The 66,372-nt window shown below is 44.3% G+C and overlaps 1 protein-coding gene across 1 annotated transcript; it reads left to right on the top strand.

Moving 5' to 3' along the window:
- The first annotated feature begins 5,656 nt into the window (after positions 1-5,656).
- LOC146074971 (cathepsin L-like proteinase) lies at positions 5,657-27,937 on the top strand. Its single transcript, XM_083183732.1, has 9 exons — positions 5,657-5,735; positions 6,586-6,639; positions 11,455-11,558; positions 12,779-12,921; positions 14,818-15,009; positions 19,514-19,696; positions 21,693-21,852; positions 23,360-23,477; positions 27,684-27,937. Exons 1-9 carry the CDS (start codon positions 5,695-5,697, stop codon positions 27,781-27,783), a joined length of 1,095 nt encoding a protein of 364 aa, XP_083039858.1. The 5' UTR covers positions 5,657-5,694; the 3' UTR covers positions 27,784-27,937.
- The last annotated feature ends 38,435 nt before the right edge of the window (positions 27,938-66,372 follow it).

Genomic DNA, 66,372 nt, shown 5'->3' with positions numbered 1-66,372 from the left:
TAGTCTGCATTACTTCTGACACCACTCATTTGTATGGATTCCTTTGTGAGATGGGTAACAGATTCTTGGAGCGTGGATATCCCAAATGCGAAGTAGATGATGCCATAAAACAATGTATGGAACTCTCACGAGAGGATTTACTGTTGGCCCAAAAATCGGCTAAGAACAGTGATCGTTTAACTTTTGTATCTACATTTTCTATCGCTTCTGGGAGGATTAAAGAAATTTTTTTGAGGCATTGGCACATCTTGCAGTTAGATGACACCATGGGACAATTTTGTAAAGAAAAAACGTTATTTTGCTACAAGAAAAGCCATAGAATTAAGGACATTGTTGCTAAGTCCGATATTCAGCCACCAAAAAAGGTTACATGGCTCTATGCTAGAAATGGCAGCTACAAGTGTGCCAAGTGTGTGAACTGCCAATACATGATAACCGGCTCTAAGTTTGTGGATCCTGCTACAGGAAAGGAATATGCCATTAATCACAATTTAGATTGTGACAGTGGATATGTGGCCTATGCTATTATCTGCTATTGCCCAATGGTGTACATTGGAAAAACTATACGGACTTTGAAGGAGAGAATTAATTTGCATCGTTCCTCTATTAAAAAAGAATTCAATGTTGTTGATCCTAATACCCCCCCTGTTGCAAGGCATTTTGTGTCTAGTAACCACACATTTAATGACTTTCATTTTTTGCCTTTAGACCACATAGCTCCATTGAGAAGAGGAGGAGATTGTGGCAAGCTTCTGCTTCAGAAGGAATGTTATTGGATTCATCAATTGGGATGCATGTCACCGCAGGGATTGAATGAAGAATTATCTCTGCACTGTTTCATATGATGTATTTTCTGTATTTTGTGTATTTTTTGTATTTTTTACATTTTTCTATTTTCTATTTGCATATACTTCAATTGCACAAATAAGCAATTCAGTAGTCAAACATGGGTTAACGGCCCCGACGTTTCAATGCCGCCTCTGGCATTTTCCTCAAGGGCCCATGTCATACTGTACATCAAAGTAAGCAAAAAAAAAAAACTACTTTGATGTATGACTTGAGGAAAATGCCAGAGGCGGCATTGAAACGTTGGGGCCGTTAACCCATGTTTGACTACTGAATTGCTTATTTGTGCAATTGAAGTATATGCAAATACACCGTTGTTGAAAGTCCCTTTGAGTGCCGCAGCCTTCTGTATCCTGTATCCAACACCAATTCTGGAGGCACCTGGGCAATATCACAGTGCTAGAAGATAGTGCCGGGTCAACACTTACTATATATATATATATATATATATATATATATATATATATATATATCGACAGGATGAAGGCGGCACTCACACAGACTGATTGGTGAAGTACTTCACCAATCAGTCTGTGTGAGTGCCGCCTTCATCCTGTCGATATGCAATTGGATTCTGTGGAGTTCGTTTGGATGGCACCGCAGCAAGTTATACCTTTCACAAGTTGAGTGCCGGCTGTGTCTGAGTCTATATATATATATATATATATATATATATATATATATATATATATATATATATATATATATATATATATATATATATATATATATATAGAAAGAGGGGGGGAGATCAGAGTGCGCTTATTGAACAATAAATGTCACTTTTTAGAAAAAGGTATATTTAATATAAAATATATAAAAAAGGTACACATATATATCATGTACAGTAAAAGAACCCTTCTTGGGGTATCACAAATACACAGTTGGTGAACATCAGTGGTAATTGCTCAATTCAGAGAATTCTTGATCACAGACAGAAGGCCCAACGCGTTTCGTCAAATCATGACTTCATCAGGGGCAGAAATTGCAATCAGCAGTAACTATGGATGTTCAGTACAAAAAAGTTTTAGGAATCAGATGTCATAGAAATAATCCGGTAAATTTCAGCAATCAGAAAAAAGAGATTGTTCTAGCTTGATATAACCAATCTAATCTGTGTGGCAATCTAAGGTAATTGCCAGATGTGATAGAATCCTCAGAATAAATTAGCAAGGATAGGAGCAGTCACATACAGCAGGGGTTCACCAGTGTGAATGCATTCACACTGGTGAACCCCTGCTGTATGTGACTGCTCCTATCCTTGCTAATTTATTCTGAGGATTCTATCACATCTGGCAATTACCTTAGATTGGTTATATCAAGCTAGAACAATCTCTTTTTTCTGATTGCTGAAATTTACCGGATTATTTCTATGACATCTGATTCCTAAAACTTTTTTGTACTGAACATCCATAGTTACTGCTGATTGCAATTTCTGCCCCTGATGAAGTCATGATTTGACGAAATGCGTTGGGCCTTCTGTCTGTGATCAAGAAATCTCTGAATTGAGCAATTACCACTGATGTTCACCAACTGTGTATTTGTGATACCCCAAGAAGGGTTCTTTTACTGTACATGATATATATGTGTACCTTTTTTATAAATTTTATATTAAATATACCTTTTTCTAAAAAGTGACATTTATTGTTCAATAAGCGCACTCTGATCTCCCCCCCTCTTTATATGTCTATTTGACTGGGTCTTGGCTAACAGAGGACCCTTCAGAGGTGCTGCTCTCATTCCATTAGCGCAGGAAAGGGCTTCTCCTTTTATATATATATATATATATATATATATATATATATATATATATATATATATATTAGACATTGTAGGGGCTCTGCACACACTAAATTAACTGATAATAAATAATGGAGATTTGGTTCATGAATTGATCAATGCATTTAAGCCTGCAGCCCCCTTCACGGGAATCCACTTTTCTGCAGGTCCTAACACTATCGCTCAAAATGGCTACAATACACATAGCTATGACATTAATGTTTGACTCCAGGCAGAGCCGGATTAACAATGGGCCTGATGGAGCTATAGCTCCAGGCCCACACTCCAAATATGCCCATTTTGTAGCTGAGGGTCAGGGCTTTCCAACGAGACCAGCCCCGCGTCGCTAGCCCCCCGGGAACCAGAGATACCGCCAGGCAAACCTGGAACGTTTTTCCCATAGGATAACATGGGACCCGCTAATTCAGACCTCCATCCAGTTCCAACGGCTGCCATTTCCACCTACAGCATCACAGAAACTCGAGGTTGAACTCAGTCGAACCCAAATCGCTGGGCCTTCAATCTGATACCTGGTCCATATGGGTTCATTGGTTCTAGAGATATTGCAGGTAAAACTATTTTTTTTTTTTCATTTCTGAAATGTAATTTCATGGCTTTTCATGTTGTTTGAGGACAGATTTCTCTGGAACCAAACGGCCCAGTTTCACGGGACCAAAATCATTCGAAGCCTACATGTAAATGGGTCAATTGGTTCCGAAGATATAGCTGGTTGTTTAAAGGGGGGCGAGCTGGTTTTCTGTCCCCCTCACACCAGAAAATGCAGGTGTAAAAGGGGCCAGTCCGAGAATGTCCCTGCATGATCCTGGGACCAAATTCCCTGCATTTTCTGGTATGAAAGGGGTATTGGGGCAGATGTATTAAGCTTTAACAAGAGATAAATCCAAGGGTGATAAGGAGAGATAAACGTCCAGCCAATCACCTGCTAACTGCCATGTTACAGGCTGTGTTTGAAAAAAGTCAGGAAGGAGCAGATTGGCTGGACGTTTATCTCTCTTTATCACCCTGGCATTTATCTCTTGTTAAGGCTTAATACATCTGCCCCAATATTTCAAATAGCCGGGACATGCAGTGCTCTGACTACAGCCGGGCAGCCCCCTGCTCTCTGCCCGGCTGTTAATGGCTGTCATTTCTGCCCGGCGGCGACTGTCCCCCAGTTACCGCTAGCATGTATTCCTCCTTGGCAATGAGCATGTAATCCCACATGGCAACAAGCATGGAACCCCTGGCAATGAGCATGGAACCCATGGCAATGAACATGGAACCCCTGGCAATGGACATGTAGGTATGCAACACTTACGTAGCATAATTTTTAATAGGCATTATGGTGTTTGGCATAATACGTAATGGAGATTATGGTGTAAGGCTTAACATGTAATGGGCATTATGGTGTCAATTTTTAATGTGCGCCTTTGGCGCGCAATGCCCCTATTTATGAAGCATATTGTGCATTATTGCTCAATCTGTTTGGTATAGTGCAGGCATGTCCAAACTATGGCCCTCCAACTGTGAAACTACAAGTCCCATCGTGCATTGCCACAGTTTTGCAATTAGGGAATGCTAAAACTATGTCAAGGCATGCTGGGACGTGTAGTTTCCCAACAACTGGAGGGCCACTGTTTGAACATACCTGGTATAGTGTGTATTTTGGCTCAATCCATATGGCAAAATGTGAATTTTGCCTTAATCTGTGTGGCATAACGTGAATTTTGACTCAATCTGTGTGCCATAGTGTGAATTTTTGCTCAATCGGTGTGAATTTTGTCTCATTCCATGTGGCATAATGTGTAAGAAGCAAGTACAGTATAAGGGGTTACTATTGTGTTGCATGATTTGTATAAGGGGTATATGGTGTGGTAAACTTAGGTTACCACATAAAAGTTGCTGACATATTGTCTACCAAGTTTCGGCTTTCAGTATTGTTTTATGACTGGAGTGCCGCCTCACCCCGCAAGTATCTTAGGACATTGGCGTCACCTTTGGAGTGCACCCGCCAATATATCTCCCTGCATTTTTCTTATGCCAGCCCCCTGCTTTTTCCAGGCATATATAAATATAATCTAAATATATAAACAGAACACTGGTCACGCCACCCACATTATTAGGTGCTGGCCGCAACCCCTATTATTGCGCATAATAGCTCCTTGATCATTTTCAGCTCCAGGCCCATTTAGACCTTAATCTGGCTCTGAACTCACTGCAATATGTTGGTTGCTGGAGTTTCAGTGGATGATGAAGTGTTCTCTGTCCTCCTGTTTCCCTCCTGTTCATCTCTTGTATAGCTAGGACTGAAGCACTAGTAGTAACACCTCTGCCCCTGCTCCTAAAGCTGTGTGGAGCTGCTGGGAAGATATAGGGCCAGATGCACTAAGCTTCAAAAGTGATAAAATGGAGAGTATTAAACAACCAAACAATCAGCTCCTATCTGCCATGTCACAGAAATGTGTTGATGTCAGGTAGGAGCTGATTGGCTTGCTGTTTATCACTCTCCATTTTATCACTTTTGAAGCTTAGTGCTAGCCCAGTGAGATTGTGTGAAAGGTGCTGAAGTGAGTTGTAGCACTCCTTGCAAAATTGGGTGAAAACGGGAAACGAGAAGAAAGTGAAACAAATAAGAAATATAAGAAAGATAATAATGCTCTTTAGTCAGCCTGGTTTTGTGGGATCAAAACTTAAATAAATAAATAAAAGGGATCCTTTTTCAGGGTATTTATATGGAATAACTACAGTATACGTTGGCTAATAAGAGAACCTGATAGTATATATTTTGACTACTAACTGGTGAAATAATGTAAAAATTTAACTCTTAACCACCCTAGGCTAGTAACATTAATGTAAAAAAATAGGTGCTTTATCGCCTTAAATTTAGGCATTTTTTTCTTCTGACATCTAATTTAAAAAAGTGGTATTTTACTATCTTTGTATGTTTAACTGCTGCCAGTTATCTGATTGTACAGTGGACTGAAACGCTGGCTGGTTTTGAGATAATGGTGATAACATTATAGATGGCACTTGAATGTGTACATATATATACTGTATATAGATTAGTCCATGCAGAGCTTTAACACTTACTGCTGGATCACATCATTCAGGTCAGTACCATGCGCTAATGAACATTCAACAAATAACATGCTGTACCTGTATTGTGTGATTGCATGCTATTTACACTATTATACTAGAAAAAGGCAATAGAAAGAAGCGGTTATTAAAAAACCAAAATTATACTGCAGATTGTAATAAAAAACTTTTTGTGTCATTTCCTTGCATCTGTCAAAAAACAATGGTGCAATTTGTTTATAAAAGGAAACATTAAAATGGACATTTTGGAAGGAATATTGTATTAGTTATTCCAAAACCCAATATAAATTTATCAGATCTTCGTAGAACATTTCCTGCTGAGAATCATGTATCATGTAATCATGTATATGGAAAGGACACAGACAAACTAATAAGGAAAAGTTATTTATGTATTAAAATTGGGAGACAGCATGTAAAAGCCAATAAATTATTAATTCATATATATTTACTTAATATCCTTTTGATACATCTTTAAGGCTACTGGATGATTAATCTATTAAATAATTTATACAAGAAATTTGGAAAGCATGTATAAAATGACTATTAACATTTTGAGTCTCAACATCTCTGTGAGAGATATGCACAATATAAGCTAAAAATGCCAGCGTCGCTCACATTTGTTATATAAATGAAAATAAAAAATGTGAAAAAAAATTATATTTCCTATATAAGGTAAACATTACAGGTCATTATGATGAATAAAAATGTTTGCTTGCCAAGTTTCACACCAATTTTGACAACTTCACTTGGCACTCATTGGGTTAAACATCTGATGAATCACAAAATCATAAAATAAGTATGAACATGTTATCCCGCATTGATGGTATAAAATATGTCTTATGCTAAATATTTTATATTCTACAGTGGACGCTGTCTGAAATATATAGTGAACTCTGCAATCCCCAGTGCAACATTCAGGCAAGTACAGCAATACAATGTGCAAAATCATTTAAGATTTATTCCACTCACATGTTATTTAGAAAACAAGTGGTAAAAATAATTAAAACAATAATAAAACATGGTTTTAACCCTTTGCAGTCCAAATTTATTTTTGTAATTCAGTCGGGTTCAAATGTTTAAATTAATTGTAATTTTTTTTTATTATTCAAAAATGGTCTACATTGAATGTTGAACGATGTTAATGTTCTTATTTTAAAGTGTCTCACCAATGAATCTGCTATTAGCGCTAGGACTGTTGAGCCTGACTAGAAGTTGGACCTGAAAGGGTTAAATGACGTTAATTCCTTTAATACCTTTGTCACAGCCTAAACATTATCTTCAGACAGGCAGTCCAAAAAACATACCTAGAAGATATCTAAGTAAGGCATACTGTAAATGCAAGTGTCTGTTACTGTATCAAGTCTATTAAAATGTGAACATGGATCAATTCAAAATACTGCACACCAGAAATCTATAACCAAGCCTAATGGTATGTACACATGGTGAAATTCCCTTGCTATTCGACTTAAGATTCGATTGCTATGCGCGCATCGGGATCGCAAAGTAAAAAAACATGTGCGATCTGCATGCGATTTTGAATATATAGTCAAAATCTAATGTCAAATCTCACAGTGTGTACACAGTATTAGGCTATAACCAAGCCCAACAATTCATAACCCTAGAAGAAAGCATTACCTACTGGTTGTAGGGCGGCACTTCAAGGGTACTGTCCTACTCTTATGCAAATCCTTGGAGTGCCGCTCTACAACCATTGATGTGTTGTTTTTTTCGGGAAGGCACAGAGGTAATGTTGTACTGCATGAGTGCTGGATCCTGCCCCCCCAATTATATATATATATATATATATATATATATATACGTATACACACATATATATATATAATTTATATATGTTTCTAGTGTACGTGTGGCACCAAAACACTGGCATCTGTTGGTAGCGAGTGAATCTACATCTAGTAGCTTTGGAAGCATTTGCTTCGAGCGGGATTACACTGCCATCTGTTGGCAGCAAGTGAAACCACATTTACTAGCCTTCGAAGCATTTGCTTCGAGCGAGCTTACTAGTACAGTATGTGTGACAATACATTACACACAAATACATAAAAACATATACTGTACACACACACAGATATATATACACACTGTTTTACCTGCAGCATGGCAGATGGGGAGGAGATCAGCAATGATATTACTAAACCACGCCCCTCATGAAAAAAAATTGCAATTTGCAGGTGTTTCTCGGAAGGGGGACGGGGTCAAAATGACACACTTCTAATGGAATATATATCAGGGGCAAACGCAGGATTTTCCGAAGGGGGTTTCTAGAGGGGTGGAGCAAAGCACGGAGATGGACACTTAGGTGACCCAGTAAATGCCGGGTCAGTTAAAGTATTATAGATAGACCAAATGTATATAAATAATAATAATAAAATATATATACATATATACATACATATATATATACACATATAGGGGCATCAACAGCAGTGTAGACCCCTGGGCATAGCAATGTATGCTATCCTCCAGCTTTGATGTCCTGCGGGTGGTAGGGGGTATTATATCCATCGCTCAGCATGTAGGGCCTGGATCAGTAATTTCCACTAATTACCCCTTTACTGCTCAGATGGTGGGAGATGAGGTGGGAGAAGGGGGCATTGGGCTGAATGAAGGGGCCCTGATACATAACTTCCAGGGTGGTAGAGGATGTTTAATATGCAGAGGAGGGGTGTATAGTGGAGTGGGCTTATTATTCATAATTTTCTGGTGGGAGGACAGCTTGCTTGACTGCAGATATCTCCAGTTCCCGGAAATACATTTCTTAGATTTTAATGGAATTAAAAACTAGAGAATCCCACCTACCAAATGGTACTGGGGACTAGGGGATCAGAGTTCAGGAGGCAGAGCAATCTGCCAACGAGGATATAAAACTACATACAAGATGTGTGGAGCTGGAGCAGTAACCAGCTGCTGGAAGGCTGATATCTCTGGTTCTGGGAAAAGTAGGAGAATCCCAGGTTTTGGAATCTACCCTCAGAAAAACTCTATGTCAGACAGAACCTGAAATATCTGACTGGGAAGAGCAATTAACAGGCTTGGATGGGGACCACTGCTTTGAAGTCAGATATCTCCGGTTCCCAAGTGCCGATTTTTTTAAATTCTTGTACCTATGGAAAGAGGAGACCCTCAGCTTTCAGACTAGGCACCTTAGACTCCTGGGGGGGTTTAAGGTCCCTAGTCCTTAAAACTAGGAAACCCCCCTGCGTGCGCTACTGGATATATATATATATATATATATATATATATGTATATATATATATATATATATATATATATCCAGGGCAAGGGACGACACTCACAAATTATGTCCATTAATGCTGGGGTGCACACTCAAAATATCCCTTTGTTTAGAAGGGACATCCAATACATGTGGGTACAGAAGGAGGTCACTCGCCAGACTGAAGATAAGATTCAAAAGAAGTGCTTTTATTTGTTTACGCTGCCATGTGACTGGTCAACGTTTCGGCTCAAGTGTGAGCCTTTGTCAAGACTTGATGACAGCAACCATTGTTTACAACAAGTGTGAGGACACCTTGCGGCGTCCAACTCAGCACTCCATCATAGCACGGTGCTTGCACGTGCACTATGATGGAGTGCTGAGTTGGACGCCGCAAGGTGTCCTCACACTTGTTGTAAACAATGGTTGCTGTCATCAAGTCTTGACAAAGGCTCACACTTGAGCCGAAACGTTGACCAGTCACATGGCAGCGTAAACAAATAAAAGCACTTCTTTTGAATCTTATCTTCAGTCTGGCGAGTGACCTCCTTCTGTACCCACATATATATATATATATATATATATATACAGGGCTATTTTTGTGGAGGCTCCAGCAGGAACTGTGGCCCTTATTCTAGTTCACTCTTTCTGACAAAATATTTCTTAGATGGACAAAACCATGTGCACTGCAGGTGAGGCAGGTGTAAAACCCCACCCAAATCTAATTATCTCTGCACAAGTAACACCTGCCTCACCTGAAGTGCACATGGTTTTGTCCATCTAAGAAATATTTTGTCAGAAAGAGTGAACTAGAATAAGGGCCACAGTTCCTGCTGAGCCTGCACAAAAATAGCCCTGTATATATATATATATATATATATATATATATATTTATATATATATATATATATATATATACATATATATCTGCCACTTTGATAGTTGCTTACTTATGTGTCCTGTCCTCTGATCCAACTGTCTTTATTTACATGTACCTGTCTTAAATTGCATTGCACTGTAATTTGTTATTTAATTGTTTTTGCTCATGTATGCATTGTTAGGCACTGCAGAACCCTTGTGGCGCCATATAAATAAACAATAATACAATAATATAAATATATTATATATATATATGTATATATATATATATGTGTTTATATATATATATATATAGCGTGGATAGATCAGGCGGCACTCGAGGATTTTCAATGCAAAAAAAACCTATTTATTCCCCCAACATGTTTCGGGCTATTGCCCGTCCTCAGGGATTAACATCACACACACATATATACACATATATATATATATATATATATATATACACATATATATATATATATATACACATATATATATAAAACACAATTGTGGTGTGGCGCCTATATTTTGTAGATAATGTCCATAAATAAGATGAACTGTGGTCAAGTGAGGCAAATGGATACAGTTCGTCCAGTAGCTTGTTTATTTTGTAGATCTTGTTTGTCAAAGATAAAACATGTACTGTAGCCCCAATGCGTTTCGTCTATATAGACTTCATCAGGGGAACAGAAATGTATTTGGTTTCCTGTATGTTTGTGAAACAATCGGAAAAATGGTGATTCTTATCTTCATAAAGACACCGTAAGGTAAAAACAACCCTATATAGGTTGATAGACTGGGATTCTTTCCCTGTACATACGAATCTCCAATAAGAACCAATACTGAAGATGGACAGAGATAATCCTTCTGTGAAAGGCAATTGGGTTTCTCTCTAAGGGACTTCCTTCTCCTACAGGGAAAGATGCATCTTTGATTCACTTTTTTGTTATATACACACTGGTATACACACAGATACATACATACTGTATATACACACACAGCGTACGGATTCAGTATGAAATCCCGGCGGTCGGGATCCCGGCGTTCAAAATCCTGACGCCGGAATCCCGACCGCCGAAATCCCGACAATGGGGGGACGTGGATCGCCCCCCCTTGCGGGCTCACTGCGCTCGCCACGCGTCGGGATTCTGAACGCCGGGATCCCGACCGACTGGATTTTAACTGCATCCCCAGCGTACAGGACTTCATCAGGAGGATTTGGATAACCTGATAAAGTCATGAACACTTAACCTTATATAGGACGAAATGCATTTGAGGCTTATTCAGTTGATTCTCCTGCTGGGTGACTCCATCTGGGACAGGTATCTCATTCTTGTTGCTCAGCTGAGTGAATGTATTTTATGGTGTTTGTGAAATAAAAGTCATTATACTATATATTATCTTGATTTTTCCTTTACTCCATACATGGAAGAGGTGATCTTGATGGCTGTACCCAGGATGTGGATATCTTATAAGGTTGATAAAAGTTGATAAAATACATACTGTTGCCTTTACATTTGGTACATGTGCACTTTGGATTTATATTTATACAGAATAATTCTACTTAACAAAAATACATACCCTTGTATTACCTCATTTAACATATTAGCTTTAATTTGCTGGTAAATATATCATTTCAGGATGCATGCGAATAAGCAACTGTGCATGTTGGCTGCTATCATCATCTGTGCCTCTGCCTCACACTTCCTTGACCAAGAGTGGAATGCCTGGAAATCCAAACATGGTAATATACTTTATCTTTTACTATACAATTCTGCAGGTCGTGATTGTGTGTCTATGTATATATGTACTCATATATAAAACTTGTCATGCCTACCCTCCCAAAATGGTTGGGCGGCTCCCGAAAACTGGGTGGTCCTCCCTGTCTCCTAAAAAAGTTGGCAAGTCTTCTTGGCAAGAAGTCAAGCCCGCGCACCACCCAGGAGCAGCATGGCTGATGCCATTTAAGCAATTCTCGCTTAATTGCACCATCGCAGGCATGTCACCTGCTCCATAATGCCAGTGATTTTGACATAATAGCCACGGTTATGCGATCTTGCAGTCATCCCCCTTTTTCTGCACCATATTTTCCCCTGTCACAACCCCCCTGTGCCACAAACTAGAAAGCTGTGCCTATCTACTATATATATATATATATATATATATATATATATATATATATATATATATATATACACTGCATACAAAGCAGTATCACCGCTTTTAATTTTTAGAAAGCTGTGGTGAATTTACCCCTAAATACCCCACATGTTATCAGCCCCACCTGCAGTGCAACATAGTTTTGCCCAGAGTCAGGCACAATATATTATTATTATTATATTATATATATAAATCAATTTTATTAATTGTACATATACTAATGATACTAATGATTTTGTCCATCATTAAACATGCAACAGCTCCAACATTCGTTAAATACTGTATAATAATTACTTTAAAGATATATTCTCTTTTGATCGCCTATAATTGCCATAGCATTTAACCCCTTCAGTGGTGGGGTTTTTTTGGGGGAGTGCTCCCCACTGGGCGAGTTTTTAATGGGGAGCGCTCCCTTAAAAAAAAACACCACTGCCTCCCCGGGTTCGGGCAGCGCCGCTGGACTGTCAATCAGCCGCTGCTCGGCCCTGCGCCCCGGTGCCCCGTCCCTATCCCCGGTAGCCGGTTTGTCATAAGCTGGTGCTGGAAACTTGTATAGAAAAGCCAGAGAGGAGGGGGGAGGAGGAGGGAGGAGGAGGCGTGGCAGAGGGGAGGGAGCGCTGCCCGGATCTAAACAGTGGCAATCCAGAGAATTTTCCAGGCTTACCAGAATGGGCACTGAGGCACAGCCCGGAACATTCTTGGGATTGCCACTGAAGGGGTTAATACACATTAATAAAGTATGAAGTATTAATTATATTGATACAATCCTGTAATCACTGATTGAATATAATACATTGTATTCAGAAAAGAAATATGTAACTGTAGAAGATGAGCAGTTTCGGAGGGAAGCTTGGGAGAAAACCTGGAAAAAGGTCCAAAAACACAACAAATTGTTTGAACAGGGTCTCACTAAATATACCATGGCCATGAACCAGTTTGCTGATAAAGTGAGTATATAAAGTTGAACTATTTACACAGTATGTAATAGTACAGAGATGGAAAACATGTATTGCAGAACTAAATATTGTATCTACCTGAAGTATAGTTTCCCAAACTCTGCTAATAGAGACCAGGAACTAAATTTAATAACCTTCCAGTTCTAGAGGTATCCGGACTCTTGTTCAAGTCTGCTCAATTTTTTTAAAGTAGCAACCACAGTACAAAACAGGTTGGTTTTACCTTGTAAATGATTGCTGCTTTAAAAACAAGGAAACTAGGACAAAAGTCCAGCACTTCCAGAACTCAGAGGATATTATATTAAATTGAAGGTTTTAAGGATATTTATGTTTGTACTAAGACACCTGTGCACAGAGGCGTACCTAGATAATCGTGGGCCCCATAGCAAAAGTTTGTAAGGGCCCCCTATTTAGCAACTGATGGACATAAATGTATGTAAAACATATACTTAGACAGCAAAGATGGGCCCCTTCAGCTCTGGGCCCCATAGCAGCTGCACCCCTTGCACCTATGGTAGTTCCGCCCTTGCCTGTGCACTTAAGTACTGTGCTCAAACATGGATATTCTTATGACCTGGACTGTAATGGCGGTGTTTCAGAAACTCAGCCCCAATGCAGAAATCTGTCAGTTGTTGTCCTTGTTCTCTGTTACATAATGGACTGGTTTTCATCTCACAATTAGGTGACAGAGAAAAAAGTCCCAGGTATGAGCCCTTTAGAACAGAAATGCGAACTAATCCCAATAGTAAAATAAATGCACTCCAAAAGTTATGTTTTCTATTTGTTTTTTAGAACTATTATTATCATTTATTTATATGGCAACACAAGGGTTGTTCAGCACCTAACAATACATACAGTACAAGGCAATTTAGTACAAGTACATGGTAAATAAAGACATCAGACAGGAGAAAGGGCACTGAAGCATAGGTGCTGATTTATGTTTTTGCTGGTGGGTGCTCAAGCCAAAGATATAGAGGAGTGGTTTCATGGGGAAGGGGTGTGGCCACAAAATAATACCAATTTATATTACGGAGCACAGTTGTCTCCAATATTCAAATTACGGCAACAGAGTTCCACATACATAAATGTCCCCACAGTGCAGGTACATAAATGCCCCCACATTGCAGGTACATAAATGCCCCCACAATGCAGGTACTCCGCGGACAGAATACACTCTTCCCGGCATACTGTTTCCCAGGTGGCGGGATCGGCAATGTGGGTGCTGCAGCCGCAAATTAGCAAGTTAATATGGCAGCCCAGCAGCAGGACTCGGGCCCGTGGGTGCTCATCAATTTCCGTGGGTGCTCGGGCCCTTGAGCACCCACAGAATCGGCACCTATGCACTGAAGTAATTACTAAGGTGGCAGATATATATATATATTCTAAGAAAAGCACATGAGGAGAGGGGGCCCTGCTTGTGAGAGCTTACTATAATGTTATTACTGCCAACCAAGTCATTTTATACAGGTGGTAGAACATCATTCCTTATCCCAAACAAGATGAATCAAGACTGTTACCCAAGCATAGTCTGATTTTACTTTAACGAGAACTATGCAATTAATTGAGTGGTGACACAAGTATTAATGGACCTTCATAAATCTTCCTGTGTGTAGGCCCCATTAGAAAGGTTCCGCTTGCAAAGTTATTATCTATAGGGAAATATTTAATATCTATAGGGAAACACTCTATTGAATAACGGTCTACCAGATTGCAAAGGTTCTTGGTGGGCTGTATGATATGGTCACGCAGCAATGTTGGCCTGGGATTAGGATGATGGAAAGTAAAGAGAAGAGAAAATAAGTGAGGACATGTATGGACTGTACGGTGGGGATGTAATTGGATAGGCGTTTCCAGAATCATTTAGTTTGTATAATGTTATTATTTCAGACAACAGAGGAACGGAGCTCCATTAATTGCCTTTCCTCAAAAAGCAACTTGTTGGCCAACAATGATATTCCTGCGCAGTTTCATGCGAAAAACCTTAATTTACCAGAATCTGTTGATTGGAGGGATTCAAAGTGTGTGACAGAAATAAGAAATCAAGGGGAATTTTGTGGATCCTGCTGGGCATTTGCAACGGTAATTTTTTACAATTATTTGTTATGTATTTATTCAGTTATTTAGTACAACTTTCTATCGGTGCAGTCGACATACTGTATAATGACTTTTTGATAGGTGTAATTTTAATGCATTATAGACTAATGAGATAAACAATGGCGGCTCCAGAGGAGGGTCTGTAGCAGAGTTCAAAATTCAAATAGGGGAGCCACACCCACTGTCACCCACTCCCCCCGCCCCCCCCCATTTTTTACCCACCAATGGAGAGAAAGCAAACATAAATTGGCACTGGCAGCTCTGCCCAGCTCTGGTAAGGGGAGTGGCCAGGCCACCTTATTACAAAATAATATTCTCTATGTGCTGCCAGTGGGAGGGGGGTCACCTATGTTATATGTGGATGGTGGGAATGGGTGCAATCTGCTCCCCACCACACGTAGGAGATAGACCCTAACCTAATGTGTAAACCTATCTCTTACTCTAACCTTAACACTAACATCGACTGTCAAATTACACCTGTCAACATGCACAATGTTACCATAACAACAATGACATTTGGACCATGTTGACATACTGAATGCGGATATAATGCCTGTAAAAACTATAAGAAGCCATGCAGTGGCATCACTAGGGTGTTACAATATGAGGGGTGACACCAATGTGATAACTCCTTCTCAGTGACAGGAACAGGATGCTGCACTGTAAAATAACATGCAGCACCCAGCTCCAGTCACAGTTTAGGAGCCGGTACTGCAGGCTGATTGGTCCCTAAGGACAGCTTTTATATCCTGGACCCTTGAAATTACAAAAACAGGGTTTGGGCCACGAGGCCACTCCCACAACCCACAAGAACATGCCCCCAGCCTTCAAGGTCCCACCCTCTTTTGCTGTACAAGTACAGGAAGGGATGTCACTGAAGCCATGATTCCATAAGCTTACAGACTAACGATGATGTGGAAGCTAATACAGAAGACAAATGGGTACAGTGTTTGGAAAAGAGCCAGGACAGATGGTTCCTATGTCTGGTGGCAGCTGCTGTTGCCATGGAGGTAGCAAACATCACCAAAGCAGAAACACAACAGGCAACAACAGGACCAGTGCAATTACTAGATGTGGTAGTTAAAATTAAATATTATTCAGTAGATCTTCTAAATAAACTTGTGATTGGTATTAAGACTCCCAGATATCGCCACGTTAATTTCCCACTAACTTCCCACACACCTAGATGTGGGGTTTTTTTGTGGGAAGATGATTATTTGGGAAATAGGGCACAGACTAGAGGTGACTTAACACACAGTGACCCCAATATAAGATGTCAGATAGATTCTCAAGTTATTTGATACCCATAGTGAAAACATCTAATAAACTGCACTATATCTGTAATATCATATCTCCCAACATACAGGAAATTAAAAGTAAGATCATTTAGGGGCACGGTCTCATGGTAAGGTGTGTGGCATAATGACCACACATACAAAGGTGTGGCATCTAAACACCATGGAATTAATGGGCCCTACACACGAGGTGACTTTCAGGCATTTTCTGTGCGATTTTCATAAAATGCCTGAAAACGTATGTAAATCATTGTGTGTGTAGACCACGATTCAGAACGGGCTGTTGGATAATGTCATGCAGTTGCTCAGAAGATCCTGCACATCTCCCGCATGTGTGGTGTGGGCACATGAGTAGGGCCTTCGGAGCGACTGAAGACTCTAGAGAACCCGCCCTGAGGATGTCAGAGAACCCCTCCTCCCCCACCCATGGCACATATGCCCCCTTCTACCACCGTGGCCGTGGCCAGTCAATCACTACTCAACACACTCCCTAGAGCTAGCTCGAGACAGGGGGAAGGCATTCCAATGGTGGAAGAGGAGCAGACAAGAACTCCTGTAGAACAAGTCCTAGGAGACCTTTTCACACCCCGGTCTTCTGGCTGGGGTCTCTTTGTTTGTTTATTTATTTATTTTCCCTCTCATGTTTATCACTTTTCAGGTTTTTTGTTTGTTTGCTCCCGTTTTCTGGGCTGTAGGTATGACCCACTGTGCTGCTTCCCGCATACCAAAGCTCTCTCCTACAGGGGTGAGATGCAGCCCCCAAGGGCGACCCCGAGCCGCAAGGCTCTACAAGCTTTGGCAAGGAGGACCCACCCACGCTAACCCTTCCGGAGGTTAAGGCAAGAGGGTCTCTCCGAGTTTCGGCGAGGAGGACCCATAATCCCTATTTTCCCCTCTTGGGCCTTTTTGCAGAGAGGGGTTAGGGGAGTAACGGGGCCCTTCTCCTTTGGGAGAGGGTCCATACAACATACGCCCCCTATGCGCGATTTAGGTCACTGAACTGGTTGTTTGGAGCACCACCTCGGACTCCAAGTAAAAAAAAAAAGTCCTGGAAGGCGGCGGCCAAGCAAAAGAGCTTAAAAGGCCCCCCAGGGCTTCTGCTGCATTTTCACCTGGGTGAAGACATAAAATGTTCTACTTTAAAACCTATGTTTCTGTTTTTATTTTAATATTTCCTTTACAGGGGGGGCTATAGGTACCAGTGGGCCTTTAATGCCCCACATACTGGTACCTGTGGTTCTCCCAAGTACCAGCATGTGAGGCAGACTTGCTGGGACCTGTAGTCCTCTTGTAAAGGGCAATATTACTGTTTAAACCAGCTATCAACCCTGCACCTACTGCCCAGGGGTGCAGGGGATAGCCCAGGGCTTCACTCCAGGCCTGCCCTGGAGATGGAGGACCCCTTTATTTGGGGGTATCCCCACCTCCTCAAAAACTCTCAGCCTGGACTAACTAGTTAGGGTGGGTAATGCGTTGGCCAAGGGACCCCATCAAGCTATGGCATTACACCCCCTGCTAGTGGAGCCTGGTGCTGATCCACAAAATACCAGGGAATCCTACACATTTTGTCCCCCATATTTTGGGAACCAGGGCTGGCTCAAGAGTCTGGTGCTTGTCCCTAAAATATGGAGGACCCCCACTCACTTTGTCCCCTGTATTTTGGGAACCAGGACCAGCCCAAGAGCCCGGTGCTGGTATCTTCAATATTTTCCCCTGATATTCGAGAAACCAGGACTGGCTCAGAAAGCCCGGGGCTGGTCGTGCTTGTGGGGGGGGACCCCACGCCATTTTTGTTACTATAGTTATTTATTTTTCTATTATAAATGAGGATGACACTCCCCCATGCTTTATTCCAACCCATTATTTAAATTTGAACACTTTTTTTTATTCCCCTGAAGTCACATTAACACTTTTGAAATCTCCCATGCTGAATCTCCCATTATGAATCTCTGGCACAAATCTTTCCATGTGTAGGGCCCTTAAGACTGTGAAAGAACATTATAACAGGAAACTGTCATCACAGTATTGTTTTTGATTGATGCTAGCCATTTTAGCCCATACTGTGCACTTCTCAGCAGTTACACGGAGAAGAATCCAAAGTAGCATCAGGGGGTCCTGATGTGAAGTTATAGCACATCTAACACATCCTATCCTTTAATAGCAACTGCCCCTAGATGTGTTCTTTTATATATTTGGGAGAACAATAATTTCCTAACGCCACAATAAGCAGCAATCAGAGATTCTAATAATCTATAATTAAAATATATGCCCCATATGTCCTGTCTAATTATAATTTTTTCACCTGTACAGACAGATATCTGCTGCTTACACCAGTATTGATGTTAAAATACCCAAAAAAAATAAAAAATAAAGTTAGTGTTGTCGTCTAATAGAAAAATTTATGCTCAGATTTGGAAAGTGTTAAGGTGTCTTTTTTTCAGAGCTAACCATAAGATTACAGACAAACAATAGTATTTCAAAATGTTAGTGCAGCTCAGTTAATCATTATTCAGTGTCATAGTGATACTTATACCCTTTTCACACCATAAAATGCAGGGACTTACCTGGGAATATGGTCCCTGGATCAAGCAGGGACATTCCCGGTTAGCCCCTTTCACACCAGCCTAGTCCTTGCATTTTGTGGTGTGAGGGGGGAGATAAAAACACCCCCCCCCCCCATGTCACACTACCTGAAGGCAGATGCGGAAAGAGGCACACAGCAGCTTAGTTCCCAGGCAGGCAGTGGCCTGGCATCATCCCCCAGCAGTGGCAGGGAGTGGACACATCGCACACAGCATGCAGGCAGTGACCCGGCGTTCCCAGGCAGGCAATGACCCGGCATCTTACTCTTGTGACGTGCTGCGGCAAGAGGGCTCCCGAGGCAGCAGCTCAGCCCCTGTCCCCAGGCAGTGACGCGACGGCACTCTCTTCCAGCCCATCAAGCCGGGAAGCCAGGTAAGTTCCTTTCACATCGGCCAGTAACCCGGGAAGGGCCCGAGAGCAACCCTTCTAGCTAGCAGGGTTGAAATCCTGGCAAATTGTTGCTGGGAATTTGGCCCAGGAAACTTTCACACCAAACAATAAGCCAGAACACCCCTATGCTACCAGGGCTGAAAGATACCTGTGATTTGTAGTAATTTTTCTACTGTAAAATCCCTACAAAATATTGCCCTAACTGAATTCTATGTTTTAAGGTGGGCGTGGTTGAAACGCATTATTGCCTCAAGACTAAGGAGCTACTTGTGCTGAGCGAGCAGCAGCTTGTAGACTGTGATCAAGTTAATGAAGGCTGCTGCGGAGGATATCCAAAAAATGCTCTGAAATATGTTTCACATCATGGAGTCATGCTGGCCAAAGATTATGAGTACTCAGAGAAGGTACAGTAGGATCATGTAACTTGTTTTATTTGTTATACTATTAATGGCCTTTTTAATCAATTAATACAGCAAATAGAGCTTTCATATAGCTGCACATAACACAGCATGGAGGTCCCTGTCCATATCTGTTCAGGAAACTGTTTCAGATGTATTAAATGAGGACAGACACTGCATGCTAGTTCCAAGTAGCCATGTTGTACAAGAACGGTTGTAACAGGAAACCACACCCCTAACTCCCAAGGCAACACTAGGTGTGGTCAAATACATAAGATTAACATTACACAAAAAGAAACCTGGTTGTTGATGAGTGTCCAGGATTCTACTAGTCCAGCTGCATTTTAGCCCATCACAAACCTGTTATACAGAGATTAATTACCTCTGCCTAGACCAGGACTACAGTAGCTTGTACCAATGAAAATAAACTGTTGTTTGTCATTCTCATTGAATGATCAGATGAAGGCATTGAATAGCAGAGGTGGGGCAACAATGACATGTTGCCCCATCTCCCACTGTAAAATGCCATGAATCACATTTTTTTAACAGGATCGGGGCAGGCTACAATAGCATTACAATGCCCACTGCTTATGCCCCCTCTGCATCTTTCCAATATGTGATGGGGCCACCATAACACAGAGACCAAGGGTGCAAGTACGGCGGTACAGCGTAAAACATATTGTGCCGGTACCCTGTACCACCATAACAAATACCTCCCCTGGTGCTTACAGCGCATATGTAAGTGCTGAGTGGCATGGCCTCTGCCGCCCCGTCACAGCTGATTCCCATCGCAGGGGAGGGGAGCGCATCGTCTCTCCTTCCCCTCCCTGTGTCCCTGTGACTGGGCTGGCAGCCAATCAGGAGCCAGGGGAAGGAGAGATGAGCGATGTGCTCCCCTCCCCTCAGAAGAGAAGCAAAAGCAGAAGCAAGCAGAGGCGGGGGACTGGAGGGGGAGAGGAGACATCGGAGACCCGGACACAGCCAGCACTGCATTAGTCAGACACGGAGGGTGAGTTATGCTGCTGCTGGCTTGTTCTGGAACTGTGGGGGCATTTATGTGTGGCACTGTGGGGGCATATCTGGCACTTGGGGCATACCTAGCACTGTGGGGGCATATGTGTGGCACTGTGGGGGCATATCTGGCACTGTAGGGGCATATGATATCTGGCACTGGGGGCATACTGTATGTGTGGCACTGTGGGGGCATATCTGGCACTGTGGGGGCATATGATTTCTGGTAATGTGGGGACATATGATATCTTGCACTGTGGGGGCATATGATATCTGGCACTGGGGGCATATGTGTGGCACTGTGGGGGCATATCTGGCACTGTTGGGGCATATATCTGGCACTGGGGGCATGTGTGGCACAGTGGGGGCATATCTGGCACTGTATTAGTAATGGGCATCAGTTGTGCGGAAGCAGTGCAATGAGCATTATGGTGTGGGGCATAATGTGTAACAGGCATTATGGCATGGGTCATATGTATTGGGTGTATGACGCGTAACAGGCATTACTGTGTAAATTTTGTGCCTTCGGCGTGCAATATTCCTGTTTGTAGTTTATCTGGCTCCTACATTTTGTGTGCAGGATGCAGTGCACAAGTCCAAACAGAAATGTCATCATGTTCTAAAGTTTTGTCATGTAGCCACTCCCCCTAGTGTCATATGACCACACCCTAACAACGCCCCTAACCACACCCATTTTCCGACACAGTACAAATAAGTCATTTTTTCTACTTGCACCACTGCCAGAGACTCTTTATTTACTTTATTTTTTTAAAAATTCAGTTTCTGTTTTAATTTACTTAACAATGGAACAGAACACACTATGTTGCATTTTATATGTAGTACTCTGTAGTTACAGCATTACTCATATTCATGCAAAACAAACACCGGACATTAGTGGGCATTTTACCAAGCATTTTATGCACAATCTGTGTAGCTGTGAATGCAGTCTATTAGTTGAGCAATCACATGCTTTCTATGTTATCCTGCTCAGCAATCCACCTGTCTATACAAACCTGATCATTCAGTAACAGTTAATGTGAGCAAATACTATGTTCTGCCTGGAGAAGACAACATGGCATCATCAGTGGCACTGGATGGACCTATCACAGTTGGAATTGATGCAAGTGATGACTTTCAGTTGTATAGTAAAGGTAAGTTACATTGTGTAAGAAATAAATATAACCTTGTTTAACTCAGTAATTACATAAAAATGAGCCCGACTATAATATATTGTATTGACTATATTTTCTTATGTCTATAGAAATATGATTATGAAATAAATCAACTTGATGTGCCATTTGTATTGTTCTACCAGTGTTAGGCCATGGAAGATTGATAACCTCTTTATCCACTAATTGTCTCATTTTAAGTGCAGTTACAGATGGAGCCGGGCTCGTTGTGTAAATACATATTTTTCTTCACTTTTTTTTTATACATATTTATAAATTAATGAAAATTATTATGGAAAATGTTGGTAACTATTCAGTCTTATGATCAAAAACAAATAAATTTACAATAATTATTTTCCAATACAATTGTAATCTGCTCTTCTTAAAAGGAAGATTATGTTGTCCCATGACCATCCTTGACCGGCGCCCAGTACCCGATGGTGTAGTACAACACAAAGATTTAATGAACATACAGCATGACATTTAAAACATGTAAAACATAAACGGTATCAGCATTGAGGCAGGTAATTACCATAGTGAGAGAACTGCAAAACACAGTTATTAGATTATTAGATATTAGAATTTTTTTGGAGGAGGCGATTTTACTTTTCTCCAAGGCTTAGTACATAGACCCCTTAGTACATGGACCCATGAGTGTTTTTTTTTTATCCCAAAGGACTATCATAAGTATATTATTAAAAGATACATATTTCCATTTATTTTAAAGAATTTAGAGCACCTGTATGAATGCCTCTTATATTTATGGCTAGACTATGATTACTGGGTGTTAGGTGAACACATGTGAGGACATTGTGTGGTTTGCTTTTTTTGAGTAATTTAGGTACATACATTTTCTGGTACTCATGAGCTACTACCAATGCCAGGTAAGATGGGGAGGGACACCAGACCAGGTGCCGGTAAGTACCCACCCCCTTCTCTAGCTGTGGCTTAAAATTGCATTAGCAACTGTATTGTACAGCAGTGCAGAATATATTTAGCAATAAGGGACTACAGGTTGAGTATCCCGTATCCGAATATCCGTTATCCGAATTATTCCGAAAACCATACATTCCAAAAAGTTAAAAAAAAAAATTTTTTTTGCTAAAAACTCACTGGGGACATTTGTAACAGCACTACTGAGGGAATGATATGTAACTGGCACTATATATGTACAAGAAAATGATTGCTTGGCATTCAAATTCAATATCTGAGATAGTACACAAATTTTGTTTCATGTTTTGAAACCTTGTTTTTTGAACAAATAAAATATATTTGTGTGTATTTTATGTGGTAATAAAATATATTTGTGTGTATTTTATGTGTTTATACAGCATAAATGCAAGATACTTCAAAATACATCATTGAAATATTAAAATATTCCAAAATACGGAATAATCCGTTATCCAAAATTCTCCTGGTCCCGAGCATTTTGGAGACGGGATACTCAACCTGTATAAGAATATAATTAATATGTATATTGTTATACCAGGTATTTTTACTGGCGATTGTGGCGAAGAGGCAAATCATGCAGTCATTATTGTGGGATATGGCACAGAGCATGATGAAGAGGAGGATGAGGATATAGATTACTGGATCATAAGGAACAGGTATGTCCTATATATACATTTTTACAGTGGCAAATAAATTGTTGTATTGTATGAGACATGGAACTTGTCTCATACACCTGTATTTTGAACTTGCGGCTCCCTGGGACAAAGGTAGAAGAGGGCATGTAGATGTCGCCTATGTACAGTAAGGGGGAGTCAATGTGAAATGCACCCAAGACAGTAAACTAAAAGTCTAAACTAAAATATATGCCTGTTTGGAAGGAAATGACATGCAAGTGCCCTACCTCTGCTGCTAGTTGCTGATGATGATGACTGCCACAGGCTGCATATGATTTGTTGTACTGTAAACATATAGGATACATCCAACTGTGGCTGTAAATCAAAAATAGTTTTGGACACAGACAATGTAGACAGCTGATCACTGCAAAAAAAGGACACGATTCACACGCAATAATAATAATAATAATTTCTACACTACTTTCTGATTCCAGGCCAGATGCACTGAGCTTCAAAAAGTGATAAAATGGAGAGTGATAAACAACCAGCCAATCAGCTCCTACATGGTATTTTTCAAACCCAGCCTGTGACATGGCAGGTAGGAGCTGATTGGCTGGTAGTTTATCACTCTCTGTTTTATCACTTTTTGAAGCTTAGTGCATCTGGCCCTCCATCCGTAAAGATCACAATAGCAGCTTTGTGTGTACATTCTGTGTAACACATACATCACATGTGCAGTTGCAAATAATCACTTAACTATAAAAACATCAATATTGTGTGTGTCTCAGGGGGTTATTCTGGTTCACTCCTTCTGGCAAATTCCTTCTTAAATGGACACAACCATGTGCACTGCAGGGGGGCAGATGTAAAATGTGCAGAGAGAATTATATTTGAGTGAGTTATTTTGTTTCTGTGCAGGGAAAATACGGACTTCTTTATTTTTACACTGTAATATAGATCTCACTTTGAAGTAAAACCCCACCCAAATCTAACTCTCTCTGCAAAAGTTACATCTATCTCACCTGCAGTGCACATGTTTTTTTTCCATTTGAGAAGGAATTTGCCAGAAGGAGTGAACCAGAATAACCCCCTCAGTATCAGTCCAAAGCCTAAATGTAAAACTATAAAAACAAGATTCAGACACCCAAGGTGCAAAACAGCCACTGCATGATTCTCCTATCTCGGTTTCTTTAATGGTACCAGGTACTGGGATATGGCTTCCGGGCAGCAGGGGCTTCCTGGCAGTAGGGGCTCCTGGGCGGCGGGGTCCACCGCTTGCAAAATACCAAGTCAGAATGTAGAAATCACTTTATCAGTTTTGATCAACACCTAATGTAAAGGGAAATAAGAAAACCACCACAGGAGTATCTTCTGGCACTATTGAGCTGAATAGATACAAGCATACCTTACAGTATGATTACTCACCCATACATAGAGCCATCTGCCCTCTTATGCCCCCATACATAATACAAGTATTGGGCATATTAAACGTTTTAAAACGTAAAAAAAATAATCCCAATCCCCGCTGGTCATTTCTAACATGCTTCATTTTCCCGATCCCCTGGTGTAACGCTGTTTATCGCGGGCTGACATTTGGTGCATCGGTCAGCAGAATGACAGTGATGGTGTATCAGGGGATTGTGCCCACAGGTGTATGGGGGAATTAGGGTATTTGCACTGTAAACAAAATCCTGCAAAGTATTCTATGTGGACAATTGGATTTATATGGACACAACTAAAAAAATCTCTAAATAAAATGTGTAACAAATATGGGTAGCAACTTATAAAAATTTTTTTTAGCTAAATAATATTATAATATTGATATATTTGTATACTTAAAACATAAACAAATTAAACATATTCTTATGGAAGATGTTTAATTTGTTTGTAGACTAGTATACCTATGATTCTAAGTACTTTAAATATATTTAAAGCATTTAAGTAGATTTACATATTTATTTAACATTCCATTTTTTATTTTTTACTGGTGGAAGTATCATAACACACAGCTAATGTGAACGTTTTTTGTTTGGAGTCGATCAAATCGACTTCTGATTCAGTATGATACTGAGCTAAAAAATCTCGCACACACATGCTCGCAGGCTTCTTAACCCCTTGTGTTGGGGGTTTTGCGAGGGCAAGTTTGTCCTGCCCTAGAAATACTCACCACTCAAGCGCAGCCGCTGCAGCCACAGCCTTCTGCAGCAGCCCCTGCTCCCCTGGGGCTGCTGCTGGCTTTGACTGGGGAGGCTCCCCCCTGTTGCTCCCCCCTCCAGCCAGTCCCAACTTCCCACTCCGCTCCAGTCCCGGGGAGGCAGGCCCCGCTAGGGGGAGGTTCGTGGTGACTCAGGCTCTTGAGTCAGTCCCCCTGAGCCGCCCCGAAAATCCCCAAGTGGGGCCTGCTGTCTGCCCTGGCATACAGATCACTGGGGTGGGGTCTGGCCAGAGCAGAGATGAGCAACAGGGGGAGGGAGCGACAGGAGCGGGTGCCCCTAGAGGTGGTATGCCAGTGGTGCACAGCAGGAGGTACCACTGGCGCACAGCTCCTTATCGGTGTTTTGCCCATAGTTCAAAATGCACACTGTTGTTGTATATTGCATGCATTTTAAGCTAGATGCAATGTGATCTAGTACAAAATGCACAGAGCACATTGAACCGTGTGAGGGCACCTTCAGTCTAACATGACCCCATTGGCTTTCAGAACTATTGTGTATATCATAGGTGCACAAACAGGGGATGCCTCGCCTCCCTCCCTCCCTAAATATTTGAGAGACATTAATGAAAGTACTGGTTCCAATGTCTCTTTGATGTTCTTTGATAGGAAAAAAATGTTTGGACACTCAAAATGGTTTAATCCACTGTATGTGGGCAGTCAGTATACTTAAATGTCACACAGATAATAAGCCTTTTTCCAATATTTGAACACGATGCCGATGTTCATGCAGATAAGAAGTCATCGGTAGACTGTACACATACCAAGGTACTCCATGAAACCTGCAATCAGCAGAACAAATATAGTGCTATGGATTGTTTAAGGCCCCAAACCAGTATCTTGCCTAGGGCCCCATGAGGTCTAAATCTGCAACTGGTCTCATGGTGCAGTGCGCCCCAACTATAGATAATGTGGCCCGGATGGAGATAATCCTTGTTATGGCTGCTCCAACTTCTCTCTCCTCACCAACCTCTACATGTGTGACTAGTTACTGTATGCTGGCTCCTCCCCTGGGACCAGCCCTGTGCCCTATCCTCCCACTTTTATGCTCCTCACCTCTTTCCCCTCAGCTCCACATTTTCCCCCACCCCCTTCCTTAAAGGTGCCCTCTGACCTCCCCATTTTCAACCAGGTTCAACTAAAAATGTACCCTGTACAGTCTCATCACTTTCTATACATAGCCACAACCTTGGGGTGAGTTGTGAGTGGATCCTGTCTCTTCGTATTAAACATAAATTCACTCACTATTTACAATTATGTTTTGGGGCATATTTATTATATACATTTTGTGAGAAATCAGGTTACCCTTAAATTGTATTAATATCCCCTAAAAGTATCACAGGGGTTCTGCAGCAGAGATCTAACGTGTGATATAGGGGGGACAAAAATGAAATGATATCCCCTCCCCACCACCACCACCACCAAAAAAAAAAAAAAAAAGGTTGTAGCACCCCTGGTGTTTATAAATATATTTATGTATAGATTGATTATCTCTTATCCAAATATCCATTATCCAAATTATTCAGAAAACCATGGTCTTCAAAATGTACTTTTAGTTTTAATTTTTTGCTAAAAATCTGGCTACATCTGTAACTGGCACTACTGGGGAAATAACATATGACTGGCACTAAATATGTGCAAGGACGGGATTGCTTAGCATTCAAAATCAGTGCCTGAGATTGTACACAAACTTTGTTTCATGTTTTAAAACCTTATTTCATGCACAAATAAAATATATTTGTGTGTATTCCATGTGTTTGATGTGTTTATACAACATAAATGCAAGATACCTCAAGATAACTCGTTCAAAATTAAACATATTCCAAAATACGGAATAATTCATTATCCAAAATTCTTTTGATCCTGAGCATTTTGGATAAGTGATACTCAACCTGTAACAGGTAATCTATGGATCTGAGAGATCCAGCTCTCTTTAAGGGTGTAACATGCTATAATGCGATTTTGTTTTGAATTGATCCTGTTGGAATGAAAATAATATAATTTCCTTTTTTCTTTCCATTTCAATTTTCACACAGCTGGGGCAAGACGTGGGGTGACAACGGTTATGGAAAGATGAGGCGCAACGTTGACCTGTGTGGTATAACATCAGAGGCAGCCTCCCTGGATGTGGAATAAAATAGTTTCCTATTGTCTCATCCAATAAAAAATCAACAGGCTGTTGAATGAAATGAACCCCAATTTTATAAAGACACCATTGTTACTATGTCTACAGCACATAACTTTGTATTCTGGTTGAAAATCTGTTTACAAACAAAGATTCTTAAGCAAATTTGAGGTCTTGTAAACTTTTTTTTTTTACAAACATCTGGTGAAGTACAGTTTTAAATAAATTATCTGAAAAATGAGCTCTTATTTGAGGCTAAAGGTCCATACACACTGGGCAAATATGCCCAGCGTGTATGGACAGCGATGATCGCTGTCATCACTGGTGGGAAAGCCGCTCAGTGCATACACACTGAGCGGCTTTCCCCCAGCAGGGGCAGCAGGGGATCGGATGGCTTTGAATAGCTCATTGCTATGCAAAGTTGTCCTCAGAGCCACTCATCTGCTGGTAATACCAGCAGATGAGCAGCTTTCTTGGTGAAGATGTGGGAGCGCGCATCACAGCTCACCGCTGATACACGCTGGGTGGCTTTGAGCTGAAAGCCGCTCAAAATAGATGCTTTGAGCGTCTTTTAGTTTAAAATTGGACCCATACACACTAGGAGATTTTCATTTCAAAAGACTTTGCCAAAATCTCTGATAAGGCCCATACACACTTTAAGATTTTGATTTCAAAAGACTTTGCCAAAATCTGAGAAAGATATATCTGTCACCAAAGTAGTGCGTACACACTGAGCTATTTTCCCCAAAGCGCAAGAGATTTTTAGGAGGCGAAAGACTTTGCTGAAAATCTTTCATATAAAAGGCTATTTACATAATGGGCGGGGTGTGAATTCCAAGGGTGGGAGCTGGGGCCATTTTATCCAGTGCTTTCCTGTTCTTGGTTCCTGATTCAGAACTGATTGCTGGGATGCGTATATTCGGAGCCCAGCCATCAGGTAAACTCCACACCGCGCTGCCCTGACTGGACAAAATCCCACCCATGTGCACGGCAAACATTTAATTTGTAGCCGTGCACGTAGGAAGAATTTCTATCACTTGCGTCAGCAATGTATATGTTACTCCATAACAAAATATACATTGGGAAGGGGGGGGGGGGGCAGTGGCGGCGGTAACATATACATTGCTGGCCTGCAAAAAATTTAAGGCATGGCTTTGTGGGACAGGGGACTAAGCACACCGTAATGCCCATTACACATTATACCACATACCGTAATGCCCATTACACAATATGCCACACACCGTTCAGGCTTCGTGCCAGGGGTAACATGCACAGTGCCAGGAGGAAAACCCGGCTGTCTTAGAGCAGGTCTATCCGTCCATGGCGTGGCTATTTCAATGACACTCTGGCTCACGACTTGCAAGCCAATCAGGCATCAGTGGCTCATGATTGGCTGCCGGGCCCCAACTCCGATTGGCTCACGAGTCACGAGCTGGCACATTATTTGAAGTAGCCACACCACGGATGGATGGACCTGCTCTGAGATAGCCAGTTTTCCCACCGCTCTGCCTGGCTGTCTCCTTTAGCGATGTAGGTAGGGACAGACAGCGGGGCAAAGTGAGCAAACAGAACGCAGTTAAACCCCATTCTGGCTTACTTTAACCCCTGGTGGGCAGTGGTGCCAATATATACATTGCTGGCTTGTGCCATAAATATAAATATTACTGGCTAATAAATAAATACTAATTGGTGTGCAGTGGTGCCAGTAATATATACATTGCTGGCCCGTGCCAGCAATGTATATATTACTGGCTAATAAATAATCATTGGCGCCCAGTGTTACCAACGGGGCCATCTTAACATTGGTAAGGTCCCCTAGACAAACTAATTCACTGTAACCCCCCCACCAGTATAATAAGAATAAGTGGGCCCCCCATGGCGAGCTGCTGAATTGCGCCGCTTCTCAACCACACTTTTGCAGGGTGCAGAGGATAAGTAGAGATTGACACTTACCACCGATCAATAAGATCACAGCATTTGCCTCCAACGCCTCCTCACTGCTCTATAGCGGTGGGTGACAAGGGGCATGGCGTCGGTGCATTTGGGGGTACATTTGGGGGGTAGTGGGTTAAGTTGCATCTGGCAGCAGGCGGAGTGTGTGCTCTGCTGCTGGGGTCACGTGTTGCTGGAAGAGAGACTGAGGAGGAGGAGGAGAGGGTGCTGGCAGTGGGGCGGGGGCTGATGTGCTGTGCTCCCGGGAACAGCTCCAACACAGTTTGGTTTGGCTTATTTCGCAAATCGCAAGGCGGGTGAAGAGGAAGAGCTTGGCTGGCAGCAACTCCTATCCCTCTCTCTCCGTGCAGGAGCAGCCGCCCTCCCCTCACTGCAGCCGGGCAGGGTCCGCTCGTGCACTCCCGAGCATTAGAAAGAGGAGTGGTACTAGTCCCCAGTTGGCAGCCATGGTTGGAGGAGCAAGAAGGGGGTGGCAGTGCATTTACCTGCCCTACTATCTCCATCAGATACCACTTCTGCAACGTGATAGCTGGGACTGAATGGGGACACACACAGACACTGATTGCTCCTGGTAGTGACATTGGGCTGATTGTGGAGGGCTGTCACAGCCCAGTGGGACAATTAAGCCAGGTGCAGACATCAGACAGGGATCCCCGCCATCTTTCTCATTAGGGTGGGCCCCTAGGTCCTAGGTCCCCATGGCAACTGCCCATTGTGCCCAATGGGAAAGACGGCACTGGGAACCAATAATATATAAATTGCTGACCTGTGCCAGCGATGTATATATTACTGGCTAATACATGATCATTGGTGCCCTGTGGTACCAATAATATATACATTGCTGGCCTGTGCCAGCAATGTATATATTACTGGCTAATACAATATCATTGGTGCCCAGTGGTACCAATAATATATACATTGCTGGTTTGTGCCAGCAATGTATATATTACTGGCTTTAAATTGAACCATTGGTGGCCAGGGTACTCTCCCCTCCGTGTTGAGAAGGCGGGGCGAGCAGGCCGGGAGATCGAGCGCACAGATTGTTTGTGCAGGACTGCCGGGACCAGCGGTTACAGCGGGACGGCGTGTGGTGACAGCGGGACGGCGTGCGGGAGCGCGCATCATCGCTAGTTGGGGCTCGCTGGTCCATACACACTAAACGATTTTCAGTTGAAAATCTGTCAAAACGGCTAGATATATCTTTCACCAAGGTAGTGTGTACACACTGAGCTATTTTCCCCAAAGAGCAAGAGATTTTCAGGAGGCGAAAGACTTTGATGAAAAGCTTTCATTATAAAAGGATATTTACATATTCGGCGGTTCTTGAATTCCAAGGGTGGGAGCAGTGGCCATTTTATTCAGTGCATTTCTGATCGCTGTGCTGCATATATTCAAAGGCCAGCGATCAGATAAACACTACTCCATGCTACCCCGCCTGGGTGAAAATGCCGCCCATGTGCACATCTACAGTATGATTTCATTTGCAGCCATGCACGTAGGGAGAAATCCATTCACCTGCGCCAGCAATGTATATTTTACGGCAAAATATGCATTGACGGGCAGTGGTGGCGGTAACTCATACATTGCTGGCCTTCGGCAACAATGTATGCATTATTTCCATAATATACATTGGCAGGCAGTGGTGGCGGTAACGCATACATTGCTGGCCTGCGCCAGCAATGTATATGTTACCACTATAACATAATATACATTGGCAGGCAGATGTGGCGGTAAAAGGGGGTAGTGGAACATAACAAATGGGTACTGGCACAAAAGGGGTGGCGGAGCTATATAAAAAAATGAGGACTACCAAAAAGTGGCTCATACAAAAGGGCAGTGGCACATAAAATTGACACTGGCAAATAAAAAGGGGAATAGGTATATAATAAGGGGTCAATGTCACAAAAATGGGCAGTGGCACATAAAAAGGGGAACGGGTGTATAAAAAGGGGTCAATGGCACAAAAATGGACAATAGCACATAAAAACAGGGACTAGAACATAAAGAAGGGGAAGTTATACATAAAAAAGGGGAGACTGGTAAAAAAAAATGGGGGAAGTGGCTCATAAAAAACACACAAAGGGGTCTTTTTTGAGCCCCCCACCCCACCTCAAACAGCACTGTGTGGAGCATAAAAAAAAAAGAAAAAAAGAAAATAGTGACAGTACAAATGCAAATTAGGACAAGAAAATGGTAAATAAAAGACAGTTGCAGCTGTGGACACTAACGCAATTATAACAGTGGCAGAGATATACAGTATTCTTAGAAAAGCATATGGGGAGAGAGGGCCCTGCACATTAGAGCTTACATTCTAAAGGGAAGGGCAGACAGAATGGGGTGATACAGCAGGGATAGAAGCATATACAGAATGTTAGGATGCAAAAATGAATCGTGCCTGCTGCCTGCCTGGTGGGGCTCTGTGCACAAATAGTCAGAAAAAAAACATAGTTAAAGACTCTCATTCCCTCTAACCCTCCCTAGTCACCTGTCTAGTTCCCCTACTGTTTGATTGATATCATGATCCACCTGCACGACACTGCGCCTGCTTGCCCTTTTCTGTTCTGTCCATGCTGTGGCATACATCCATGAGGAGCAGGGGGAACACTGTTCCTGGCTGGAATAGAGATGACTACGGCTGCAGCAGGACAGGACAGCATGCTACCAGGGATGCGGTTAATTTCCCGGCGGTCGGGATCCCGGCGGTCGGAATCCCGACACTGGAATCCCGACCGCCGAAATCCCGAAACTTTCTCCCTCCGTGGGTGTCCACGACACCCATAGAGGGAGAATAAAATAGCGTGCCGAGCGTAGCGAGGCACCGGGCCCGCTGCGTGGCGAGCGCAGCGAGCCCGCAAGGGGGGGCGATCCATGTCCCCCCCTTGTCGGGATTTCGGCGGTCGGGATTCCAGTGTCGGGATTCCGACCGCCGGGATCCCGACCGCCGGGAAATCATATCGGATCCTGCTACCATACCAGTCCATACCAGGCCATTCGTAACTGACAATGTGGAAGCGCTGTCAATCTGATTCAGAATTTTTGTATTTTGATAATAAATGTTTATAATATTATTTTTTTTTAGAAATATGTAATAAAATAACATTCTGGCAATTCAACAATATAAATAAAAAACAAAACTGATGTCACTGATAGCTGAGTTCTATTCAAAATGCAGATTCTGCACTGCAAATGTGCTCAGCAGTAGGCTGCATATACTGTACTGTATAGTGATTTGATTTCACTCACTTCTACTCATAACGTGATGCTTTCAGCATCATGGCAGTCATGATTTCGGCATTCACTATACCGACGCCGCCGGCAACCTGACTACTGCTGGAAAACCAGTACTGGCATCAATTGGGATGCCAGCATCGGACTCCCGACTGTCAGAATGCCAAACATAAGGGGATACGGTCATTTGGTCTACAGCATGATGGTCTAAAAGCATTAGGTCGACACCTTTAGGTCGGCATGCTTAAAGGTCGACGTGGGTCTAGGTCGACATGGGTCTAGATCGACATGGCTTTAAGTGGACAGGTCATAAGGTCGACATGACTTTAGGTCATCATGGGTCTAGGTGGACAGGTTATTATGTCGACACATGCATTAGGTCGACATGGGCAAGGTTGACCTAGACCCATGTCGACCTTGTCTCATGTCGACCTTGTCCCATGTCAACCTAATGGTGTTGACCTAATGCTTGTCGACCATCATGTTGTAGACCAAATGATCCATACCCAACATAATTATGCCGGGGCAGGTTAGAGTCAGGCATGGGAAGGGGGGGTAGGTTTAGGCACTAGTGGGGGGGACTTAAGTTATGGTTATGCTGGCCATACATCAGAACAACTTTCCTCCAACCATTCAACTAATCATTGCAACTAAAACACCACCCCACACACCCAGGGGCGGATTTAGGGGCCATGGTGCTCTTAGACGCAATAGTAATGGATGCCCCCCTCTGCCTAATTTTATTAATTTAATTAATTGGTTATAAGCCCTCATTTGATGATTGCCAATTTAATATAATTAAAAAAGCCATGAACTATGACATTTATTTATGTATGCATAATCACTTGGTAGGTATTGGTTTTTTGGTTCCTGCGCACTGCTCCCGGTTTGGTCGGGGTTAGCTGCTTCACTTGTCGGATGACCGGTCCGACCTAAGTTGTGCAGTTTAAGGTAGATTGAGTGTATCGCTCAGCCCCTTGGTGTTGGGTGTGGTGATGTAATTGATAGGCAAGTTTGAGTGTTCAAAAAAATTTGGGGTTCGGGTTGGGGTTCGTTGTAGGCAGACCAGGCAGCCAGGCAACCACGAACCCCAACCCGGGACACCCCTGAGCACACTGCACCCACCTCCGTATAACACCCGAGAACCGACAGCCAGCACGGCACGGTATCCAGCAGCCGCAATCAAGACCCTGAATAACATCGCAGGGCAGTTCTATAACACAGATAAGCGGGACGCCGCACCTGTGCCCACTGGCAACTTGCCATTTCCACCTCCCCATTGTTCCACCACGGACCCCACACCCAGCAGACTTTTGGGATCCCCGCAACTGGAACAATCTTTTCTATCCCATTAGATTACTGTATACCTGTAATTGTACCACACTGTCTGTACGGTTTAAACCCTTGTATTTTTGCAAAGTTTATAGTAAAGCTTTTTTGAACACTCAGACCTGCCTATCAATTACATCACCACACCCAACACCAAGGGGCTGAGCGCTACACTCAATCTACCTTAAACTAATTACTTTATAGGGCAGCTTCCAGGGGAAGTTTTACCCATTTACCCTCCACTGAAGATGCTGTATGGTATAGTATAGGGGAAATATATTGCAGTTACTGGTAAATATTGGTGCAACAGTACTAACACAAGCATCCAAGTGCCCACCCCAACAGGTACTACCTCTAGGTACATGCCTCAGGTACATAATGGGAAATTCACCACCGATTGGGCTTGCATACAACTCTTAAGGCCCCCATACACTAGCAGATTTTGGTCAGATTTCAGCCAGATCAGTCGGATCTGGCCGAAATCGGACCAAAATCTGCTAGTTTTGATGTCCCCTCAGATCCGATGCGCGGTCCCGTGCGCATCGGATCTGCGTCGGGTGGTCGGACCTGCTGCACGTCCGACCACCCGACTTGGGACCTAGTGGGGCGGTGCGGCGGTGGAGGGAGCAGGGGGGGCTGGGGACGCTGCGGGGGACACAGGCGGCATAGAGCCGGCCGGGAGCTGTCAGTAATGAATAAAAAAAAAAAGCCCATACAATGAATGGGCGGCCTGTGATTGGCTGAGCGCTCTCTCAGCCAGTCAGCAATTGGCTGAGAGAGCGCTCAGCAGCCAATCACAGGCTGCCCATTCATTGTATGGGCTTTTTTTTTTATTCATTACTGACAGCTCCCGGCCGGCTCCCCCTGCCCGGCTCTATGCCGCCTGTGTCCCCCGCAGCGTCCCCAGCCCCCCCTGCTCCCTCTACCGCCTCAACGCTGTCCCCCGCAGCGTCCCTAGCAGCGGGGGACACAGACGTGTCCCCAGCAGCGGGGGACACAGACGTGTCACCAGAAGCGTCCCCAGCCCCCCCTGCTCCCTCTACCGCCTCGCACAGATGCTGTCCCCCGCAGCGTCCCCAGTAGCGGGGGACACAGACGTGTCCCCCGCAGCGTCCCCAGCCCCCCTGCTCCCACCTCTGTAGCCCCCCCCCTGCTCCCCGGGTTTTTTACATGTGATAAATCGAGACGATTTATCACATGTAAAAAATGGCACATCAAGTGCCAATCTAATCAAGCTCCCCCGGGGAGCAGCCGGGGAAGCTCAGGGGGAAGTCGGGGGCGACTTGTCCTAAGGACAAGTCGCCCTAGTGTATGGGGGCCTTTAATTAGGCCAACATCCAGGAAATGTCCTTCAGATGTTTGCAGACGTTTGGCAGATGAGTCATCTTTTTATCAATTCAACTGCTCTCTTTTATCTAATTGCTCTGTAGACAGTTTGTGCAGATAACATCACCACAACATAACGAATGTATAAACACCGGGCACTTTTTGTGTTTCGTGAAACGTGTTTTGGGTCTGTATTTCGGGCACTGTTTTGGATCTGGATCTGTTCCAAAACACTGCCATTTTCGTGTTTTGGGTTCTGATTTTTTTTTTTTTAAAAAGCATAAAAATCACAGAATTTGTTTTGTTTTTTTTTGCTCCTACACTATTTTTAACCTCAATAACATTAATTTCCACTCATTTCCAGTCTATTATGAACACCTCACACCTCACAATATTGTTTTTAGGGCAAAAGGTTGCACTGAGGTAGCTGGATAACTATGCTAGGCCACACATGTGTGCGGCACAAACACGTGGCTCATCTAGGAGTGCCACTGCAGCAGCAGACAGGATGGCAGTTGGAAAACTAGGCCTAAAAAAGCACATAATGGCAAAAAGAGGTGCAAAATTGAATTGTCCTTGGGCCCTCCCACCCAAGGGTGAATAAATAGGACATGCACACTTTAACAAACCAAGTCACCTCTCCCTGTCCAAACTGGCTCTATAGAGGATGTCGAAGAAGATGTCGTCCTCATTCTCCGATTCCCCACCCCCTTCAGTGTGTTTTTCCTCAAAATTAAAAGGATTAATAACATGTTAACCCCTTTATGTGACAATTATATTATGCTGGTGGCACAGGAGAGTAGTGTACCTCTAAATTACACACATGTCAGAGACAGAAAAAATGAAAGGGATTATTATTAATATAACCCCTCTATTGGAAAAATATTATGCGGCCTGCACAGGTGAGTAGTGTACCCTGTCCCTTACACACACACACGGTAGGGACAGAAAAAATGAAAAGGATTAATAACTCCTTTATTTGAAAATTATATTATGTTGGGCACAGGAAAGTAGTGTACCCATAAATTTCACAAACACATCAGAGACAGAAAAAAATTATGGGATTATTAATATAACCCCTTCATTAGAAAAATATTATTCGGCCTTCACAGTTGAGTAGTGTACATAGGCGTAGCGTTGGCGGTGCCGGTGGAGCACAAGCTCCGGGCGCCGGAAGCTATCAGGGCGCCTGAGCCATGCCGGCACCGCCAGCTCGCTCGCTCCCCTGCAATCTTGTCCCCCATATTCCCCGGGAGAAGTGGTGCTATTTAAAGTTCACGTCTCCCGCTGGACCGCTAGCCAATAGGACTTGCGGTCCAGCAGCCAATCAACTGGTGGCTGCTGGATTGCGAGCGCCTATTGGCTAGGGTGGTCCAGCGGGAGATGTGAATTTTAAATAGCAGCACAGTGTACGTCTCCCGGGTACAGCGGGGAGCCGGGAGAGCGGGCAGGCCCGGCGACAGGGGGGAGGGGGTGTGCGGATAATTGGTATTACAAAGTTTGCTAAAATGTGCAATGGGCATTATGGTGTATGGTATAATGTTGGGCCATGCCCACTTTTCACTGCGCAGGAGCCTTACCTACTACAAATTGGGGGGGCACGAAACATGCTCCGGGCGCCGTGGCACCTAGCTACACCACTGGTAGTGTACCCTGTCCCTTACACACATACGTTAGGGACAGATAAAATTAAAAGGATTAATAACATGTTAACCCCTTTATTTTACAATTTATATTATGCTGGTGGCACAGGAGCGTAGTGTATCCCTAAACCACACACATGGCAGAGAATGAAATAATTAAAGGGAGCATATTAAAAAACCTTTTATTGGAAAAATATTAGGCGGCCTTTGAGTAATGTACCCTGACCCTTACACACGGCAGCAGAGACAGAAAAAATTAAAAGGATTAATAACTTATTATCCCATTTATTTGACCATTATATTATGCTGGTGGCACAGGAGAGTAGTGGACCCTGTCCTTTACACACACACGACAGAAAAAATCAGAGAAATAAATCTTTATTTTTTTACAGTGTACACTGTTCTGTCACGAGTTATAGAGCTGTCGGCTGTACCACTGGACTTTAACGTCAGTGCCACTGGACTGGACTACAGAACTGTACACTACCAAGTAGTTAAAACTACTGCAGGTCATTGCAAACACCTTTGCAGACTATTACTTTCAGCTATATAATCTTAGTTCAGATGCCAACACCCCCCAGCCTCTCCCTTCTGACATTGAGCATTTTTTGAGCAGCATCCCTCCCGCGGTTGGACTCTGGGACCGGCCTGTCCTTGTGCTCTCCCTGGACCATTACTGAAGTGGAGGCAGCTATTGACTCTATGCCAAAGGACAAAGCTCCTGGCCCGGATGGGTATCTGTCTAAATTCTATAAATGTATAAAAATGATCCTGTTAAAAATGATAACAAGGCTTCCAATACTGGAGTTGTGATCCCTAAACCCGGTAAACCTCCTACGGCTGTTCAGAACTTCCGCCCCATAGCTCTGTTAAATACAGACCTCAAATTATATGCTAAGCTGATCGCAAACCATTTATCTCCTCTTTTAACTTCACTTATTGTTGCCGAACAGGCCCCGGATAACACTCGTAGAGTTTTTAATATTATAGAGAGTTGCGATTTTAAGAAGACTCCCCTGTTGATCCTGTCGCTCGATGCTGAAAAGACTACGGGTGAGATTTAATAGGATGAGAGATTCAGAAAATGAGAGATTTGGTAAGAAATCTCCAGTTTTTTTAAAGCGGCAATCATTTACACTTCAAAATCAAACTGGTTTTGCAGTGTAAATAATTGCCGCTTTAAAAAAAAAAATGGAGATTTCTCACTAAATCTCTCATCCTATTAAATCTCACCCTGGGCCTTATTCTGGTTGGTGCGTACTTTTCCGTATACTTTCGGATGGCGTATTTTAGCCGTCTGCGCATGCGTGGGGAACGCTATGCGCATGTGCCACGCATGGTCTCCGTACTTGTACTCACTAATACCGTACAGAAATGTGCACCGCAATCACTCGGGAAATATGGGCGTATTATGGGCGTCATTCGGAATGACACAGGGGCGTACTTTCAAAGTGGGCTAAACTGGGCGAAAACATGGGCGGACACGGGGGAGTGCACTTATTTTGGTGGGCGTGCATTCGGACAGCACACCGAATGCACGCGAACAAAAAGGGAAGAAATATGCGGTGTCCATAAGCAAGTATTGCTTTGCGGACACCACTCGGTCATGCGCTAGGCAATCGGAACGCCTAATCAGGACGGACGCACCTCAACCAATGTCAGCTGAACACAATACAATCACCTCCTTTACTCATTACTTGTTAATTACACGCTTGTCACTGCTTCAATTGGAACCATTGCAGCTTAAATGGAACATTACTAAACACACACATATATGCTGCACTTTTCACACACTTTTACACTGCAAATAATGAACACAACTTCATATTAATAATACAAATACACATGTCACTTCTACATGTATCAATTAAACCACACATTTGGGGGAAACAAAAAAACATTTATTATATGAACGTATAAAATAAATTAGAAATCGCCACAAAATAAAAGGTAGCATAGCAGGACGACAATTAAATAAATGCATGTATTGTACACATACATAGCCACAGCAGAATCATTAGGAACACATCAGGTGGCTTCACAACAAAAGTAGAGCAGACAGTAATGCTAGCCGAAACAGGGCAACAGGGGAACCAAACATGACATTCGAAGCAAGGGCAAATGTGGGTACCCTCGGCACGGAATTGGACACAGGAAGCTGACACACACAGCTCACTGAAAGATTTGGGAAGACATAACGGTGGAGATTAATGCGGACACAAGTTCATTTGCGGGCACGTTTGCCCCTGGCAGGCTCCTTGCCATGTGCAGCAGCTCTCCAGCCACGGCCACGGTCAGATGGTGGGCCAGGTGGAGCAGATGCTGGGGAGGGGGTGGCTCGTCTTCTTCCTCTGGCAGCAGGGAGTGCTGATGGTGGTAATGCACCAGAAACGGATGACATTAGGACCCTATTTCTGGCAACTAGCTCCACCATAAGATCATTATGGCGGAGGAGGAGGTCATTTTGCCGCAGGGCTTGATCAGCCAGCACCTGCAGGCTAGCAGCAATTGATTGCTGGGTGGCAGTCATAGCCTGCAGGCTCTCAGCGATAGTCTGCTGGCTGCTGATCAAACCCTGCAACACCTCCTCGGTCCTACGCACCCGCTCTGATGCCGACTCTCCCTGCTGCTGAATATTGCCAAGCACATGCCCCCACGTGGCCAATTCAGCCGCGGTCAGTGGCTGCTGCTGCACGGGCCTGCTACTGGGGCCAGGTGGCACAGACTCCTCAACCTCCTCAAGAGATTCTTGACCAAGCGGTGGGGATGCTGGTGAAAGAGAACATTACAATTACAACACATTCCATGTAAAATTAGAACCAGCTACTTATGGCATGGCAAATAATTACCTTCAAGCAAAGAAGCCATGACTTCCGCTGGGGCCTCGCTGTCCATGGTGCTCACCCCCCGGACCTCCTCCACTGCAATACAGCACTCGGCCATCTCTTCCAGGGGGGTGAGCTTCAGCTTTGATGGCATGGGGCCAGCCCCAGAGGTGTGGCTGTGTTCCCATGGGTCAATTTCTTCTTGAGGTTGGTTTTTAAGTCGTGCCACCTGCAATGAAAGTTTACATATTAATACATGTCACTCCTCATGTTTGCTGTAGCACCCATTGCAATCTGCAACATAATACAACATGTGCCTCATGACACCAAACTTAGAATATATTAAATTTGAAAACCAAGCCTTAGAAGATACACTCACACTCACCCTACAATAACTATCAATTAAATGACATGGCAAACATGTCTGTGCCTCCAAGCAACGTGACCGCCCATTGACCAACTCCATCTAATATCTAATGTAAACATTACTGGTCTTGTACTGCTCAAATGTAACACACATGAACTTGCCTCTTCTTAACGTGCTCCGTCTCACGAACTTGTGGAGCCACCGCATTAATCTCCGCCGTTATGTCCTCCCAGATCTTCCATCTCCTTGTGTGTGTCAACCGGTCCTGTGGACACTCGATCCAATCCCGTGCCCGGGGCACCAGGATGGCAAGCTCCTACGCTTCGAATTCCATGTTTCTGCTGCTTGGTTCCTCTGTTGCCCTATTTCGGCCACGGCCACGACCACTGGCACCGCCATTGCCACGGCCACGGCCACCTGTCGCTGTACTTGAAGTGCTGGCCAGGCTACTCTGTTGGGAAGCCACCTGCTGTGTTCCCAATGATTCTGCTGAGGCTGAAGATGGGCCAGCTGCCGATTGGCCTGATGTCGATGGCCCATCTGGCTGCTCTTCCCCCAATGGCTGGTCTGGGTTGATGGGCACATAGGTGGTGCTGGAGTCCATGCGTGCAAATAGGTCCTGCCACTCCTGCTCTTCCTCAGATAGAGATGCAGACATGTGTGCAACAACATTGCATTTGTCAAACACACCTTTATATATTATTTCTGTAATTGGCATACATCAGCGACACCCTGCGTTCCGTACGGCCGCGTTCCGTACGGCAGCGTCAACCGTGCGGCGCATAGGCCACGCCCCTAGCTGCGTAAAATTATTTGAACAAAAACCTGGGAAACTTAGTCTGATTTAGTAGGTAAATGCAGATTTGTACACCAATGACCAAATAAAACTGAGGTCAGACATGAAATGTATATGTGAATGTACATCTGTACTGAGCACTTGTTTGGTATGTAGTACAAATGACAATAGCCATTCCATATGTAAATCCACTCCACCACTTAGGCACAAGTAATCAGTGCTAGCATCCAAATCACATGTGTAAGCTCTCCAAATTCTGCCTTGATGCTAGCTACTTTTCATTCCACCTCTCTAGTATGGCCCAGTAGAAGGTAAGTGTACACATGGCAGCATGGCCTAATTTTGGGAAAAGGTCTGGCACTATTTGCTATGTTTCAGCTGCATAACTTTCACTATAAAAAAGCTGTTTAGTACCTTGTTGAGTTAGGTGTAAGTGGCTAGTGATGCAGACTATTTCACCTGTTGCTTATACCCATGTTTGGTGAATGTCATAGATTATATATAATGGGTTCCCATCTTATTTTACACTGTCTGTTTAGGAGATAGTAAGTAATGGCATGGTCTGCTAAACTATGCAAAGGTACAGCAAGTGTGGGTTTGCGATGCAATGGGTTAGCCGTCTGTTCTGGCGCATACACGCTGTTACTGTAAAAATGAACAATAAAGTTAATACCAAATATCACTCTGATCAACCAATGACAGGACATGATCGTTGATTTGTGCCATTGCTAAGGTGGCGGCCTTTGGCAGAGCAGCCCCTTTTTCCCCTGCAGAGCTAAGGACACTGGTCGCCGTTATGGAGACCAGGATGGGCCGTGCAGGGCCCTTCATAACGAATCGACAGAAGCGGAATGCCTATGCGGTGGCCCGCCGGCGCATATACGCCCGCACGCAGGTGCGGCGGACCATCGCATAGCTGGAGCGGCGGTGGTCAGACTTGAGATGTCGCCAGCCGGATTTGCTCCAGCAAATCAGGGCCAGCATTGCGAGATGTGAGTGTTTATACATTAAATGGCCATATGTACATGATTGCTTACATGACATTATTTAAGCCAATAAGGTAACCAGCCTGATCATTAATTAAACATGGCATACACTATATGTGTGCTACTTCCTGTTTGACACCCTGTAATGGTCATAAAATATGTTATTGGTGAGGATTAATGCTTGTGATGCTTACAATGGGCCAAATGTCACAGCATACCTGCCATGTTACAGGCTGTGTTTTGTAAAGGGCACTAAGGAGCTGTTTGCCTGTCCAATTATCTGTACTTATAACCGTTGCATTTATAGCTTGATAAGGCTTAATACAAATGACCCCTAATTGGCACTTTTTTGTTTTTTTCACAAACACAGCACGGGATCGAGCAAGACAGGCCCGGGAGGAGGCAGAGGTGGGCCAGGAGGAGCTTGCCGAACCAAGGCCCGAGGAGGTGCTTCCTGAGGAAGGGATGGCGGAGGAGGTGGCAGAGGAAGTGGAGGAGGAGGGGTGGGCTGTGGAGGCGCTGCCAACAGAGGAGGAGGTGCCACCAGAGGCGGCCCCTGAGGAAGAGGAAGAGGAGGAGGTGGAGGCCTGTGAGGTCGTCCAGGTGGCCGAAATTGGTATGTATACATAAGGATTACTTTTTCCTTTTGTCATCTACTATTTGCTATGTAGCACTGGTGATTCAATTGTGTTTTTCAATACTATAAAGTGATAAAACAAACTGGGTAGCAACAGACACACTTAGGGGTTAGATAGGGTGGCCAAACCATCCCTTTCATCCAGGACACATATTAATGACACAGGTTGTGGGGATGGCTTTCAGGTCGATTTTAAGTGCCACTGAACCTGTGTAGTTAATCTGTATCCTGGAAGAAAGGGATGACGTGCTCATGTAAGGGTTACATGTCCCTGCTTCAAGCGTACAATCTGTAGCCTCATATAGGTGAGTAGAGTTTACAGGTGATTAATTTGACCAAACTAGATTCAGTATGGCATAAATGGAGTATGGACAGGCGTGCCTTAGACTGGAGTAACAAGTGGCCAGTGCCCCTGGGCCCTCCTCTAGCTAACCACCACCTGCCGTCTGCATGTATGTTTGGCACCATAATTGTGTGTTGATTTGGTCTTAGTGATGATTTTGTGCATGGGAGTGGGTTAGTGCTGCAGCTTCACCTAACTGGCATTATGACAATGATTTCTGGAGCAGACCATCAGCAGGCAAGCCATGCTTGATTGCACAAATGTACTGAGCATTCCTGAGAGATGACTAACTCCCCTGCCATGCTCCATCATATAACAGACACTGAACTTTGTTTGCAGAATTGGGATTGGTGCAGCGCGTGACATGCTTCTCAGAGCTTAGTCATGGGTGGGTTTGTATTCAGAAGGAGCACTATGACTGTGAGGTGTTCTACAGAGTAAAGGGTAGAGGGGAAAAAACAGGCTTTCCATGTAGTATGTATGCATGTATGTATAGATGTATGTGTCATATATATAGTTATATATGTGTCTATATACATATATATATATATATATATATATATATATAGATAGATAGATAGATAGATAGATAGATAGATAGAGTAGGCGGCCTGGCACTCTCCTCCTTGCTGCAGCTGCCCCGGTGCCCTTAGCGATGATGGATGCACAGGGAATGAAGACAACGGCACTCTGAGGTCTTGTTTAAATAGAAGAAGTGTATTCAAAGATACATGCTGCTGCTGACGTTTCGGAGCTCTCGCTCCTTTATCAAAGCGTGTGGGTGATGTTTAAAATTTAGGTATGACTATGTTAAATGTATGCATGAATATCATTATTAATTTTACCATTTTTATTTTGTCCACAGATGAGCCAGCCCAAGCACAAGAGGGTCTCCGTGGGGCCCTCTTACGTATAAGGGGCCACTTGCGCCAGGTGCTGGCGGAATTAGACCAGCTCGTGGATGGGGAGATGTGATATATATTTTTTGGTTCCTTTAAAATCATTTTTGTATTAAAAATAAATTGTTTATTACAGTTCGAAGTTGTATGTGTGATTTTTTTAAATGTAAAAGTATATTTGTAACCTGTTTATAATCTTTTAAATAAGCAAAATTTAAATACTGTATATAGATGTATGTTCGGATCACATGCTGTAAGGGTTAATGTGTGTAATGAATGTAGTAGTAATGTGGTTCAGTATATATTAGGATTTAATTGATTCAAATAGATAACAATCCCTTTTTAGTGAGGTTGCCTAATTGCCTAAGTGGGTCATGTGATCGCTGTGTGTGGTCAGAAAAATAGTGTTGGATTTAGCGAAAATACTCTGCATCGGTGCGTACGGCCAGCTTCCCGTCCGTTCTAACGCGGTAAGACCGTGCTTACGCTGTAAGACCGTGCAGAATCTGTTCGTGTCCACCGCACACGCAAGGTTTGTATGTCGTCCGTACACACGCCCTGTTCTTAAAGAGTGAGTCCGTCCGAATGCGGAGGACCGGTGGGCGTTTCTACGGAAGATGTCCGCTTGCCACCGCACAGCGAGGCGTGCGGACCGCTCCGTAGGAAATCGGGAAAGTACGCACCGATCAGAATAAGGCCCCCTGTATTTGGGGTTAGCTTAGATCTGTACTGCTCCAGTTTGGTTTCGGGGGCAGCTTTATGGACTCTATTTTTGCTTTGTACTCTGGTCCTTCTGCGAGGGTGTTTGTGAATGGCTGTTTGTCCTCAGGGTTTAATATATCAAATGGCACTAGACAGGGCTGTCCCCTGTCCCAGATTATTTTTGCACTGGCCATAGAACCCCGAGCTGAAAAAATCAGATCCACTGTGCCTATCCAGGGGCCTATAATAATTGGGACACCCCATAAAATTTGTCTTTTTGCAGACATATCCTTTTGTGTCTTTTGCAACCCGAAGTCTCTTTGTTTGAACTACATAAAGTTTTGAGGGAATACTCTCACATTTCATATTATAAGTTAAACACTTCCAAAACTGAGGCTCTCCCTTTCAATATGCCCCAAGAAGATATTAAATTGCTAAAGGACCAATACTGCTATGCATGGAAAACTAAATCTATCAAATACTTAGGTGAGTGGGGGATGCACGAGATATCCTGGCTTGGTCTGATAGCGGCATCTAAGATGATCCTACTTCCTAAGCTTATATATCTCTTCCGAGCGATCCCTAGGATCACTCCCAAATCCCTGCACTCTAATTTTAATAAATTGTTGCCCGTTATATCTGGAAAGGGTCTAGACCCCGCATTTCTAGACAGTTCCGGGTGTCACCATTAGAGCCACCCTCTCCGTTTGGCATAAAATGATCGTGTATGATGTGGATGTCTCCTTGCCGGGCCCAGACCTGTCTCTCTTGACCATAGCCTCTATTATCCCTAATTTGAGGTTGGATTATTGGTACTCAGCTGGTATAACTTCCTTAAAAATACTATGTCCGTCAGGCACCCTCCTGCCCTTTTCTGACCTACAGGAAAAACTTGATCTTCCCAAACAAGACTTATACAAATACCTCCAGATATGCCACTTGTCGGCAGTGGCATAAATATAAATTTTGCTCCCCCAAGCCAAAATATTTTTAGGCACCCCCCCCCCCCCCCCCTCAGCTCCTTGCTGTGGTGCATTCCTCTTGGGTCTCACTTCAAAGCCTAATGTCATACCAATGGCAGCCGCTTTGCACTTCTTTCTGAGCCTGTAATAGGCTGAATAAGTGGCTATGGTGATTGTCCAGATCGCTGGAAATTATGCTGGAAATTGCACCTCCCTCTAGGTTTCTAGTTCACGCACACAGTGCAGCATGACAGCAAATGGCCCTTTTCTCTGGCTGCCGGCCCTTTATGCTTGAAAGCGCGCTGACCCGGTGGGCACCCCAGCCCAGCTCGCCACTGCCCATCCCGTGTGACACCCCCCACCCCCACCCAACAGCAGAATCGTTCGATGTTTGCAGATTCAATAGCGTTATTTTCTTTACGTTACCTGCTTTTACACTTACCAATGTTTGAGGCAATGATAAGCATACAGTACATGCTACAATTATCTGGCTGATCAGCCCAATATGGGAGAACAATCCAGTTATCTCTATCGGTAAAACATTCTAGACCCCTGTTCCTTCACATCACATGGGAAGGAACGTTAAATTGTCTCCTCCCTGGTGGAGCACTGCTATCATGACCAATAGTGAGATCTCTCACAGTGTCCGTCTGTGATATCTGCACTGTCCGAGGCTGCCAGATAGAATGCCTGCTGGCACAGATGTAAGACGTCCAGGGGGGAGTTGGAATTTGGTACAACCTCCCTTAACAAATAATGGTAAACAAATATGGTGTTTGTGAATACAGTATGTGTGTCTTTGTATATAAAACAAAAGACACAGAATTATATCGATAGCATGCTCAACTGGTCTACAGGGACTAATAGCCTACAGTTAATTGGCAGAACTCAAGCTATGCTGACCCATTATACCACACACTGTTATGCCCATTATATATTTAGCCACACATAATGCTCATTACGCCACACACTCTTATGCTCCTTACATATTATGCCAGTTACACATTGCCCACATTAGTGTCCCTTACAGAATGCCCATATTAGTGCTCAACAGAGGAGACGAGAGAAGACAAGAGCAGAACACTCAACGCTGCATCCCTGTGGTGTGCGCTCAGCTTCTATGCTGCTGAGCGGCTCACATCAGGGTCGACGGACATTTGAAATATGGTGCTTCCTCTCGAGCCAATTAATGCTTGCAGTTTGGAAGCCAATTGCTAACTGCTGTTGCCGGTCTGCGAACTGTAATAGTCTGGTGGGTCGGCCCCATATTTTAAATGTCCATCAGCATTGGTGGGAGCCGCTCAGCAGCATAGGAGCTGAACGCGCACTGCACATGGCCATGGCAGCAGGCAGCAGCGGGTGGCAGGTGGTGGTGAGCTCTAAGCTGCAGCCAGATCAGCCTTTTGGTTTATCAGGACCTGACAAAACCTCTCCTGTGGCTATTGCATTTTTCGCCTCATGCTACATACATACATATAACAGGATACATAGGGATTACCAGTGGTGGGGATGTCAGTGGTCAACATACTGAAATCGCCAGCCCAAAGAAGAGAATCCTACCAGCCTGCCAGGGGTCAGGTAACTATACTTATCCTCCCCCTCCTAGCCTGACCCTAACACCAGTACTCAGCTGCCTAAACCTAACACCCCTCTCTGACCTGTAGCCTAACCCCAACCCCCCAAATAAAAATGCTTACCGTAATCCCTCCCCCCACAGCCTAAACCTAAGACCCCCACCCAGTGCCTAAACCTAACCCTCCATCCCCACTAACGCTACCTGCATACTTATGTTCTAAATCCCAGCAGTCAGGATTCCGGCACCAGCATCCTCATTGTCATGCCTGCATTATGGTGCCGGTCTCCTGGCAGTAGTTGTGATGCCAGCGTCAGTATTGTGACTCTTGACATTCCCAACCACCTGGATACTGAACGCAACCCACCCATATAACTGGCATTTCACTTACCTGAATTTCTTTCTTACTCTTTTTTTCTGTGCTTTACTCTCTTGTCACTTATCTTTTATTTTCCTTCTTCTCTTCTTCTTGAATTTCTGTTTCATTTCTGTTTCTTGCAGCCAGGGGTAGATTCTCCATGACCCAGCCTATGGGAGTATCCTATTTACAGAGGCTCCCATACAGTGCAATAAACTCATATGGTGGTGGGCGTTAGTTACAGGGGGCACTAGAAAATCTGTTGGTGCTCCTGTTACCTCGGCCTCTAGCTCACAATGTGGCCGGGTCACTAATATATAAATGCCACAGCTGCCTCCTTTCACAGTGAAGCTTGATGTGCACAGTTTGGCTTTGACTCATTGGGTGCAGGCAGCTGCGTACAAGCTCTCTGGTCTCCTCTAATGTTATACGGCTGCCTATGCGCAGCCGTATCACTCACAGCCTGCCTCAGGTATTTTCAACATACTGGGCTTCCGTAGCCTCTGAAGGAATCAGGTGTCATTTGTAGTGCTGCTGCGGCCTCAAATGCCGGCAATAACAGTCGGTTTGCAACCACGTTTACTGCTGCCCCCACCTATGTGCACCAGCGGGAATGATCTGGGCGGCGGTGGAAGCTTGTAGCGCTATGTGCCGGCGGGACCCCACTCGCTCGCCCGCCCGCTGTCAGTGTCACTCAGCCAGTGGCAAACTGTCAGTGCGTTGTGCGCCCACCACAGACCCCGCTCCCCCAAGCCGCCGCGGGGGCTGCCGCACGGTATCTACGCCACTGCTTGTCGGCTTCACATTCTGGTGGATCCACAGCTACACCTTCCATCCCTAAAATAATGGTCTCTAGATTGTCCTCCCGAGTGCATAAAGGCAGGATATCAAAATGATATGACTATCAGATTAGCAAATTTAAGAACGTGAAATTAATAGCCCATACTAAGTGGGAAGCTGATCTGTCTAGGTCTCTGACTGAGGAGGAATGGGACGCTATCTCATACTCATGTTTTAAGCTATCTTGGGGCCTTATTCTGGTTGGAGCGGCCGGGCCGTACGCGTACGTCCCGGGGTTTTTTATGATCTGCGCATGTGCAGATACGCTAATGCGCCGGCGCGAACACTCCACAACGCTTACGGCCGGGCTCTCAACGTGCGAAAAAACCTGTACGCGAGTGTACGGGTAATGGGGCAGCATAGGGGCGTGTTGATGGGAGCGGCCGAAATAATGAGGGAAAATGGGCGTAAATATGGGCGTACACGGGGGTGTGCACCAAAAATGAGCGGTGCTACTACCGCACGATCGACTAAGGCACCGTTCATTTCGGACACCAAACAGGCGGCCGCCAACCGCCAGCTCAAACCACCCCTACAGATACCGCATGCCAGCGTGCGCCTGAGTTGGCTAATTAACGCTGATTACTACTCAAACACATACACCTGAATGTAATAAGCAATGCTGCAGTCTATTAACTCCAAACCATGATTTCACTGCCTGCAAGCCACACATACAGCACGCAAACACATTGGAAGCTTATGTTTCTATACTTCTCCACATTTAAAGGTTTGTTTAATTTAAGGTAAGAATCTTTTTATACGCTAAGGTAGGTATTTGCTAAACAGTTAGGCACATTCACTACGTGCTTTCATAGACTTTACGCAGTAGCACACTCAATCTACACAAGTCGACATGTGTCAACGTGTTCACTCTAATACTAACATAGGTTTTGTATTTAGGATACAATAACATAAACCACATCTAACACCTACAAAGGATGTTTCAGCAATGTTTGAAGCCCATGACCACTATTTTCCACACAATCTTTGTATAGTACCCAAAATAATGACCTGTACCACTATCTCATCTGCTATGATTTGGATTTGACTACACTCTGGATGTAAGATGCCACCAATCACATTATTGCACTCTCATCTCTCTAACAAAGGATTCCTACATCCACTGGCGTAACTATAAGGACGCAGCCCCCGCGGTGGCGGGGAGGCGCCGGGTGTCTGCGGGCGCTATTTTTTCTCAGCCAGCTCCCCACTGCTTGTGGGTGCAGCGGGGAGCTGGCAGGGGGGTCCGTGCGGCGAGGAGGTACCTGTATTCAGGCAGGGAGAGCCTGGAGGTCCCTGCGCCTGCGGCGTTGAGTAGGATGTTGCCGGCCGGGGTCCCTGCAGTGAAGTGGAAATAACGCGCTATCTCCGGCGGAGATAGCGCGTTATTTCCACTTCACTGCAGGGACCCCGGCCGGCAACATCCTACTCAGCGCCGCAGGCGCAGGGACCTCCAGGCTCTCCCTGAAATGAATACAGGTACCTCCTCGCCGAACGGACCCCTGCGGGGGGCAGCGGCAAAATTGTCCGGGGGGGGGGGGGGCGCGAAATTGTCCCGGCGGGGGGGAGCAAAAATTTTCGTTACGCCACTGCCTACATCTGCTTATGACACTGTCAAATCATATATATTTAAACAGTTATGCATGTTTGTTCACAAGCTAATTTATCATGTTTGGCCCATTCACACATCTTTTTTTAGGGAGGACACATATGCATTCCTACACAAATGTACCTTTTCACCCTTGTTTGTCTGCCTCACCCACTCCATGAGGAAAGCATTGTTCTGGACCTGCTTTTACCTACTACTGTAGGAGCTACCTCACCTGCACACAAACTGCTTTCTCACCTATTAAGTTGCTCTGCACATGTGCTGACACAAACTAATTAGCAGGGAAAAGTTGGATAGGAACATGGGAATGGCCAGGGAGAGGGTTACACATGGGAAACTTCGACCACACTTCAACAAATGTTCAAAAATACCCTGGTCAGTAAGTACACATAAATCTAGTATTTGTTTCACACAAGAAATGACACATACCACAATTTAGATTTAATTTGTAAAATAAATTTATTTGCTGTTCAGCATCACAGCTTGACACTTTAATGTGAGAAATCAAATAAACAAATAAAATAGACACACAAATAATAAAACAGCCAGAACAAGAGGTTGCATATCTCCAAACATGTGTTACCCTGCAAATGCAATGGTGAAAGAAATGGGGACACCAGAATACGTACTGCAACAACCAGGGTGAATACTAAGCAAGATACACACCACCAAAAAAAAATATCCTGCATTTGTAGAGGTCAAAATACGAACTTTCATGCCCATGGCACGCAAATGGATCGATGGGCAACTCAGGAAGCGGATGTCCAGTGCAATTTAAACCTTTGGGCTCCAACCACAGAGGAAGTGAACCAGGTCTCATTTGGGCCCTTTTTTGCCCCTTTTAGATGGGGCCTTGGGGACAGGGGCCTTTGGCTCAGCTGGCTTTCGGCGTCTTCCCCTAGTCGACACAGGAGGGTCAGCCGAGGTGGAAGGTTGGGGAGCAGCTTGGGGTGGGGCAGCAGATGGGGGATTGTCCCTTAGGGACCTGGCGGTGGACAGCTGCTCCGCAAGAAGTTCATTCTGGCGGCTGAGGTGTTGGCCAATGCTTAGCATGCCAGCCGCCAGAGTTTCATTAATGCGGTTCAAGGCCTCAACCTGCAGCTGGTTTGTGGCCTTCCACTCCGCCAGAAAATCCGCCACCTGCTGCTGACGGATCGCAGCATCCACCCCTTGCTGCTCGATCCTGTCCAGCGTCACCAGCAGGCTCTCATTCCATGTCTCCTGTGGCTGGGGCTGGGGGCGACGTCTTGGTGGAGGCTGGACCACTTGCTCCACCTGTGGCTCTGCAGAGGAAGATGCTGCCGGTACATCCTGGCTTTCTGCTTCTGCTAGGATAAGAATTGAAAACAAATGTCACCATCACATACGCAATAAAAAATATCTTTCTAAATACAATGCATTACTGTGACTTACCATCAAAAGCAGCATCAAAGACCTCCGCCGGGAGCTCACTGTCCATATTGGAGATCCCCCTGATCTCCCCCACATCGATCACGTCACAGGAGTCCAGCTCCAGGGGGGTATACTCCAAATGGTCAGGCATAGGACCTCTCCCGGTGGACATGCTGTGGTTGTACCGGTCAGTCATCTTCCTCTTCAGTGCACTTTTGAAGTCAGTCCACCTACAAGTTTAAAAATACAAATATCACCATGAGATATGTGCACCACTGTGCTACGTGTAGGGTTACCACCTAGTCCCTTTAATTCCGGACACATGTTACTTACACAGGTTCTGTGGCAGTTTAAAATTAGGTGAAGTGGAGTCTTGAAGTCAGCCAGCCACAGAACCTGTGTAATTAATATGTGTCCGGAATTAAAGGGACTATGTGGTACCCCTAGCTACGTGACATTTCCTAGTGTGGGTGATCTTATGTTTTTTTGCCATATGTGTCCCACACACACATTCATGTCTCAATTAGGAGGCATTTCAGTGTCTCATCTCATTCATTAGGCCACTAAATGCACATACATACATCACTATGCAGAAATGACATCATCCATGGCCAAATTAGGCACCTCCACCTGGTGTGAAACTACACATTCCACCATAGCTTGACAATGTGGTTATTATGGAGTAATTTAACTATGGAATGGCATACTGGGATGTGTAGTTTCTCACCAGCTACATGTGCACAGTTTGCTCATTCTTGTTTCAGTAGCATCATATGGAACATGTTACAACAACTCTTTCAAAAACACACTTTCTCTTGTCCCATCACATACTTCACATGAGCAGAACTGTGCCCATAACCTCACATCACACCAATGGTGCATGTTTCATATATCAATGTGGGTTATTAGACATGGTTGTGTTCACATGTGACATTGAAGTGTAGCACTATCTACAAACACACCTTTCTATTAGTCTCAAAACATACATGTAACATATGTACACACATATGACATTATCAGGGGGACAAAGACCAGGGCAATTTTTCAGCAGTCTCCAGCAGGAACTGAGGCCCTTATTCTAGTTCACTCTTTCTGCCCAAATATTTCTTTGATGGACAAAACCATGTGCACTGCAGGTGAGGCAGGTGTAAAACCCCACCCAAATCTGATTATCTCTGCACAAGTAACACCTGCCTCACCTGCAGTGCACATGGTTTTGTCCATCTAAGAAATATTTGGCCAGAAAGAGTGAACTAGAATAAGGGCCTCAGTTCCTGCTGGAGACTGCTGAAAAATTGCCCTGACAAACACACTAACCTTTTCTTCACCGCGTCCCAAGTTCTGACCACTGGTGACACCTGGTTCACTTCCTCTGTGATCTTGTCCCAAAGGTTTCTCCTTGCACTGGCACCCGGCTTCCTGGTTGCCAATTCAATCCATTCGCGTGCCCTGGGCACTAGAATTCGCATTTCGGCCTCTACAAATGCAGGGTTTCTCTTTCTGGTGGTGGTATCCTGCTCAGTCATCACCCTAGATGTTGCAGCACGTTTTCTGGTGGCCCCAGTTCTCTCACCATGCACCTGCTGGGTCACACCTGTTTGGAGAGATGCAACCTCTTGTTCTGGCTGGTTGCTTGGCCCTTGTGGAGCTGGTGGAGGTTCACCAGGGCCTGTTACTGAGGGGCCCGCTTGATCTTGCAGGCGACTCCTCTCTTGGGCCCTCCTTCTCCGCTCCTGTTCCCTCTTGTTCAGTGCATCAAGCAGGGATTGTGCTGTAGCTCTCTGCAGAGCGTCCTCTGCTGCAGAATCGTCTGAGTCAGACATGTTTGCAGCAATTGTGGGCTGCATCTGACTGAATATTTATATGTTAATCTCCCGCCATGAACAAGGGGGCGTATATTTTTTTCCCGCAATGTAGATGCAAATTTACGCCGATATTTCCCGCCGATAATTCCCGCTTAAATTACGCAGGTCTCAACGCACCTGATCAATCACCTGTAAATGCACATACACAGGTTGTGGAGCATTGTGGGCTACATCGTGAAATGTGTGCACCTGTCATTCCAATGATGAGTGTTGTCAGCTGGTATCTGTTGGAGTTCGTGTATGCCTTGTGAGTCACATTTCAAAACATCACGTTACAATGCTTTCCTTACATATGTAATGTGTATGAAATTGTCATACAGCAACATGTCGCATTGTGGCCCTTTAAGCAGCGTAGTTATGACTACAGGGTTGCGTGTATTATTTTCCGCACACTGTAAATACAGTACTCCTCTCCATGCATATCGGTGTATCGTGCCCCCTTTAAGCAGCGTAGTTATAAGTAGAGGGCTGCGTGTATTATTTTCCGCGCACTGTAAGTACAGTACTTCTCTCTTCATTGAATGCATGCTGTTGGTTGTGGTGTGTGTATATCGGAACGGTCCGCGTAAGTTTCTATTCGCATCCAGTTTGTCAATGTAAGAGGGAATAATAAAGTTAATACCAAACAAACAATTTTTTCGACCAATCAGCAAGCACCAAAAGTGATATATGTACCTGCAATTAATAACTGCGCCATTGCCACTATGACTTGTCCTCGAGCTAGGCCCTTTTCCACCTCAGAGCTTTTGGCCCTGGTAGAAGTTATGGACCGTCACCTGGGGCCCAGGGGCCCATATGTCAGTAATGCGGACAAGCGGTGGGCGTATACTGCTGCCCGCCGCCTGATCTTCTCGACGACCGGCGTCCGCAGAAGCCTGGCGCAGGTTGAGCGGCGCTGGTCAGACCTGCGCAGGCGGCAGCCAGTGTTCCTCAGCAGCCTTCGCCGCCATATTGCCCGATGTAAGTTTTGATTACTAGTATGTCAGCGTTTTTTAGCAATGTTTTGTATTTTTTATAAATATGTTCCTGAGTATGGGGGTGTATATGGGGGTGTATATGGGTGTATATGGGGGTGTATATGGGTGTATATGGGGGTGTATATGGGTGTATATGGGTGTATATGGGGGGGTATATGGGTGTATATGGGGGTGTATATGGGTGTATAGGGGGTGTATATGGGTGTATATGGGTGTATATGGGGGGGTATATGGGTGTATATGGGGGGTATATGGGGGGGTATATGGGTGTATATGGGTGTATATGGGGGTGTATATGGGTGTATATGGGGGGGTATATGGGTGTATATGGGTGTATATGGGGGGGTATATGGGTGTATATGGGGGGGTATATGGGTGTATATGGGGGTGTATATGGGTGTATAGGGGGTGTATAGGGGGGGTTTAAGTAGTTGATCAGTTTTTGGGTGTAGGATATCAAATAGTTTGCATGATAAATGTCTGAAATATCACAGCAATGATAATTGTGAAGGTTATGAGCATGACTAATGTGAATTTTTCTTTCCCCCTTTTTTATGAAACCCAATCTTCGATTTCTATGCCATCAACATGAACATTTCAGCACGGGCAAGGGCACGCATGGAAGCCCGGGAGCAGGCAGCCCGGGAGCAGGCAGCCCGGGACCAGGCAGCCCTGGAGGAGGAAGAGGAGGAGGAGGAAGAAGAGGAGGAGGAAGAGGAGGAGGAGGAGGAGAAGAAAGAGGAGGAGGAAGAGGAGGAGGAGAAGAAAGAGGAGGAGGAAGAGGAGGAGGAGGAAGAAGAGGAGGAGGAGGAAGAAGAGGAGGAGGAAGAAGAGGAGACACTGGGTGCAGTTTGGACCCACACAATTTCCCCATCCCCTTCCCCCTCCACAACCCCCACCCCCTCCACAACCCCCACCCCCTCTGCAACCCCCCCCCCCTCCGCAACCCCCCCCCCCTCCGCAACCCCCACCCCCTCCACAACCCCCTCCGCAACCCCCACCCCCTCCACAACCCCCACCCCCCCCCCCCTCCCCACCCCATTTCCTACCCCCCTACACCTCTCCACCACCCACCCCCAAACCTCTCCACTCCCCAGTCACACCCACTACCTCGGTCCAAACTCCAGGACCATCCCCCTTGCTCCTGCCCCCCCCAACCACTGCACAGCCAACCAGCGGCGACCAGGATGGCTCAAGTAGCCGTAAGTAAATAATGTGTCTAATGATGACCTACACATTTCTACACATAAACAATCACAACAACCACATATGTGTATCCAACATCAACATTAGTTGCAACATATCACTGCAGGCCGACCATGAGGTGTGTCCTGTCCTTCTCCAGGAACAAGGCTCTCCTTGGTGTTTTTTTTGAGTGTGGCCATGCCTCACCCCTTGAATAATTGACATAACAGTACATCCAATGAGATATCCGACATTAGTGGTGTGGTAGTTATGTGGCTCCAGTTGTTGGGTAACTCCAGTTCCCAGCATGATGTGCAACACAGGGCCGGATTATAATGGAGGCGCAAGGGGTCAGTGCCCCTGGGCCCCCCTCTAGCTAGGGGCCCCCTGTGGTTGTCATGTATTTTTTAAAAATAAAATGTTTAAGTTATGTTTTTGTTTTTTTAGCTAAATGTTTTGTGCATGGGTGGGGTAGTGCTGCAGCTTCACCTATCTGCCAATGTGACAATGATTTATGGTGCTGAGCATCGGGAGCCAAGGCACACTGATTGCACAAGTGTGCAGTGCATTTCTGGGAGTTGACTAAGTCCCATGACACTTTGCACCAGAGGACAGAGGCTGAGAAGTTTGTGCTGAGCTCTGATTGGTGGAGCTCATTACATGCTTCTCAGGTCCATGGAGAACAGCAGCAGCAACTTAGTCATAGGAGGGTTTTTAATCAGAGGCAGCACTAGGACTGTGAGGTCTCCTCCAGAGTAAGGGGCAGAGGGACAAACACAGGCTTTTCATGTGGTGTGTGTATATATATATATATGGTGTCTATTATTATTCCGAGTGCCGCCAACCCCCTGTCTATATATATATATATATATATATATATATATATATTATATATATATATATATATATATATATATATATATATATATATATATATCCCCTGCAGGTAACCATTGACCAAGTTTATTCTGCCTTTACTCTATGTTTTGACAGTATAATATTCGCCCATGCAGTGTGCGGCCAGTAATGACAAGTGCAAGGGGGCCCCCCGCTCTAAAGTACCCCGGGCCCCCCAAAGGCTTAATCTGCCACTGGTGCAACTTAAATGTAGAGATTGTTTTGGTAATAGTGTGTGAGGCCATGCGGATGCATGCTTTACAAACATAGCTGTAGGCCTATAATTTGTACAGCAATGTCCTAAATTTAAAATACTAAGGGGTGCTTAAGCCACAACAATGTCATAACCCTTAAATAGCACAGGCTAATTGTGAGGTTAGAGGACAGCCCCCCAAAACCAAAGTACCAATTGGGATACAGCATACATTCATCGATGAAGGAGTAATTGAATTAATGTTATTTACTATGTACAGTATGTGTGTGTTAACATATTTTTTTTTAGTACTGTGTTTACAGCAGACCCATCTTCAATGTAGTTTCTAAATGTATGTGGCCTTCACACATAACTCTGTACTTTTTATTATGTACAAATACAACAAACATTTGTGTATGTTATATATTAATTTTTTGTTTTATCCCTTCATTACAGACACTGAACAGCAGCAGGAGGAGGTGGCAGCCCTAATGCGGGAGATTGTTCTCACCCTCCTGTACCTCCAGATCCTGTTTGGCCTTCTGGAGGCCCGCATTTAATTTTTTTTTATCCCCCCCCCCCCCCTTATTATTTGTGTTATAAATAAAAGTTTATGTACAGTTCGAAATTGCCTGTGTTTTTAATCAGAAATATGTTAGAGGGCTTGTAAGGGTAGGTACATACAGATGTGTACTGTAAGTTATACTTGTAATTTGAGGTGAGGGGTAATGATTGATGTGTGAATGTGTGTGTTTTTGAGTAAAATAACACATAGTGAAAATGCATGAATGTTTAATGTTGTTAGATTAAAACATCACACATAACATCAGGGTAGGTATACATGTTACACATTGTGGACAAAGTAATTATGGACATAATTTAGTACATATACAGAAACACCAACATAACTTGATGTAAAAGTAACAGCAATATGGGGACACATAGATAGTGATTAAAATGCCACATTAGAACATAACAAATATACATGTAATGAGGGTTCAAATGTTGTTTTATTAGGTCTTTATTAAGGTAGACAATTGAGTTAATAGAAAACAATAATTGAATAACAAATAGATTAATTAATCAATTGTCAGATTAGTAGTTGAGAGGCAAGATTTGCAGGTCCATATATGTGAAGGGTATGCCAGCGTACACGGACGTACGCTCACTCTCACGAGCGGTGACATAAGCTGAGTTTTCCATTGAAAACAATAGGGACCCGTCCGTGCAAACTGGCGTACGCTCAGATCTCCGCAAGAAGTCGGTGGGGAGACGGAGGAAAGACGGCCGTAAACGGCGCCGTACGCTCAGTTGTACGCCTGTTGTCGGAGTGCAAGGGCTGAGCCGTCCGCGTACGTTGCCGTACGCTCATTTGTACGCCACTCCCCTTCTACGGTATTTCTGGCCGTACGTAAGCGGCTGATTTGTGGGTGGACTTAACCCTAACGGCCGCGTACGGCTAGCGTACGGTAATGGCGAACGTACGCACGTTTGGCCGCTCCGACCAGAATAATGCCCTAAATGTCTTAACCACTCAGAAATGTTCTATAAGCTCTGTCATTGGGCGTACTTCACCCCTCAGTAGCAACTCAGAATATGGCCTTCGGTTTCTAAATTTTGTTGGAGAGGCTGCGGCTGTATTGGCTCCATCCTTCATATATTTTGGGAATGTCTGGTGTTGTGTCCACTGTGGGCTGAAGTATTCACCCTCATAGGCGATGTCCTGGGGATAAGTGTGCCTGCTGATCCCATAGTAGCGTTGTTCCAGGGCTGTTTCTAGACAATTTAGCTCCCAGGGCGAAGGAAAAAAAATGCGCCCCCCCCCCCAACCAAATACATAACATGGTACTGCAAATAGGGGGTGTGGCTTAATTTTTAAAAGGGTGTGGCTTAATATAAGGGCGTGGTCTAGCAGGAAAACAATTACCTTACATCACACATTTGCATCCTGCATGACCAGACATTGGTTACCGCAGGAATTGTCATTGTCCTCCCGCACTTAAGTTGATTGGCTGAAGGCCACACAGGGACTTAGTACACCTCACAGATCAAGGCCAAACAATGACAGGCTACTTAAATCATTATACACTATTTATCCGTGATGACAATTACACATTACGCCGCACACCGTGATGACAATTACACATTATGTCACACACCGTGATGACATTTACACATTATGTCGCACACACCGTGATGACAATTACACATTATGTCGCACACCGTGATGCCCATTAGACCCCATACCGTAATGGCCATTACAAATTATGCCCCACGCGCCACTGACGCACAACTGATGCCGTTTACTAATATGCCCCCACAGTGCCAGATATGCCCCCACAGCGCCACACATATATGCCCCCACAGTGACAGCTATGCCCCCACAGTGCCACACATATGCCACCAGTGCCAAATATGCCCCCACAGTGCCAGATATGCCCCCACAGCGCCACAAATATATACCCCCACAGTGCCACACATATGCCCCCACAGTGCCACAGATATATGCCCCCACAGTGCCACAGATATATGCCCCCACAGCGCCACATATGCCCCCACAGTGCCACATATGCCCCCACAGTGCCAAACATATGCCCCCACAGTGCCAAATATGCCCCCACAGTGCCAAATATGCCCCCACAGTGCCAAATATGCCCCCACAGTGCCACAGATGTATGCCCCCACAGTGCCAGATATGCCCCCACAGCGCCACATATGCCCCCACAGTGCCACACTTATGCCCCCATAGTGCCAAACAAATGCCCCCACAGTGCCAAAAATATGCCCCCACAGTGCCATAGATCTATGCCCCCACAGTGCCAAACTCACTGTGTCTGTGTCTCCCCCTGTGCCATCGCCTCTGCCTCTGCTGCTGGGGAGTGCTGCTGCAGCGCTGCTTCCTTGGGGAGTTCCCCTCCCCTCCCTCTGCTTCTTGTGTGTGGACGCCGGGGAGGAGGCTGCGGCGGCCGCGGCGTTGGGGGAGCTGCAGGGCGCCCCGGCTGTCAAACAGAGGCGGACAAGCCGTGCGGCGCCCCGGGCTGCTGCACGGCTTGTCCGCCTCTAGAAACGGCCCTGCGTTGTTCCATCACAAACTCCTTCTGGATGACAATTATATTCTGGGACATATTCTGGTCTCTACTAAGGCTGCTATCGGACAACTCTGGAAATCACCCTCTATACCCGACATACATCATATTGTTAACAAAGTCCATAAACATTTTCTCCTTGAGACGGACGACTGCAAGTACTCCCCCTCTGCTTCATCAATCCATATCAAATGGCTCAAATGGAGTGAGTACAGAGAAAGGCAGGGTCTCTGCCTCATAGCCCATAACCAGATAGACATGTCTATATTGCTATCCCCTACTTGAGTCAGTGATACGTGAGCTGCTCATTTCCTAGGTTTTATTGTACTTTTTATCCTATGCTCCACTGTTATATATGTGTCACAAATATGAGGCCTTCCCCTTGTCTTTGTGCAACCGTTCCCTCGTGTTTCTGTCTGGTTGAGTTTGTCTCTCCCCCCCCTCCCCCCCCCCACATCTTTTCTTTATAAAGATAAGTCAACATAGTTTTTTTTATTTCTTAGACATCGTACTCTGTTTTACTTATTCAAATGTACAGTATTTAGCGGTTACTGTATATGGCACCATAGTGCATCTACAATGTATTTGTTGTACAGTATGTTTCGCTGCTTGACTTAGTAAAAATTTATTTAGAAAAAAAATCTACTGCAGGTCAGGACAGGTAAATCTATGTGGCATAGGCACAGACTCCAGGTCTATTATATATAAATCTATGAGGCACAGGCACAGACTCTGTCAGTGCCACTGGACTGGACTACAGAACTGTGCACTGTACCCACCTAGTAGTTAAAACTACTATGTGGTTTTGTAGGCAGGGGCGGATTGACCCACCGGGAAACCATGCCATTTCCCGGTGGGCCGGTCCAGATTTTCACCTGGCTGGGCCGCCGACTGTGCTGCCAGGGGCGGTGCTATCAGTGCTGGAGTTATCCTATATGCGGCGGCCACCGCCATGTGACAGCCATATTTATTTTGTGCTAGGCTGCCCTTCTATAGCTGCGGGCGCTGGTGAGTGACGTCACCAGCGAGCAGACTTCAGCGCGTCGTACGGAAGCGGCTGCAGCGTGGAACCTGGTCAGTGCCCCTCCAGCTAGTAGCGCATGAACCCCCCCCCCCCCCCCTGGGCAGATTGTTCCCGGGTCGGATTTCGTTACCAATCCGCCCCTGTTGGGAGGACAGTAAATCTATGAGGTACAGACACAGACTCCAGGGATATAATATATATATGAGGCATAGGCACAGACTCTGTCAGAATGCGCTCATCCCTAGTATAAACACAGGGGGTTATTCTGGTTGATTCGCAAGGCTGAGAATGGTTGGCTGCTACCACGTGCATTTTTATATCCTTTTTATAGTCAAAGCTCTGGAGAATACTGGAGTATGACAGGAGGGGCTTGGTTTCACCTGCCTGACCACCATTACTGAATATAGTAGGGAGCTATATGCATGGCTTCAGCTAGGTACACATCTAAACAATGATTAGGCTAATCAGCCAATGTCAGCTGATAGATCCTATAACTGTATAGGTGTGTATAAACTTTAAAGGAGCATTACTCGATAAACAGCTAAAAACTTTCTTCCTCTCTAATAAGTCAGGGTTGTTTTAGATGTTCTCACACTATGGGTCTAATTCAGACTTCATCGCACAGCTGCAAAAATTGAAGACCGGACGATTATTGATAGACTGCAATAATTAACAAAAGATTGCAGCGCTATATTGAGGAGAGAAATTAAAAACCATATACCATGGGATATATAATAACATGTACATTTATTACTGATTAGAAAAAAAGGCAATAAAACAGGCAGTTAAAAACAATAATAGGTACCATTCATAACACTTAGTTTGTATATGGTTTATGCTGTGATGTGTCCATGCGGGCTTTATTATATTGGCAAGACCGAATGCCAATTTAAGGTCCGCATGGCACAGCACCGCCAAGCCATTCGCATGGCCCTGAACACAGGGACCAGCGAACAACCGGTGGCCCGGCACTTTGTGGCCATGAAACACAGCATGGCCACACTAAGATATAAAATAATTGATCAAGTGCCAGACAGCCCCCGGGGGGGGGGGGGTAACAGAGGTAAAGCTCTGTTACAATTGGAATCCCGCTGGATTTTCAGGTTGGAAACGCTAAAACCCAAAGGACTCAACGAGTCCCTTGGGTTGATTAACTTTTTATAGAGCTCTGGCCTCTCTGGTTGTTTTGTTAACCCAACTATAGGCCACTGGGCTATCCAGGATATATTGGGATGTCTAGGTGCCCCCACTGCATATTTGTTGGGGGGATGAATAAGATTTCTAACCCCACCTGATTACCCATATAGACAGTAGTGAAAGGTTTTAGTCAGAGTCATGAGCTTCTGTAGTGTGTTGATGAGAGGCACTACATCTCAGCTTTTTAACATTTAAATTAGTTTTGCACAGGGCCATGGACACTGGAGCTTCCAGTGACACCGTGGTTTCCTTTTTTTAATACTTGAGCACTTTTTTCTCAGCACTTAGCACTTTATTGATAATTCACTAATGTCAATATGAGGTAATTGTTTCATAATGCTGCACTTATTAGTAGGAGAGCACAATGTCGACCAGTCCTTGGGGTCTGGCAACACAAGGGTGTAATTGTAGAGGTGCCTCCTGTTGTATTTTAATAAGGCACCATTCAGTGTGGAGAATTGTCCAGACACTTGGACACACTTATATATGTGACACATTCATTTGTATGGTTTGATAGGATGTTAACATCCGCTTACTCGACATGTATTTTTTCAAGTTTTTTATGCACAATACTGCACACGATTTCATAACTGTTTGTGTTTACATAGTAGGCAGTTCCCAGATCACCGTGACAACCATCCCTGAATCCTACGGGCAGCCAGCGTATTAGATGCTGCGGGAGTGGTGACGGAGGACGGGGGCCGGGCTGACCAGCAGAGTGAGAGACTGCGGGTTGCCAGGGTAACCGCCAACGTCACGGAGAGGCGGGCCAGTGTGGAGGGCGGAAGCCGGAGATGCCAGAGGGGTGAGAGTCCTCTGGTTGCCCGGACGACGGCAACAAACAACTGACGCACGTCCGCCCCGCAGCATGACACACCTGGACATAGCCGGAAGTACGGGGCAGGATCACGGAGACGCGGGAACGCCGGGGGGCGTGGGTGAGTGATTTGGAGTGTATTTATTGCTTGTACTTGCACTATGTATTTGTCCTGATGAAGGGGTGATATCCCCGAAACTGTAGACCAGTAAAGTTTCACGTTTTTGCATCGTTTGAAGACTCAGAGTGCCGCTGCTTTTTTCCACCCTCTATATATATATATATATATATCAAGTTCAACCTATCAGACTTGTAACTACTGACTTGAGTAAGCTATATGTATATGATTCCCTTAGTGGCCAAGAATGTATCTAGAAGAATATTCTAGGGCTGTCTATTTGTATGGGCTTAATGGGCACTTGCCCAGGGGTCCCAGGTGTATAAGGGCCCTATACTGATAGCTGAGGATCCCATTTTTCCAGGGATACCAGAATTTTGAAAATCGGCCCTGGGGAAATGGAGAGATCCAACTTCAAATCAGCAGTCCAGATCTGACCTGTTAATTGCAATTCCCAGTCACATTTCTCAGGTTCTCTCTGACTTAGAGTTTTTCTGAGAGTATATTTCACACTAGTCAACACTAGCCACTTGTCCCTGCTCCAGCTCCAAACGTATGGTGTACAGTTTTATATTTTTGTCTATGGATTGCTCTGGCTCAGTCCTGATCTCTGATCCCCAAGTCCACAGCACCTTCTGAAAGGTGGGACTCTAGGTTTTTAAACTATTGAAGGCTAAGAAATCTATTTCCAGATAATGGAGATATCTGCAGTCAAACAAGCTGCACTTCCACCGGAAAATTACGAATATTAAGCCCACTCCATTACCCAACCCTCCACTGCATATAAAACACCCCCTACCTCCCTGGAAGTCATTTACAAAGGACCCTGCATTCAGCTCATTGCCCCCTTCCACACGTTAGTTGTTCTCCCTCCCTCCACCTGTGCAGTAAAGGAGTAATTAGCAGAAGTTATTGCTCCAGGTCCTACATGTTGAGTGGAAGATAGAGCACCCCCTGCCACCCGTGGGACATCAAAGCTGCTGCTGATAGCACGCTTCACCCCTAGGAGGGGAGAATGGGTAATGGCCCCAGTGCATTGCTTTGACCAGGGGCCTACACTGCTGTTAAGATGGCCCTGGAATATTCTTCTTAATTCAGTACGGAATATCTTTTCCTTGAGCCTCAGTACATGCCGGCGTGTCCTAAGTAATGGCCTGTTAGTGAACAAATCATCTCCCAGTTCCATATAATTCACAATCCTATATTTGAACATACTAATCATATCACCTCTTAACCTCTGTTTCTCCAGTGAAAACATATTCAGCCTGGTTAATCTATCTTTGTATTCTAGTGATTCCAGTCGCCCTTCTCTGTAACTGTTCCAATACATTTAAGTGCTTTTTAAGGTGCAGTGCCCAGAGCTGAACACAGTATTCCAAGTGTGGTCTCACCAATGCCTTGTAAAGAGGCACTATCACATTGGCATCCCTTGAATGCATTCCCCTTTTAATGCATGCCAATGTTCGATTTGCTTTTGCTGCTGCACTTGAGCAGTGTGCACTATTACCCATTTTTTCATCAATGATGACCCCCAAGTCCTTCTCTACAACAGAATTCCCTGTAATAACTTAATTTAGCCTAAAAGTAGCTTGTTAATTTTTGTTCCCATAATGAATTACTTTACATTTATCAACGTTAAACTGCATTTTCCACATTTCCGTCCACGTTTCCAGTTTAAATAAGTCACTTTGTAGTGTATGCACATACTCTCCTGAGTTAATTTCCATACTCAATTTCAATATTGCAATTTTACTCACTATGTGTAAAGGTTACATTTACACTGAATAAGATAAATGCAGTTTCCACAGATGTGGGTTCATGTTTGGTATGCAGGACACATAAAGAGCAAGAACCAAAGAAAATAGATTTTGAATCCAGCGCGAATAATAAATTTTTTACAATAAGGGATTTTATGACATGAAATAGAAGTAACTGCATTTATCTTATTCAGTGTAAATGTAACCTTCAATATATAGGTCTCACCTCGAGAAAATTGAGGGAAAGATGGGGAGAACACATACGAAATATTAAAAAAGGCTTCCTTAATCATAGTGTCTCAAAACATTTTAAAGAAAAACACAATTGCTCAGTGGATCTAATAAAATATATGATGGGTATTAAAAAGATAGAGGGAAATTGGAGAGTGAAAGGCACAGAAAGTTTTTTGGCAAAAAATGAAATGAAACTTATCCATGAGGTAGAAACTTTAGAACCATCAGGATAGAATAGCGATTTTGAGATTAAGTGGTTTCTATAGCCACGTGATAAACAATAGATTTTATAGATATAGAATTGAAACAGCATAAAATCACTCTATATATGTATTATATAAGAGATATTTAATATCATTAAGGTGGATAATAAAAATTAATTTGATTCAAGATAAGTCATGGAACGCAAATACACTTCCGGGTTCCTATTAATATGAGACACTAGTAATAGCGTGGAACGCAAACATATGACCGGATGTAGGCAGTCAGCTAATCGACATATGATATGTCCGGCGACGCTAATGGGAAGACATCCGATACACAGGTAACATCCGGCAGATGACAAGCATATGCGTGTCATGACGCAATGAGATCCGGTATATGACACGCACACGCACTTCCGGGAACGGAGAATCCGTCCCGGAGTGTGCTTAATTCTGAGGATTTCTGCCTCACCCACCCCACCACTTTCCTAGGTGAACCACTCTGAGGATATTATTCCATTTACAGCCTGGAATGTCCACCATCAGATTTACTGGCTCCCCACTCTGAGGAAATTATTCCATTATTTTTCTCCGGAAGTCCAACTCCAGCTTCACTGGCCCCCCGCTCACTCCATTGGATTACAAACATCTCTGCATTAATAGTAGAGGTTGAGGACACCCGCCTACAACATCTGGCGACAGGAGTTGGTGATTCGTGCCATCTTGGGCCACTCCTGATACTTACATCTCTGTGCCCTCCCTCCATATTGCAGCTTGGGGACAGCATCAACACCATCGCTTGGACATTCCGGTTCATCCCTATCATCGAGTGGGCGCCACCTGTGTACATCCTCTGAACATCTGGGACTTCCAGGGCCTTCCCCATATGTGGTTCGGTGTGGTGAGATGTCATTGACATTTTTATTGTCTACATACATTATTGTTCACTGTTTTTAGCCTTCTGGCTTTATTTATTTTAGAAATTGTATTAAATTGTTATAGATCTAACCAATCTTTTATTTTCTCATTTTCAATTGCTCATATTGCCTATTAACAGCACCTCAATTAGCGCTGCCCACCCTCTTCTTTTTGTCTTTTGTCTAATTTTGAGGTATGAACACAAGGCACATCCGGCGTATGGCACGCATATGCGTGTCATAATGCTATGACTATCCGGAATATGGCACATTACGCACTTCCGGTAACGGAGTATCCGTCCCGGAGTGCACTGACGGTTATGGTACTAACCTCACAGCATGATCAGGAGCGTGGCGGGAAG

The sequence above is a fragment of the Crinia signifera genome, chromosome 4 (assembly GCF_055691185.1).
Source record: "Crinia signifera chromosome 4, ASM5569118v1, whole genome shotgun sequence".
Classification (NCBI taxonomy): domain Eukaryota; kingdom Metazoa; phylum Chordata; class Amphibia; order Anura; family Myobatrachidae; genus Crinia; species Crinia signifera.
The sequence above is the reverse complement of the archived record's forward strand: the minus strand, read 5'-3'. Positions and strand labels throughout refer to the sequence as shown.

Bases quoted from the DNA above. Each gene is read 5' to 3' on its own strand.
- LOC146074971 (XM_083183732.1), top strand. From the start codon at position 5,695: ATGCAGAGCTTTAACACTTACTGCTGGATCACATCATTCAG. The intron at 12,922-14,817 runs GTGAGTATATAA...TTATTATTTCAG, and splicing joins TGAACCAGTTTGCTGATAAA to ACAACAGAGGAACGGAGCTC. The intron at 23,478-27,683 runs GTATGTCCTATA...ATTTTCACACAG, and splicing joins TACTGGATCATAAGGAACAG to CTGGGGCAAGACGTGGGGTG.